Source organism: Adiantum capillus-veneris, chromosome 25 (genome assembly GCF_014529385.1).
Source record: "Adiantum capillus-veneris isolate H3 chromosome 25, ASM1452938v2, whole genome shotgun sequence".
Classification (NCBI taxonomy): Eukaryota; Viridiplantae; Streptophyta; class Polypodiopsida; order Polypodiales; family Pteridaceae; genus Adiantum; species Adiantum capillus-veneris.
In genome coordinates this window covers 24,866,476-24,938,564 of record NC_140955.1, presented here as the reverse complement: position 1 = coordinate 24,938,564, position 72,089 = coordinate 24,866,476, and positions in this window count along the sequence as shown.

Sequence of the window (72,089 nt, the reverse complement as noted above, 5' to 3'; positions counted from 1 at the left end):
ATCTCGGCAAAGTTTAAAATAAATCTTCGATAATAACCAACATGGCCCATAAATCTTTGAACTCCTTTATAGTTCGTAGGTGGTGGCAAATCGGCAATGGCTTTAATCTTACTCTCATCTGTGGATATCCCGTTCTTGGACACTATATGCCCTAGAATGACTCCATGCTTAACCCAAAATTGGCATTTGAAAGGGTTCAATGAGATGCGATAAAATCTGCACCTTTCAAATATTTTTCGTAGATATAACAAATGCTTCTCCCAAGAAGAATAAACACAAAGGTCGTCTAGGAAAGCTTCACAAAACTCCCTTAGAAATTATTTAAACGCAGTGTTTATTAATTGTTGGAATGTAGCAGGGGCATTTGTTAAGCCAAAAGCCATAACACGAAATGCAAACACTCCAAAATCTGTGATAAAAGCAGTTTTAGCTTGGTCCTCTAATGCAATTGTGATTTGATTGTAACCAGAGTACCCATCTAAAAAGCTATAAGCTTCCTTGCCCGCAACTCTTTCAAGCACATGTTCTAAATATGGCAAGGGATAATGATCTCTCCTAGTGGCTGCATTAACTTTCTTGAGGTCCACGCACACTCTTAGTTTCCCATTCTTTTTTGGCACAATGACCATTGGAGAAACCCATTCTGAGTGCTCAATAGGGTATATGAATCCACATTGGATAAGTTTTTCAATCTCCTCTTGTACAATTTTGGCGTACTTAGGATTCATTGGATAGGGTCGTTGCTGGACGGGTTTAGCAGTGTTGATCATGGGAATTGTATGTTGCATCACAGAAGGTGGAACGCCCTTCATGTCATGATATGTCCAAGCAAAGATATCCTTGTATTCCTTGAGGAGCTCCTTAAGTACAGCCTCTTCAGTTTCGGTAAGGTCTTGAGCAATAAAGACTGGTTTAGACTCCTCACCTGGTTCTGCTAATTCTATCTCTTTAACTACCACTAGACCATCATAGACTCTACTGCTTTCATTGGTAGGTATTCGTTGGGCCTTGGCATACACAACCTTTCGCTCCCCCGTGGTATAAGATTTAAAATGTTCAGGAGCCGTATGTAAGTCAGCAGGCTCTTGTCCTGACGGAGACCTTTCTTTTAGTTCTGCATCCTTTTGTTGTTGTGCTAACTCTCGGTTTTGACGTCTTCTTATAGTTCGACTCAATTTCGGCTCTGTAACCTCCAATTGAGCGAGGTCAATGGGTTGCGGGCTGCACCACATGACACTCTGGAGATGTTCACCCCAATTGTCTACTAGATTTCGATGAGCATCACATGCCCCTAGATAGCTAAGGCATTCTGCAGTAGATCTTTCCTTGTTTATCCTAGCTCTCACATTTGCTCGATATCGTCGTCTCTTATATGACCTTTGTTTCTTGTTAAGGTTTTGATTTTGGTAAATGTTTGAACTCGACTCGCCTGATAGGTCTTCGCTTGTATCTTCTTCACTCTCATATAAATTACCATAGATGGTCGTACTAGACCTTGAGTGTTCAGTTTCTATACTTGGCTCACTCGATGTTTCCTCAGGTTCTGAATCCATTTCTTCCTGAGATTCCGTTTCCGATGTGTATTGGCCTGAAGCCTTTGAGGAATCATCAGTTTCACTCTCAGGTAGGTGTGCCTCTTTCTTATCATCGGATGTTACATGCGCTACACCTAACATGTTTACTGGTGCAATGTGTGGTATCTCTTCCCCATCTGGTGTTACCCAGGTTGTTCCTCTAGCTCCCCATGTATCTATAGTTGCCGCTAGGTGTACCCAATCGACATTGTTTGACTTAGCCATTCCAGGTAGGAGACCATTGTTGCTCCCTTCTTGGATACATATGAGTGTTTTGTGGAGCACGATTACCCCTAAGGCTTTCTTGGATGGCCTTGGTGATTTGCCATCTTAGATATCGTTTGCTCTTTCACGATTGGCTTTATCTTCATTGGCTCATGCCCTGATGCTTGCGAGCTATTTGACTTCGGCTCGGCAGACACTCTTTCTCCTGCAATCATTAATTTATCCTCCAATTGGATTGCATTCATGGTGATTGCTTCCCAAGTAGTGATACCTCTAATGACTAGGCCATTATAGATACTTTCATGTCGTAGTCCCCTAATGAATCTATCGAGCAATTGGTTGTTGTTGAATCGCTCGTTTGGATTGCATCGAGAATTCAAATTCTTTAGGCGACTAATGAAGTCTCTCACGGATTCACCTTCTTCTCGTTGGGCTTTCTGGAGCTGAGAGGCTACACCCCAAAGTACTCCCTCTCGTATATATTCTTTTAAGAACAGTCTCCTAAGAGTAGAGTAGATCGTTTTCTCTTCTACTCTTAAGGTTCTATACCAATCTCCAGCCTTTCCGCTTAGGGTCAAACTCAAAGTCTTACACTTATGTAGCTCATTGTGCTCTTCCAAGGAATCACACACATGTTCAAAGACTTCCATATGCTTTCTAGCATCTCCGTCTCCATTGAATTTCTGTGTGAGCTTAGCTACTTGAACTGCCTTGCTCCTAGGCTCTCTATCAGGTGCACTACGCATGTTTTCTGCAATAGAGCGACCGATAGTTTGAGCAAATGCTGCCAAATCTCCTATTTGAGCAGGTATAATGGGTGTATGTGCTCCTGGAACCACATGTGAGATGGGAGTTGGCCTTGGCCTTGGCATACGGCTCTTGGGTCCCATATTTCGTATGGTGGTGTACGAGACGGTGGTCCAAAGTTTACAGGCGTGGCCCTAGGCATAGGGGGTGCCTGATATGGCATGTTATTATTAAATGGCACGGCTCCACTTGTATAAGAGCTTGGATAATGCCATTGTGGATTGTAAGCTCTTGGAATAATCGGAGGTGTAGGAGCTACATGAGGCTGAGGTACGACAGGTGCACATGATTGATACATACATGTAGGTATAGTTGGGGGCACTGTGCTACTAGGCATCGGCGCCATGTTAACAAATGAACTCCATGGTGTACTTCTTTTCATGCTCACCATTGGGATATGCATGGTAGCCGTAGTGTCATTAAGAGAAAGATGAGCTAGATCTGGGAATGTAAAGCTGCCACTTGTGGGCTCAGATTGTACTGAGGCTCCTGGCGAAACAACATATGGAGGATCAATGGGGCTCACTGAGGGAGTCTCCATTTGTGACAGGGTTGGTTGGTTGGCCTTTCCCGTATCCAAGAATCTCATTAGGCCTGTTGAAGGCATGTTGATCCTTGTGTTCTGTCTTTCTAACTCGACAATCCTATGGAGGACATCACAGACTATCTGTTGCTGCTCATCTATGCTAGTAGCACCCGATGTGGATTGTAGAACATCTAACCAACCCACATGATAGGTGTGTCCTGTGTACCGATCAGTTAAAGCTTCTGCTTGTAGTTCATACTCCCAATTTTCGTTTAGGAATATCCCATCTAGGCCTGGCATGCTGGAGTTTTCCCTTGAAGTGGAAGCATTATTGCTCCCCATAGCTTGCCTCTCCGTGACTGCTACCTTGGGAGCACTCGGTTGCTCGACTGGCATGATTGTTGTCATAGGAGCCTTTGCTTTCAGGGCTCGACTTTGTTCTAGCCTTCGTAGGTTCTCAATTTCCCTCTCCCTTGTTGCTTGCATATAGCGTTCGATCTCTTGTACTTCGGCAAGACTCCTACCATCGGGTAGTAAAACCTCAGAGGGAGATAGTCCTAAAGGATCAGGAGGTGCAGTGGATGGAACATTCACATGCACACTCTCAAGAAGCATAGGGTCCATTTTAGGCATGAATGACGAATTTACTTCCCCACTCCCTTCATTTATTTCATTAACCGCATGTTCGGAGCGAGTAGCTCTACTAGGGGTCTCTTTTAAGCGGCTAAACACGCTAGACCCGGGCCGTGGGCCCATGGCATGCATGTCTTGACTTGAACTATCAGGGTTTGGTGTAGGATACCCCTCCATGACTTCGTAGTCAGAGGAAGAATCACTAGACGCGATATGAGGATCTTGGGTCGTGCTACCTTGAGTCCCGACCGAAGGTCCAGAACCTAGGGTGGAGGAATAATGGGTGCCCGTGTAAATGGAGGCACTACCAATATGCTCGTGCTCTAACACTCGTCCAGAGCGTAGGTTCATATGACTTGGATCCCCTAGAAGTGTCAGTGAGGGCCCGTGAAGGCTGCTCACCTAGTAATTTTGGGTGTTTTGCAACCCAAGTCTTTTCTTATTTATTTATTTTTTGATTTTATGGTCCTTTTTTTTTGATCCAGCTATAGAATAGAACGTATGATAGCTCAAAACGAGCGTCTCGGTCAGAGGGACGTGCCGTGCTTTACAGCCCTCCGTTTGGTCACTTTATGCCCTCGGAATCCCTAAAACCGTCAATTTCTAGTAGGGAACTAGGCCCAAATTAGAAATTCTAAGGGTGCAAGTGGGAAGAGAAGGGAGGAGAGTGGAGGACTTGCCCCACATGCTCTCATTCCCTCTTGAGGGGGTAGGGTGTATATATAAGAGTGAGTCTAGTATATATCATAAGACTGAAGCCTGGGCCTGGGCCTGGGCTTGGGCTTGGGCTTGGGGAAATGATCCCGATCCCGATCCCGATCAAAATTTTAGTGTAGCCCCCCGGTTACTCACGCTTAAATATTTTCGGTTTTTTTATTTTTTATTTTTTTTGGGCGACAACCGCGCGCGGTTTTGGTGACCCTTTCTTGGCCACACACACTGTCACCTACCTAACCTCCCAGTCTACAGCTCACTATCTTATCTACTTACTAACAGTGCTGCTAACCACTAACTAATCTACTAACTAATCTGTTAACTGCTTACTGACAGTGAGATAAATGTCCACCTACTTCCTCTCTCACTACCTTACTGTGCAAAGACTGTGTGTAGGCAAACCTTGACAGAAAACTGTGTACAAACTGTGTGCAAGCAGAAATTGCTAACTGCCTTCCTACTTGTTCATTCGCTGCAAACAAGCTAACGACTACTAATTGTGCAAAGACTATGTGCAAACAGAAAACACAACATTATGCAGAAATCACAGAACTTGCAGACAATACAGAAATTAACAACTTGCAGAAAAACAACTCATTCCTCTTCCTCTTCCTCTTCTTTCCTACTACAAACAACTCATAGGAGAAGCACAAAGTGCCTCTTGGGCTTAGTGCAGGGTGATTCCCCGGCAGCGGCGCCAAAAATGTGCGCTCCTTGCTGCACTGTCGAAGCAAGGGACTTGCCGTTACACCGTGTGCGAGCCATAGACGGCTCCAAGCACACAACTAGCTTAACTAGTAAGCTCAAAAGAGGGCAATGGTGTGTCACTCACCGCTCTATGCTCCTGCCGTGGAGGATTCCTCGCCGCGAAGAAGAAGGAGACGCCACTACGTTGCGCTCAACTACTTCACCGCCGTCGTGCCGCCGCAATGCTCGATCGCACTCTCTCTCTCTCTCACACACACACATACACACACACAAGGAGGTGAAGAAGAAGAAGATGGAGATGGAGATGGAGCAAGAGCACTCTTCTATTGCACAAATGAGAGAATGAGTGAATTTTAGGTTTAGTTGGCTTTTATATGAGCTCACCCCATTCACACTTGGGCACCCATGCTTAGCCAACTAATCCCTTGAATGTCCTAGTTAGAGTGCGCCTCTCATCAGCGATCACTCTTACCCTTTTCCTATTGGTCCGATAAGCCCGGTACCTGACTCTACCAAATACATAATACACGTCCGTCGTAGGTGATGGGGTGTCCGTGAGCCGTGAGGGTTAACACCGTGATAATGATCTCTGTGGGTCTGCCGTGCAAATCAATCACCTTGGCCACTCCATCTTCTTTAATGCTGGTCACAAACTCCCATACCCTTTTGACGTCCACCCTTGCTGGGATTGCTTCGAAATAGTTATGGAGGTCAATTTTCTCCAAGTAGCCGGCCATTTTGCTTCGGACAAATTCATTGAGCTCCCTTGGCAGCATTGGCAGCTCTATTACATTTCCGTCATTGTCCTTGAACACACCTTGGTAGATCTTTAGGTCGTTTGTCTCTAGTAGATCTTCCTGTATCCAGGTGCTTGTGGGCTTTAATGTTCCCTCTGGAATGACAAATGGTTCCACCTCGTCCAGATAGTCTTTGATTGTCATTCTCTTCTTCTTTGCCGGTGACTTTGAGGCTGCCATAGACCCTGTTGCACTCAGCAATCCGAAGTTAGCATTTTTTCCATATCAGCTGCTAAACTGAGTTTTACTTATCCAAATGACTTGAAAATTGAAATTATAGCCTAAAAGGAACTTGTGAAGTTGTGCATGTGCTCACAGTGTAAATTTGACAAAAAAAAATCCATCTAGACATCCTACGCGTAGGATGTCTTTTTCTTCAGAAATGGTTCATACTTGACATGTAGGTAGTGTAAGGCTTGGATTTGAATTTGGATGTCAAAAAGTGGATTTTTGGACTGATTTAGGCTTTAGGTCACAATTTTGGTAGATTGTCCATCATGGGAAGCAATTGATGTCCAAATGGGTTAAAACTTGATATATGGGCTCAATGCATCATGATATTAGCTCCTATGATGTCATTTCTTGCACAGAAGTCTAAATCTAAGCTTAAGACATCCTACGCGTAGGATGTCTTTTTCATCAGAATTGCATGAAACTTGATCTGTGGGTTGTCCTTGACCTATGGAACATAGCCATGTTCTTGGATTTGCATTTGGATAATAATTGATGCCTGTAGGGCTCTGTGAGGTGTTTTTGGGCTCAAAAAGTGTATCTTGAAGGTGTTGGGGGTAAAAAATGATTAGAAGGGCTTGAAGCTTGACATATGGGCTCTTGTGGATGAGGTTATCAATTCTGAAATGACAAAACTTATCCTTCATGCCAGATGGTCCATAAGACATCCTACGCGTAGGATGTCTATTTCCTCATTTTAACTCCCGGACCACATAGAAAGTTAGCTGATGTGTATGTGAATGTGTTGTGCAAGTTTCATGAGATTTGGACAAGATTTGGTAGGTCAAAGGCCCATTAGTGCCTTTATGCCCTAACTTTGCGTTTTTCCATGCATATGAGGTCCAATCTCATCCAAATGTGATGAAACTTGGGGTATGGCTTGTAAATGTCATTCAGAACATGTGCATGACAAGAATTGTTGGGTTTTGTGCCAAAAAATGCCCTTGAGACATCCTATGCGTAGGATGTCTCCTGGTGATTTTTCCTTTGTTAGTGCTCCCAGTGCTTGTTTGCCCCCCTAAGTCCCTTTTGAGCCTAATTTCAACAAAAAAGTCAATTGGATAGAGTATAACTCCCTATGTGGACTTCAGAGCCTCCGAGCCGTTTTCTGACTTTTGGAGTGCTTTTTGGCGATGAAATTCCTCGATGTTGGTCTCCATAGCTTCCCAATCCCTTGGGGATCCTTGGCGTATGGTTTTTGTCGACTTTGGCTTCACCGAAGCTTCATTTGGCAATTTGTCGCTCTAGAAGCACCCGTGGCTGCGTTTACATACCTTTGATGATTTTTGGTGGTCCACCACCATAGGACTTGGTTGTTGATGGTCTAGGAAAGCCGCTCGTGAAGTTTGGTGGAAAACAGACTTGCGGTTTGGCCGCACGTGCATTTTGACACTTTGTCTGTCTGATGCCGTTTCTGAGGTTTAGTGGCCCTTCGGGTCACTTTTTGGTCATGCGGGTCATATGGACTTGTCGAGCATGTCGATATGCTCCTACCCATAAATTTTGGTAGCATTTGGTCGCCGTTTCGCCTATTTCCCATTTGGTGGCCTCTTGCGGGTTTTTGGGAATTAGGGTTTTTCTCGATGGTTTCCCATTGCCTTTGGCTATCCAGGACTGGTCTCCTAGACTAGGGTAAGCTGCCGATGAAGTCTTGTTGCTTTTGGGTTAGCCGTTTGGCCGCCGTTTCTATTTGCAGGTCTCTACCGCCCGCTTTGTGTGTGACTTCTACGCTAGTTCTCGCGACAGAATGACAAACATGCGCAAAAAGCTCAAGGTGGTGAGCCCACCTCTCATGTCTGGAGATGGTCGGGTAGCCGTGCGCATCGTAGAAGCTGCTGGAAGATCGATCCGCTCTAAGTGGTAGAAGCTCTCTCCACAAGGTCAATAGTGAGAATGAGCTAAAAATGGGGTGAAAATTTCTTATAATGGAGGTCCCTGAACCATTTTTCAAGAAATTTGACATGTGCTCCTATCTTTCTGCAAGATGCAGTTTAGGCTCAAAAATTTCTTGATTTGGACTCCATTTGCTTTGTTTACCAGAAATTTGTCATTTCGGTCAAAACCTGGCCAAAACACGCTTTCCGCTCTAGTCTCATAATTGCACCCCCACCGTACCATAGGTTGTCTTTTAGTCACTGGTCATCCCCATATTTTTGTTTTTCATTACGATTGTTTTTCACCTGCTTTTTGTATTTTTGAAGTTTTTCTGCCGAAAATTAGCAAAATTAAAAGGAAAATAGCAAATCAAACCCAAAAAATCCCCAAAATTCATAATAAATCACAAACATTGCCGCAACACAGTATATACACTCACATGAAATTTTTATGGCCGGATTTCTCCGTTTTACCAGTATTTTGCCTGAAATATGGCTATTTCTACTTATATACACACACCTAAGGGCTTGATTTGGCATTTGGCCCCATATACCTATAGCTTCATGCTGTATAAGGGCATATATACTTGGGTTACTCCATAAAATTTCGCAATCAAAAGTCAACCCTTTAAAAAGTCGAAAATCATGCCCTTTTTTGTTGTTTCTGTTATTGGTTCCGCATTGAGAGTGCCTCCCCCCCTCCTAGTCGGAGTCCTACCGGACGACAAGGTCTAGCCTCGTAGTATGTGCCGTGCATATGTTGAAAAAGTCGTGCTAATGCATGGCCGATTAATGTGGCCCTATTTTATGCATACTCGGTCAATGCATGGAAAAATTAATGCTGTGCTAGAGAAGGGAATAAGCAAGATGCTTATTGGCATTCGCCGTCGAGGTTTCCTGTTTTTTTTGCAAGTAGCAGCTGTAATTCTACTGCTCTTTGTTTAATGGTTTTTTTGGACAGAGGCAACTTCTTTGCCGACACTGTTGATGGAGTCGTAGCTGTTTCTAAGGATGGAATTGGCTGGGATGTGATAGCTATGGGCCGTATGGCCTTGGCTTTCCATTGGTAGTTTGGTGCTGCCAACTTTGCCACTGGTTTGTCTGTCATCGGCACTCTCTTATATCTGTTTGCCCGGTTGACCTGCAGATGTCTGCTTTCCATTGTTGCTTGTACTGTAGGTATTTGCTTTGTCTTTTGCTTTGGTATCCAAATGTGAGTGATATTAGGGTTTTGGCTAAGCATTTTCTTTGGAATCCATATCTGCTTGGTTACCTTGGTTTTGGGTTGCACCATCTGCTTTGTTGGAATCCGGTTGTTGTTAAGTATGGAGCCTGATTTACCCTTGTAATTTTCTGTGGTAAAAGCGCACATTTGTAAGGCCCCCATTATGAGGAGAAGCCATCGTGCGTGAATAAAAATCACTCACCGGAAACCAAAATTTTCACGGACAAGAATCAAGGGCAACTTTAGAGGCCTCGAGGGCGGAGGCCCCCGAGACTTTTTTTTCCGCCGGAATATTATGGCCGGCCGGCGGCCGGCGGCCGGAAAGTGGTCGGAAAACAACCGGTCGGTTGGCCGGTGGCCGGTAGTCAATGGCCGATGGCCGGTGGTCGAAAGTCAATGGCCGGTGGCCAAATTCAAAAGCGGACTTGTCTTCTCAAGGGCGGCCACACATAGGCGGATTGGCGGGTCCGATTTGGACTTATTCGCACAAGGGCGGCTACACATGGCTGCCTCTCATAAGAGATGGTAGCCCTTTTGGCCTATAAAAGGAGGCCATTTCTACACACATTATATAGTGTGAAGTTGATGCAACAAGGTGAGTGTGAGGTGGTGAGAGTGAAACAAGGCGGGAGCTCTATTAAGGGTTTAATCCCTTTGTAAACCACTTCTTCTTTTGAAATGCTAAAGCCATTGAGTGGCTGCTTTCCCGTGGACGTAGCCCACATTGGGTGAACCACGTATATCGTGTGTACTCTCTCTCTCTCTCTCTCTCTCTCTCTCTCTACTCTATAATCTCTTGTGTGTGAAATCTATCTCTCTCCATTAAGTAATCTACTCAAAAATCTATTTAGCTATGTCTTATTTCCTAACAACTGTTATCAGAGCAAGGTTTGCTCGTAGCTAAATTATCTCAAGGAAAGGATTCCTTGAATTGAGTGGGAGTTATGGCGGAGGAAGGGAATCTCAAGATTGAGAAGTTCAACGGCAAAAACTACCAACATTGGAAGATGCAGATTGAAGACTATCTCTACCAGAAGGACCTCTATTTGCCACTAGGCGGTCTTGCGAAGAAGCCCGCAACAATGGTAGATGAAGCATGGATTGTCCTTGATCGAAAGGCACTGGGAACAATCCGGTTAAGCTTGGCGTCAACGGTGGCCTTCAATGTTTCGGAGATGAAGACCACGGAGGACTTGATGAAGTCACTTGACGACTTCTACGAGAAACCATTGGCATCCAATACGGTATTTCCTATGAAGCGCTTGTTCAATCTAAAGATGACAGAGAATGGTTCAGTTGCAGAACACCTAAATGAATTTAACACAAACATAAGTCAACTTCGATCAGTGAAAATCAATTTCGATGAAGAAGTGCGAGCTCTCCTTATACTATCATCTCTACTGGATAGTTGGGACAGCCTTGTGATGGCTGTAAGTAATTCTGTCTCTGGCACAAATACTCTTAAGTTTGATGATGTTGTGGGTGTTCTCCTAAGCGAGGAAATGCGAAGGAGAAGCACAGGAGAATCATCAAGTGCTGCACTATCAGTGGAAACAAGAGGAAGGCTTAAGGAGAGGTTCAAAAACCAAAAGGGTCGTGATCGCTCAAGGCGGAGCAAGTCACGCACAAAGTCAGTTCTTGAATGTTGGAACTGCGGCAAGAAGGGCCACGTCAAGAAGGATTGCTGGTCCAAGAAGAAGAAGGAGACAGAGTCTCAAGACAACAAGCCAACATCGGAGGCCAATGTGGCAAGTAAAGTAGAGCAAGATGCTCTAATTCTCTCATTAGACAATGTGTCTAATTCCTGGATAGTAGATTCCGAGGCTTCATTCCATGCGACACCACACAAGCAACATTTCCAAGACTACACCAAAGGTAATTTGGGTATGTATACTTGGGAGATGATGAAGCTTGTGAGATTGTCGGCAAAGGTACAGTTTCTGTCAAAACTGCTAACAGAAATGAATGGAAGCTTAAAGATGTTAGGCATGTTCCTTCTCTTCGCAAAAATTTGATCTCTACAGGACAATTGGATGATGAAGGTCACAACATTGCATTCGAAAACAAACGGTGGAAGATCTGAAAGGGATCTTTGGTGGTTGCCAAGGGAGAAAAAGTCGGTACACTTTACTTGTGTACTGTTAGCACGCAACCTTCAGCTTGTGCAGCAACTACAGAAGTTGACAGTGCGGTGTGGCACTACCGACTTGGGCATATGAGTGCCAAAGGAATGCAAATCCTTCAAACAAAGAAGCTTCTACCAGGTTTGAAAGAAGTGGACTTAGAGTTCTGTGAAGATTGTGTTTATGGTAAACAAAAGAGGGTAAAATTTCAAAAATCAGGAAATGAAAGAAAAAATAAAAAACTTGAGTTGGTTCATTCTGATGTTTGGGGTCCTGCAAGTACACCATCACTTGGTGACTCATTGTACTATGTAACATTCATAGACGATGCGACTAGAAAAACATGGGTTTATGTCATGAAGAATAAATCCGATGTATTTTCCATATTTCAAAGGTGGAAAGCCTTTGTGGAGAATGAAACAGGTACCAAGGTTAAATGCCTCAGATCCGACAATGGAGGGGAATATTGCAGCCAAGCTTTTGAAAGCTTTTGTGCTAGCAATGGCATTCGGAGGCAAAGGACAACCCCAAGGACACCTCAACAAAATGGGATTTCGGAAAGGATGAACAGGACAATCATGGAGCGAGCATGAAGCATGCGGCTACATGCAGGCCTACCGCTTGAGCTTTGGGCGGAAGCTGTAAGTACGTCTGTGTACTTAATCAATCAGTCACCCTCAACGGCATTGGATGGGGGAGTTCCAGAAGAGGCATGGACAGGTAAACCGGTGAATTATGCATTTCTCAAAGTATTTGGGTGTGAGGCTTTCATGCACATAGATAGAAGCCTAAGATCAAAGCTAGATGCAAAGTCCAAAAAGTGTTTCTTCATTGGCTATGGAGAAGGAGACTTTGGGTATCGCCTATGGAATCCTGAAGATGGTAAAATCTTAAGGAGTAGGGATGTAATTTTTAACGAACAAAATATGTACAAAGATTACTTGGAAAGAAAACAAACAAAAGAAACAGGTGATGAGTACATGGAGCTTGAGGACGGTGAAGACTCAAGGACTGCAAACGGTGACAATGTGCAACAACGTCAACCAAATGAGGAGCCCTAACCTATTCCCCGAAGATCTACAAGAGCAAGTAGACCTCCAGAAAGGTTTGTTCCTTCCTTCAACCATCTCTTGATCTCAGATTCTGGAGATCCGGAATCATACTAAGAAGCTATGCAACATGAATCCAAAGAAGAATGGACGAAGAGCATGCAAGTGGAGATGGACTCACTACATCGCAACCAAACATGGGAGTTGGTTGAGTTGCCTAAAGGTAAGCGGGCACTTCAAAACAAATGGGTGTACAAGGTGAAGGAAGAAGAAGGTGGGAAGAAAAGGTACAAGTCTAGGCTTGTGGTAAAAGGGTTTTCTCAAAAGAAAGGTATTGACTTCAATGAAATATTTTCTCCTTTTATAAAAATGAACTCAATTAGGCTTGTCTTAAGCCTTGTGGCTCATTAGAAAATTTCGGAGGTCATTTGGAGGGCCTTGTAAGAAATTGTATTTCTCTCTCTAGAAACTTTTTTTAAAATGCACTTGCACCTTGTGAGTATGTCTAAAAGGACAACCAGACACGCTAAAAAGTAGATTTATATTCCCAATCGTCCTTGAAAACGGTCACTTTTTTATTTAATGCGAGAATCTTTTTCAGGAGGCAGGTGCGACGCATTCAATGCAGCTTACGTCATCATTGGAACTTGAAAAGTCACAAACTGTGAAATAGTGATAGATTTTGAGGCTTTTGACACCACCAATGCGTCCGGAACGCCAAAATACCCTAAAAACGAATGTCTACTTGTCTCATTCCGACATCCGGAGAGGAAAAAAATGTCAAAAAACCCCAAAAAATGGGCTTTTTACTTAAGGCGCGCGAGGAGGCATTCTAAAATTCTAGAATGCCCCCCTGCGTGCCGTTAGTACAAATCTCCTTTTAGTGGTTTTTGGACACTTATCTTTTAAGAAAGCCTCTTTTTAGAGGTTTTTTGACATTTTCCTCTCAAAAAGCTTCCTAAAGAGGAAAAAAGAGGGCTTACGACGCGCGAGGAGGCATTCCAAAATTTTGGAATGCCCCCTCGCGCGCCGTTAGTAAAATGTTCTTGTTGGGGTTTTTGAAATTTTTTGCCTCTTTGGATGTCGGAGCGAGGCAATTGGACATTCATTTCTATGATATTTGGGCATTCCGGACGCATTGACAGTATCAAAAGTTTCAAAATTTTCCACCACTTGATAGTTTTGTGACTTTTTGACTTCTAGTGATGACATAAGCCGTATCAAATGCACCGCATCTACCTTCTGAAAAAGGTGCTCGCATTAAATGAAAGAGAGTGATCGTCTTCAAGGACCACTAGATTATTAAATGAGGAGAGGGACACCTTTTATATTTTTGTTAATATCAATCTATTTTTCTACGTAACGTAGGCTCTTCTCTCATTGGAGGAGCTTATTTTCCTCTTTCTTCCAAAAGGCCCTCCAAAAGACCTTCGAAATATCCTAATGGCTCATGATCTAAATCTCGAGCAAATGGATGTAAATACGGCATTTCCTCTAAGTCACATTCCCTCATGGTGACTTAGAGGAGGAAATCTGCATGCTTCAACCAAAGGGGTATGAAGTAAAAGGTAAGGAGAAAATGGTTTGCAGATTAAAGAAGAGCTTGTATGGTTTAAAGCAAGCATCAAGACAATGGTACTTGAAGTTTGATCGATGGATGTTGGATCATGGATTCACAAGATGCAACTCGGATCACTGCGTCTACACGGAGAATTTGGGAGATGGAAAATTCATCATCCTAATGTTGTATGTTGATGACATGTTGATTGCAAGTGCTAACATGCAGGACATCAAAGACCTAAAAGAGGAGCTGTCCAAATCTTTTTCAATGAAAGATTTAAGTGCTGCAAAGAGGATACTTGGTATGAAAATATCAAGGGACAGGACGAAGAAGACAATAAAGCTATCTCAAGAAGATTACATCAAGAAGGTACTAGAAAGGTTTGCAATGCAAAATGCAAAACCAGTTTCTACACCTTTGGCTGGTCATTTTAAACTAACTAAGGATATGTGTCCAAAGACGCAAGAGGAGATAGCCTATATGTCTAAAGTTCCATATGATGAAGCGGTAGGTTCTCTAATGTATGCTATGGTCTGGACAAGGCCAGACATTGCACATGCAGTGGGAGTTGTGAGTAGGTTCATGGACAACCCAGGTAAAGAGCATTGGCAAGCTGTGAAGTGGATACTTAGGTATCTAAAAGGGACAACAACAAATGCTTTGTATTTTGGAGGAACTGATATTTTTCTAGAAGGGTATGCTGATGCAGATATGGTAGGTGACAAAGATACTCGAAGGAGCACTACTGGCTATGTGTTCACGGTTGGAGGCACAAAAGTAAGCTGGGCTTCAAAGCTGCAGAAAGCGGTTTCACTTTCTACCACGGAAGCAGAGTATGTAGCAATGACGGAGGCAAGCAAAGAAATTCTGTGGCTTCACAGATTCTTAGAAGAGCTTGGATTCAAACAAGACAATTGTGTCTTGTATAGTGATAGCCAAAGCGCTATCCATCTTGCGAAGAACTCAGCCTTTCATTCAAGGACAAAGCACATTGAGATGAAATATCACTTCATACGCACTCTTTTGGAAGAGGGACAACTAAAGCTAGGAAAGGTGCATACAAGTGAAAATCCTGCAGACATGTTTACAAAGGTGGTCAACAAGGAGAAGTTGAGCTTTTGCTCATCTTCAATCGGCATTCAAGGATAAGAAGCCAGAATGGAAAGCAGTCACAGGTTTGGTTTGGAGATCAGTCTCCAAGTGGGAGATTGTTAAGTATGGAGCCTGATTTACCCTTGTAATTTTCTGTGGTAAAAGCGCATATTTGTAAGGCCCCCATTATAAGGAGAAGCCATCGTGCGTGAACGAAAATCACTCATCGGAAACCAAAATTTTCACGGACAAGAATCAGGGGCAACTTTAGAGGCCGAAATATTCTTTTTCGCCGGAATATTATGGCCGGACGGCGCCCGGAAAGTGGTCGGAAAACAACCGGTCGGTTGGCCGGTGGCCGATGGCCGGTGGCCGAATTCAAAAGCGGACTTGTCTTCTCAAGGGCGGACACACATGGGCGGATTGGAGGGTCCGATTTGGACTTATTCGCAAAGGAGCTTCTACACATGGCTACCTCTCATAAGAGATGGCAGCCCTTTTGGCCTATAAAAGGAGGCCATTTCTACACACATTATATAGTGTGAAGTTGATGCAACAAGGTGAGTGTGAGGTGGTGAGAGTGAAGCAAGGCGGGAGCTCTATTAAGGGTTTAATCCCTTTGTAAACCACTTCTTCTTTTGAAGTGCTAAAGCCATTGAGTGGCTACTTTCCCGTGGACGTAGCCCACATTGGGTAAACCACGTATATCGTGTGTACTCTCTCTCTCTCTCTCTCTCTCTACTCTATAATCTCTTGTGTGTGAAATCTATCTCTCTCCATTAAGTAATCTACTCAAAAATCTATTTAGCTACGTCTTATTTCCTAACAGTTGTCACATTGTGTTTTTCCCGCCATGGCTTTTCTATCCTTCCGCAACCATACTTGTTTACCTTGTTTTGGTAGCCTAGATTTTTGCACTGTAGCCGGTGATTTCGGCTGTCTGTGATGAGCATGGTTGGCCTTTACCTGGTTGTTTGTCTCAGGTTTCATGTTGATCTTTGGTGGTATGTGTTCTTTTGTTTTTGTTGTCAGTGATTGCATGGCTTGCATTTGATCCTGGTGGTCCTTTTGAGCAAAGGCTATCACCTGCTGTTCGTGTTCGTGCTGGATTTTGACCGCCCGTGCTTTCCAGTCTATTTGGACATTGTATGCTTTTTTCCAAGGTTGCCCTAGCATCATTGGTTGTTGTGTGCTTTCATCTGTCACCACATAGAATTTGTGTGGGTAAATATATTGATGTAACTGTATATGCAATATAATCCACCCTAATGTTTTCAATGGATGTGATGTGCTACTTTCCAGCACTTGGGGAGTATGATGAAGTTGATCTGTGACTTGGAGCTGTTGGTATAATCCGTAAGAGATTAAATTTGCTTGAGCACCCGAATCGAGCAAGGCTGGTGATTCAACTTGATTGTTGCCCACCTTGACTGTAATTATTGGCTCTATTGTGTCCTCTTCCAAGTTCATCAGTCGAATGGCATTGATTCTCAATGGTGGTTTACATTGTTGTTGTTGTTGTCGCAGAAGCCGTCTTTTTGCAATGCGTTCTTGTGCTTCGGTTTGAGCTTCCTCCCGTACTCTCTCTTTTTCCTTCATTCTTTGCTTTCCTTGATGAATTTGTTGGAGCATCTCCTGTGTGAGTGGTAGGTGATATCTCCTTAGTCGACACCCACTAATCCAGTTTGGCATTTCTTCACCTACTAATGTAGCAAGCTTGACAGCCCCACTTTGTGATAGATCATGAATCACAAATGGTCCCATCCCTCGCTTTTTCAGTTTCTTGGCATGTTGCTTCAAGGTATAAACAAGTACGTAATCACCTGTTTTAAACTCTTTGGTACGCACATGTTTGTCAAAAAATTTCTTTTGTCTTCTCTTTTTAGCATAGATCGAAGCGACAGCTCTTAAGAGGAGTTCATCTAGCTTTTCAAGATCATTAATTCGTGAAGAGAGTTCATGCCCTGTCCAATCCAAGCTTGTTGCTACTCGTAGAGTTGGGATTAAAAACTCTATGGGTAGTATAGCATTTAGCCCAAACACCATGTCGTATGGTGTTGTTCCTATTGAGTTTTTGTAAGCTACCCTGTATGCCCATAGAATTGAGTGTAGCTGCTGATCCCAATCGGCCCTTGAATGTGACACTATTTTAGTGAGAACCGTGCATAGTGTTTTATTTGTGGCCTCCGCTTGCCCATTGGCCTGTGGATGGTATGGTGCTGATTTTCTATGTATGACCATGAAATCCTCTAGTAGATATTCAATGACTTCATTGAGGAAGTGTGTTCCACGGTCACTGACAATTTCTATTGGTAACCCGTAACGTACAAAAACATTTTCATACAAAAATTGAGCCGTGGTGCATGCATCAGCTTTTTGTGTTGCTTTGGCTTCGACCCATTTTGTGAGATAATCCATAGCCACAATGATATATTGGGTATGGGTGCGATATGCAGGGGGTGATATAGGTCCCACAAAATCAATGCCCCACTTTGCAAATGCCCTTGCCCCCATCATTGGCCTTAATGGCATCTCATCTCTTTTGATTGGTACCTTGGTGCGTTGACATGCATCACAACGTTTGACAAACTCCTCGGCATCCATGTGCAATGTAGGCCACCAAATTCCTGCGGCTAAGACAAGTTTTGCCGTCTTATCGCCCGAAAAATGGCCTCCACTTACTCCGCTATGTGCATATTCTAGAATCAGCAGGTATTCGCTTTCACTTGCACAGATTCTAAGTTGGTTGTCCTTTCCCCGTTTATAGAGTTGATTTCCAATTAGCTGAATGTCACGAGCTTCCAGCTCTATAGCTTTCTCCCGTGCTCTTGTAGTGTTCTCAGGGAACGTTCTGGTGGTTAGGAAGTCAATGATATAATGACTCCATGTAGGTGCTATGTTCACCCGAAACAAAGTTGCGTGATCCACTGGTCGTTTGGCACTACATACTGTACAATTGGTAACATAAGAATGTGTATCCGCATACATAGTTGACCAATAACCCCCTAATTATTTCAATCTTTGGTGTGTTTTCACTGTCGAACAATGAAATGCACAACCCTGGACATGAGCCTCTTCCAGGTAGCACTCGAATTCTTCCGGATTTATACATAATCATAGGATTAGGTCAGATTCAAGATGATACAGCCATCCTGCTATCAACTGAAAGTTTTTGTTTGTCGAATTGTTCGTTGTTTGGATCTACATCCTGTATTATCAAACTCACTTCCAAAGGAGAGAATGCTAACTATTTCCTGAGACCATTTGGGTACCATTTCAATGTTGAAAAGATAAGCATCTGGTATGTCATCATCTACCCCTTGAGGAGCTTCCCCGTTGTGTATTCTTGAAAGATGATCAGCTCGCAGATGAGTTTTTCCCTTTTTGACCACCACTGTGAAGTCAAATTCTAGCAATATAATAAACCAGCGTACGATCCTCCCTGTGTTGCAAGGTTTATTTACTAGGTATAAAAGAGCTTGATGATTCGTGAAGAACACAAATTTGTTTGCAAGAAAATAATGCCGAAATTTCTTTACAGTATAAATCATTCCTAACCCTTCCCTCTCGGTGGTTGTGTAGTTCTTTTCTGCACTGTTTAACTGTCGGCTTGCACAGCAAACTGGAAAATCCATTGTTCCGTCTCCAAGTTGAGCTAGAATGCTTCCAATGGCATATGCCGAAGCATCAATGTGCACATGGAATATCTTGTCCCAATCTGGTGCCTTTAGCACAGGTGCGGATATAAGGTTTTCTTTCAGCCTTTGGAATGAAGTCTCACACTCATTGGTCCATTCGAAATTGACTAGCAAACGATACAGAGGTTGTGCGATGACCGCATACATGTAGATGAATCTTCGATAATATCCACAGTGCCCCATAAAGGATTGCACTTTTTTTGGATTAGTAGGCCTGGGCAGGTCTACAATGACTTTGACTTTGTCCAAGTCTGTGGTTATGCCATTTCTTGAGACAATGTGTCCTAAGATTCGTCCTTGCTTAACCATAAATACACACTTTTCCGGGTTTAGACAGATTCGATATGTTCTGCACTTTTCAAAGACCTTTTACAAATGGTCGATATGTTCCTCTCGCAGAAGAGAGTGTACACACAGGTCATCCATGTATATTTCTAAGAATATTCTTAGGTATTCCTTGAAAGCGTGAGTCATGAACCTCTGGAAAGTGGCTGGTGCATTTGTTAAGCCAAATGGCATAACTCGATATGCATAAATTCCCCATTCTGTGGCAAAAGCTGTTTTGTGTTGATCCTCCCTTGCTATTGCCAATTGGTTGTATCCTGAAAACCCATCCAGAAAGGAATAAGCCCGTTTCCCGGCCACTCGCTCAAGGACATGTTCTGTAATTGGCAAGGGATAATTATCCCTTATGGTTGTCGCATTCACCTTTTTGAGGTTTACACACACTCGCAGTTTTCCATTCTTCTTGGGAACGACCACAATAGGTGAAACCCAATCTGTATGTTCAATTTCATAGATGAACTCTGCGTCCATCAGCCTATCAATCTCTTCTTTGATTCGTTTGGCAAATGTGTCATTATATGTATAAGGGTGTTGTTTGCTAGGTTTTGCATCCGATTTTAAAGGAATTGTATGTTGGCATATCAATGGATCAACTCCTTTAAGGTCTTTATAGGACCAAGCAAACACATCTTTATATTTCCTGAGAAGTTGTGTTAGTTGTGCTTCCTCCTCAGCCTCTAAATCTGTAAGGTTTCCAGTTTCTGAAACCTTATAGGTTGTATAAGCTTAATCAAACTGATATGATTATTGAAAAAGCAATGTAGAATTGTCCGACCATGGCAAATATTGGTATTTTTGGAATCTTAAGCACAGCAAACCCCGGGCTAGAAATTTTCAGAATTGAATTCCGATAAAAACTGGCATAGTTATGACCCCTCGAAGTTTACACTGTGAATTGAGTAAAATAGAAAAATTGAAGGGTTACAGTAATCATTTAAGCATAGACTTTATTAAAGGTCTCCCAGATATTTACCAATTAAGAAAAAATAGGTCAAATTATAGCAAAATTGACATTTTAAAAGCTGGCAGGTAATGGGAGGGTCATCACTGACCTGCCAGGGACTCATTTAGCAGTAGGGGTCGTTTTTTGACTTGCTGGGGGCTGCTTGAACTTCAAGCAACTGCCTTTCTCAGCCGGTGAGAGCTTATGAGTGCCAGAAAACTATAAATAGGACCCCTAACTTCACATTTTACACAGACTCGGAGCCTTGCTACTCTCTCTCTCTCATCTAGAGAGAACACTACGCAGAAATCATTAGAGTTTAATCTCTAATTGATTAACCCTAACGGTAATTAACCTAATCCTTCTTAATTAGCAAGGTTAGATTAAGATAAATTGTTAATAAATCAAAGATTAGGCCTATGCATGCTCCTTAAACCTCTTCAAATTAATTAATCTCTGCTGATTATTGTAATTAAGCTTAGTAATATTAAGCTAATTAATTATCCTATCATATTATGACTGAAATTAGCCAAATTAACCATGAATTAATGATAAATATATTAATTAAGCTTAGATTAAGATAAGGTAATTATCAGAGTTGTATTAGATAGTCATTAAGCTAGAAAAATTATCCTATAATTTTTTGAGTAATTTTTCTAATTAATTAGGCAGAATTACTCTGTTTTTTGAGCTATTTAAATAGAGAAAATTAGTAAATTGATTTCAATTACTATAATATATTTATCAGTGGTTAATTGGGTGTTAAGGAACCCATGATAATTAGAAAAAGCTCAGATAATGAATCTAGCTAATTAATTAGGTAGAATTACTCTGTTTTTTGACCAATTTAAATAAAGGAAATTAGTAAATTGATTTCAATTGTTGAGATACATTTATAAGTGATTAATTAGGTGTTAAGAAACCTGTGATAATTAGGATAAGCTTAGATAATTAATCTAGCTAATATATTAGGCATAATTACTATGTTTTTTGAACAATTTTAATAGGGGAAATTAGTAAATGGAATTAGAATGCTTTTATATAATTATCAGTAGTTAACTAGGTAGTCAATAACCCGTGATAATTAGGAAAAGTTCAGAAAGTTAATTTAGATAATTATTTTAGCTAAAATACTCTATTTTTTGAGCAATTTTAATAGGGGAAATTATTAAATGGAATTCATATGCTTCCATATAATTATCAGTGGTTAAGTAGGTGTTCAGTAACCCGTGATAATTAGGAGAAGTTAATAAAAATAATTTAGCTAATTAGTTTAGCTAAAATACCCTATTTTTTGAGTAATTTAAATAGGGGAAATTAGTAAATGGAATTCAAATGTTGTCATATAATTATCAGTGGTTAATTAGGTATTCAAAAAGCCGTGATAATCAGGAAAAGTTCAGAAAGTTAATCTAGCTAATTATCTTAGCAACAATACCCTGTTTTTTGAGAAATATTAATAGGGGAAATTAGTAAATGGAATTCAAATGCTTCCATATAATTATCAATGATTAATTGAGTGGTCAAGTACCTGTGATAATTATGAGAAGTTCAGAAAGTTAAGTTAGCTAATTACTATAGATAAATTACTCTATTTTCTGAACAATTTTAATAGGGGAAATTCGTAAATCATACTATATGATTACATGATATTTATCAGAGATATAATATAGAGTAAAGAGACCGTGATAATTATTAAAAGGTTAGAAAAGTAGTATAGATATTTATCTAAGTCAAATTACACTATTTTTAGCTAGAATCTAAAGAGGGAAATTAGTAAATCATGTTATATGATTGAATTCTATTTATCAGAGCTATATTATAGGATAAAGAGGCCTTGATAATTATGACAAGGTTAGAAAGGTAGTGTGGATATTTATTTAAGTCAAATTATACTGTTTCTAGCTAAAAAAGTAAAGGGGGAAATTAGTAATCATGTGCTATAACTACATGCTATTTTTCAGAGCTGTATTATAGAGTCAACAGGCCGTGATAATTATGCCAAGGTTAGAAAAGTAGTATAGATATTTATCCAAGCCAAATTATACCATTTTTAACTAAAAAGTAAAGGGGGAAATTAGTAAATTGTGTGCTATAATTATATGCTATTTATCACAGCTGTATTATAGAGTCAAGAGGCCGTGATAATTATGCCAAGGTTATAAAAGTAGTATAGATATTTATCCAAGCCAAATTATACCGTTTTTAACTAAAAAGTAAAGGGGGAAATTAGTAAATCATGTGCTATAATTATATGCTATTTATCAAAGCTGTATTATAGGGTCAAGAGGTTGTGATAACTATGTGAAGGTTAGAAAAGTAGTATAGATATTTATCTAAGTCAATTTATACTATTTTTAGCTAAAAACTAAAGGGGGAAATTAGTAAATCATGTGCTATAATTACATGCTATTTATCAAAGCTGTATTATAGGGCAAAGAGGCCGTGATAATTATGCCAAGGTTAGAAAGGTAGTATAGATATCTATCTAAGTCAAATTATCCAAATTTTAGCTCAAAATTGAAGATGAAAATTATATAATTAAGTTAAAAAATAATAAGATAATTACCAGAGGTCAAAAATATCTTTATCTAATTGTGGTAATTATACCATAGTTAATTAGTGAGGTTAGTAAATCATAATTGACCAAAAGTCTTATTTTGAGCAAATAATGAATTAAAATAAATAGACTTGTGGTTAAAAGTTTTTAGAAAAATTATAGTAAATGCAAAACTATGATATCAAGTTAATGAAATGAAATCTTTAAGAGAAATTAAATACAATAAATATTAAGCCCAAAATAAGAAAATTATTAGCTTAAAAGTTGATAGAAAAATTAGAAAAAAGATATAGAAAATTATAAGAAAGTTAAGAGAGCTTAGAAAACCCTTAGGGAAGCGGTGGAAGAAGTTATTATGCTTATATAGACAAATAAGAAATTACTAGGTCAAGAATTTACCAATTAAGACTATATATTTAACCTTGGATGGGTTACGGTTGAATACAAAGGTTAAGTTTAGATTTTGAACTATTTACCTAATGATTAGACGTCCTTTTATAAGGATAATAAGTTATGATACTAAAAAGGACCCGAGCAAATCCTATATCTGATGATGAGGACGTAGCTCCAAAACGAACTAGAGCATCGCATGACGACGAAGTCGGACCTAGTAGTAGGCCTACGGAGGAGAGTCTTCAGGCGCCAGCACAACAACAGATGGCCAATCAATCCCAGGTGGGTTTCCCATTATTCAATTAAGTCTTTAATTAGTTTAAGTTCTTTTATAAGTTAGCATTGCATGCGTAAGAAGGATAAATTCGCTGAAAACGCAAGGTAACTTCCAGCGTGCATTTGTTTATAATGTAGGAAAGAATTGTTTGGGTTAAAACTGGTTGAATTAGGAAAGATATGTTTGATCATCCTTAAGACAGCTTGTCTCAAGACACCTCCGACTCCTTGATATAAATTGATGATAATGATTGGTTTTCTAGCCACGGTTAAGTCGGTTACCCCCATGAACGACGAGTTTCTACTCCGTGTCATGTCTTGATGTTTCTACATAAGTTAGGATATCGTTTTTTATCCTAGGGGAGCCGCCCGGTTGTATGGGCAACTGGTTTGGTGTATGGGCACCCGGAACCTTGGGTGGGGGTTTATCCACTCCGGATTTGAATAAGGAATGGGTGCCGTTTTTCACCCTTAGGTGGTCTTGAGACAAGAAGAGTACTGGTCATGGTTATTATGGATAATGTTTTGATTGACAGTACCCTGTCTTAAGTTTAAAGATGTTTGTTTTCTGAAAGAATGCTTTCAATGCTGTCTTCCAGGAATTACTGTGATGGAACGTTAAAAGAAACCATTATTTTAAATGTTAAAACAATGTAATAATAAGATAAATGAATCTTGTGTGAGTGCGGGGTGGTAAGTGGGGATTGACTAAGGTTGTCAATCATGGACGGGTGGACCTGATTAGTCAGGTAACTATCCATCCCTGCGCACTAAAATGTTTAGAAATCTTCTTCACTTGGAAGAGGAGTCCACCAGTGGCTGTGCCCTCACATCTGTTAGGGGGAAAAAAGCGTTGGTTGAGGATACCTTAGCCCAATTGTGGCAGTTATAGGGCCGAAATAGTTTTTTTGACTTTTAATACGTTGTCCCGTTTCCGCTGCGAGACATGACTAGGTCTTCTTCTAAGGCTATAGACCCAAGCCATTGTCAATGGTAAAGGTCTATCCCTTGGATTTTTCTTGTTTAGAGACTCTGATTTTTATTAGACCTAGAGACCTGTCAAAGATCCCATCCCGATCTTGGTATAGGCGGGTTGGGGATCTTACAAAATCATTAGCTATATAGACCGGCTGGGGCTTTTCACCTGGTTCTGCGAGGTCTATTCTTTTTGCATTTTCAGGCCCATCGTAAGATTCTTGGTTGGTTCTCTCCCGAATTGGTGGTGTCATGATGATTTTTCTATCCTGGATAGTAAATTTCCTATAGTGTGGTGGTACGTTCATGTTGCCCTTTCCTGACTCCCCTTTACCATCACTATCCTCTTCAGTAGTCCATATCTCCCTCAAAGACCGTTTCAGTTCTTGGTATTTCTGTTTACGCTCCAGTTTGGTCCACTCTTGTTCTTTTGTTGGTTCTTTTTTTTACTTTTTAGATTTTTGTGATTTTGTTTCAGCCCTACCTTTTCTTTCCTGTTTTATTTCTTCTCGCGTTCGTTCTTTTTGATTTTCTGAGAATTTCCCTGATATTTGATCTTTCACACAATCCTCTGCTTTTACAAGCATCAAATAGTGAGTTTTACTTTTTATCATGGGCATCAAGTTCTCTCTCACTTTATTTCCGGGTCTTTTCTTCCTATAGCGTTCTTGGCGTCTAGGGTGTTGATTAGCAAAATCATAAAACTTGATATTCTCGGCTTCATTCCCACGCTCACTGGAGGTGTCCGAACACTCATTATTTGCCTCATCATTTACTTCCAGTTGTTCAGAAGAGTTGTAAAACTCTTCTTGTTCTGGAGGTACTACCGTCTCTTTTTCTGGCACCACGCTTACCATGTAATAGGGCAGCACATCGTAACCATCCTTATCGCAAAATTTTGTTGTTGGACTGTCGGTAATGGTACAGACATCTAGCGTCGCCAGTATGTGTTCCCATTCTAGAGGCTCCAAGGCATCTTCAGGGAATGGTTCCGGAATATACTCTTTGTCCTCAATTGCTCTCTCTAAGACGCATTCCTCTTTCCTTAAGCTTCCACAATGTGACGTTCCGCACATCCATAGCTCTTTTGGTTGCCCCAACCATGCTGATAGCTCTGATCCTGCTATTGTAGCCGAATCAAACTCTTCCACCGGTGTTTGGTTTACATCTTTGTAACTATGGTCTTTCAGTTGTATTTTAGTTGTCGTCTCTCCATGTCTGAGGTATATGTGGTCGTAACCCCAATCTTGGACCATCTTTAGTTGTCGCATGAATGGTCGTCCCAAGATTATCTCATAATTGTTCTTTTTGTTGAAATCGACTATTGCAAATGTATGCTCATACTCGATCCCGCACGAAGTGACAATTACTTTTTCCAAGAGTCCGAGAGGCTTTTCCATGAAACCATCTGCCAACTGCAGCTTCATTCTGGTAGCCCTCAGAGCTGGTTTTCCCCATTTTTTCCAGATTTCCTTGGTGGCGATAGCAACTCCAGCTCCAGTGTCAAGAATGGCTTTGGAAACTACTCCTTGGAATTCTATAGGTAGTGTCGTGTTTTCGTCTTCTCCCTCATAATATTCTCCAACCTTATTCAATGGTACCGGCCTAGTGTTTAGGTTAGGTATGTCCAATTCCATGATTCCTTCTTGTAGTTTCAAGGTGGGGTCCTTCACTCCAAATTTTTCTAGGCATTTTCCTACTGTGGTCCACATGTTTGGCCTTAGCCTTAGGAGTTCTGTTAACGTGATTGTGCATGCCACCGGGGTGGATAACAGCTCAATCAATCCTTGTGAATCCATCACCTTGTTAGATGAAAGTCTTTGAGATGGGATTGCTCTCACTTCTGACTTAGCTTCATATTCTCCTAGGTAAGAGGGTAAGGTTCTCAAAGAGTCTGGTTGGCTGTTCCCCGAACTAATAGATCCTTGGTCTCCCCCTTGTGAATGTATCTCAAAGTTTATTTGTGATCTTGCCTCAAATTCTCCAATAGGAGGTAGGATTACATTCTTTTCTTTTCTCGTGCTATTCATGTGGTCATTCATCCTATTAGCCACGTTGGCCTCTCGGATTTGCTTCCACAGATCATCTAGACCATTACCGTCCTTTCCCATTTCTGCCAATATTTTAGGATGGACCCCGTCACTTGCCTCATCGGTGGTATTGGGCACTATGATAGGCTCTCCCCTGGATTCATATTTATTAGTGAGTCTTTCTTTTGTTTCCTCATGTTTCTCCAATGTTGGTTGGATAGGGGTTGGAGCTGGTGCATCATGGCAATTTTCCAGTTTTCCCAACGGGTCTTCCATCAATGATTGAGCCGTCTCGATCATCTTTTTACACATATCCAACCTTTGTTTTTCTATTTCCGCATATGGATATGTCATCCACCTTTGCTCCTGGGTCTGGTTTTTTTTAAGTCGAGCTTCATAGGCTTTTAGAAGCGTATCCAGCTGCTCGTTTACCTTGTCTGCCAGCAGAGATCCTCCTGATCCTGCACGTTTGGGCTCAGCTAATTCCTTTGGTGCTATGGTTGCTGTGGTGTGTGAGCTTAGGCTAGCTAGATCTTCTAACTGCTCCAACCTATTCTTTGTATGTTTCAACTAATCGGATAGGGCTGTTTGCTCTCGATCTTTCCTGGCTTTCCTACGCACCTTTCTTGCCTTCCAAGTGCTTCTTGGATTTTTCGTTTCTGAACTTTGGGCATCTGTTTTTGGTTCTTCTATTGTGGGTTAGTTCTTCCTTCTTTGGGCTTGGGCCCGTGTCACCGCCTGAACAGGTATGACTGTTTCATTTTCTGATACTCCACTAGAGGGTACTATTTCCAGTAGGTTCAAGGTGGCTTTTGCTCCTTTACTCGGGTTTTTAGGGCAATCAGGAATCAAATGAGTAATCCCACATTCTGGGCAATACACATTGACTCTAATGATTTCATCATGGGGACAGTCTCTCAGCCAATGGTCTCCGCCACACTTGTAACAGGGGCCCTTGGGTTGTTGAGGTGCTCCTTGAGCTCCTCGTTGCTGGTAAGTCTGTCTCTATCGACCCATGCCTCCATTGGCTATGAACAACAATGTTCGTTCATCTAAGCTATATCTTCCTTCTCCTGCGGCCTGTGCAGCAGTTGGAGGTCCTTGATTCCCTATCATGCTCCATGGATCTGGTGTCGAGGGTTCTTCCGACGGATAATAGACAGGGTTTGCCGCATATCCGTTGGGATCCTCATAATATGCATGCATAGGCACCAAAGCCAATTGTATAGCACTTTGACTATCACAATATAACACAGGCATCTCTTCTTTGATTCCTAAATCTGTTACTAGTCGATTAAGACAAATTGATTATTTGCATGCCTCTGATGCTGCAACATATTCAGCCTCTGTAGTAGACTGAGTAACACAATCTTGTAATCTAGAACGCCATGATACTGCTCCACCAACCAATGTAAAGACATACCCTGACGTAGACCTTCGGTTGTCTAAGTCACCTGCATAATCTGAGTCTGTAAAACCCTTTACACTTAGCTCCTGACTCCCATAGCATATACGCATACTCTTTGTAGCTTTCATGTATCTCAATATTCCTTTCACTGCCTCCCAATGTTTCTTGCTTGGGTTTGACATGTATCGACTTACTACTCCCACTGCAAATGCAATGTCTGGGCGAGTAGCAATCATTGCATACATCAAACTACCCACTGCAGACGCATATGGAATCTTATCCATTTCAGCCTGTTCTTCCTCAGACACAGGACAATCTTGTTTGCAATGGAACACTCAGTGCCTTTCCCTTCTCCATATTGAAACGTTGCAAAACCTTGTCAATATACTCTGTTTGAGATAACCAAATCAACTTCTTTGATCTGTCTCTCTCAATGCGCATACCAAGTATATGACTTGCCTCACCCATGTCTTTCATGTCAAACGATTTTGCCATCTTTGACTTCAAAGCTGAAATTTCTTCCAAGTGCTTGCCAGCAATCAACATGTCATCCACATACAAAATAAGGATCAGCCAACTACCATCCTTAGCCTTCTTTGTATATAGACAGTGATCGAACTCACTACGTTTTTAGCCTTGAGAAAGCATAAACTTGTGGAATTTATGGTACCATGCCCTTGGTGATTGTTTTAAGCCATAAAGACTCTTTAACAACTGGCATACCCAATCTTCCTTGCCTTTCTCAACAAACCCTTCTGGCTGCTTCATTTAAATTTCCACATCTAAATCACCATGCAAGAACGCTTTCTTGACATCCATTTGGTGCAACACCAAATCAAATATGGCAACCAATGCAAGAAAGCATCTCAATGTAGTCATCTTGACCATCGGAGAGAAGACTTCATCAAAGTCAATGCCTTGTTCTTGCTTAAAGCCATTGGAAACAAGCCTTGCTTTGTACTTTGTCTGACTATCATGAGCGGTGATCTTATACCTGTAAACCCATTTACATGGTAGAGCCTTTTTGCCCTGTGGTAATTTAACTAGCTTCCATGTCTTGTTTTTATGCAGAGCTGTCATCTCTGACTGCATGGCCAATTGCCAATTCCCGGAGTCCTTCATTTGCAATGCTTCCTTGTAACATGAAGGCTCATTGCAATCACTCAACATGACATAGTTCATAGATGGAACAAACCTATCAGGAGGTCGTGTGACACGTCCAGATCTACGCACAATAGGTGGCTCAAGCTCAGCCACAACCTGTGGTTCCACTCTATCCTGTCCTTTCTCCTCTTGAGCCCTGACATTCTGTCTTGCACGTGCAGGTCCATCTTCTTGGAAGACAACTCTTCTAATCTCCTGAACCCTCTCTGGTTTAGAATGATATTTGGATTCATTAAAGTGAACATCATTGCTGCGGACAACCTTTCTGGATTCGGGATCCCAAAGTTTGTACCCCATCTCACCAGAATTACCATAGCCTAGAAAGATGCACTTTCTACTCTTTGGCTCAAGTTTGTTCCTAAATTCCTTTGGAACCTGAGTATATGCCTCACAGCCAAAGACTCTGAGATGCTTGTATGAGGGCATTTTGCCTGACCATACCATCTCTGGCACTGAATCCTTCTACAAAACCTTGCTAGGAGATCTATTTACAAGATGAACAGCTATTGATACAGCTTCAGCCCAAAACCCATTTGGCAGCTGTGCATTAGACAACATACTTCTGACCTTCTCTTGTATGGTCCTATTCATCCTCTCAGCAACACCATTTTGAGGAGGATTGTAAGGATCAGTAAGTTCACGTTTTATACCTTTTGACTCACAAAAGTCCTGAAAGGCCTTTGAAACATACTCTCCACCATTGTCAGTGCGTAAGCATTTAAGCTTCTTGCCACTCTGATTCTCCACAAGTGCCACAAACGTTTTGAAAACACTAAACGCTTCATCCTTGTGCTTGAGAAAGTAAACCCATACTTTCCTCGAGTAATCATCTATAAATGTCATAAAGTAAGAAGCTCCCCCTAGAGATAGGTTAGGCATAGGTCCACACAAATCACTATGAACAAGTGCCAACTGTGTATCTCTTCTACTGCTTCTATGCTTATGTGGCTGTTGTGTTTGCTTACCATACAGACAATATTCACAGAATTCAAAATCATTAAATGAAAAGCCAAGCAAATAACCAGAACGAGACAAGATTTCCATTCCCTTCTTGGACATATGTCCTAACCGGCTATGCCACAAAGAAACGTTCGGCTGCTTGGTTACATTGATTACATTTTTAGAGATATTTCATACATAAATCATGTAAAGTCCTCCAGACTTTACTCCATGTGCTACTGTCATAGAACCCTTGGATATCTTCCACATGTTCTGTCCAAAAGTGGTGACGTAGCCAGCATCATCAAGTAAACCTGTGCTAATCAAGCTCTTTGTAATTGCGGGAACATGTCTCACATTCTTCAGCGTGAAAGAAGAGCCATTCTGAAACTTCAATTGAACATCTCCAACACCTAAGATCTCACATGTCTGCCCATTGCCTAGCCTAACATGATCTTTAGTGGTCACATAAGAGGTAAACCACTCCTTGTTTGGAGACACATGAAGTGATGCCCCTGAGTCTATAATCCAGTCACTCAGTGCATTTCCATCAGATGCTGTAAGAAGAGCTGAGTCCATTGTATTCTTCAAGAAGTAGATGTCTCCTGACACTAGACTGTCATCCTCTGCAACAGTGTTTGTCACATTTATTTCTTGAATCTTCACTGAGGACTTGTTCTTCTCACCATGGTCTTCAGATTTCTCTTTGCCTTTTTCTACTTTCCATTCTCTGCAGTCTCTTTTCATGTGACCCTTCTTGCCACAATGGTAGCATTCTATGTCACTCTTGCCTTTAGCACTGCGGGACTTGCTACGAGACTGATTCCTCTTTCCACCTTTGTACTTTTCTTTGGTCCTTCCCCTGACAACTAAGGCTGTTCCTTTGCCTTTGTCCATTGTCTTTCTATTGGTTTCTATAGTAAGCAGACTTACTTCTACACCTGCTATGTTCAAACCATCTGGAGGTGCAGAATTACTCAAAGCTGTGCGAAAAGTGTCCCAACTTTTTGGCAATGTGATCAACAGGAACATAGCTCTAACAGGTTCATCAAACTTGACACCTTGATCGGAGACCTGACTATAGATTGTGTTGAATTCATTCAGATGATTGGACATAGGTGTCCCTTCTTTCATCTTCAAGTCAACACGCTTCTTAAGCCAGTATACCTGTGAAGCTGCACTCTGCTTCTCATAAAGATCACTCAGCTTTAACCATGCTTGATAAGCCGACATCTCGTCTGCTACATTGAAGTAAACGCTTTCTGCCAAAGTCAGCATAATGGTAGAAAGTGCCAATTCATACATTTCGCTCCATTCGTCTTCGTCCATATCTTCTGGTTTTATCCCCTTGAGCTTTATATGTTTTATCTGCTTCTTTTGTACCAACACGTGCCAAATCTGCTTCTTCCACAATGGGAAATTGGTTCCATCCAGCTTCTTGATATTCTAAAGAGCAGTGTCCTGTGATCCAGCCATAGCTACGCTTCACAGTAGTTTACTTTCCTGGGAAAAATTCGGCAGAGTTTCCCCTGTAAACTGACCTCTGAACCAATATCAACCTGTCAAATGAACCAAGAAAGCTTCAGATTCTGCAGAAATTTTGGCAGAGTCTCCTTTGTAAAATGGCTCTGGTGTACTAAAAACAGACCAAAAAACAGCTCAAAAAACCACTGTCTCTATAACACTGTAAGCTGTGGGTAAACCTGTCATGCACCTGTAATGTCTCTGACTGTCCTGTCACTGTCCTGTAAGCATAGACTACGACAATGCCTCAACGGCAGTAAAGCAAAGATGCAATCCCAACTGTCTAACTCACAGTCAATACATCCTAGCTGCCTATCTAAGTGTGCTCGAGGGATCGCTCCAAGACCTGTATCACCGAAAGGATCTCAACATTCGAGAATCCCCCAGCTCAATAAAACCTCACTCGACCCTCAACAAAGGCTACAATAAATGTGACAGTACATAGACTTCCCACAAAGTCATACATCCACAAATTTCCCACTGTATGCTGTAACCGCTGCGGCGGTTGTTTGCTGCATGACTCGCAGCCAACAAACCATACATCATCTCTGACAATACATCCCATGTGGAAGTACCTACAATGTCAAGATGAAATCTGGAATATCAAGCAGCAAAGACAAGCTACCTGATGAACTAGTGGATGTCGCCTACAGTCTGTGTGTAGATGCGCCCGTGTCGTATGTGACACGTCTCCAAGAACTGTGAGCCGTCCTTCGATGTGTAGACAGCCACAAATCAACAATCTGGGAGTGTCGATATCCTCAGCACCTTCAGTCGTAGGCCGAAAACCCCAAATTTGCAGAGTCGGATCTGCACCCGCTGAGACCACCTAGTCGAAAATGGCCTGCGCAGAACTTTGTCGAAGCCGAACGGTGACCGAGATGACCTCATAATGATATTCTGAGCACACCGGGCCCTACGGTTTCGCCCACAAGATTTGGGGCCGTGTCTTTGCCTGTCGAATTTCACTCCAATCTGAGCTGGTGACTCTAGCCTCCTGCAGTGCTACCCTGAGCCTTGATCTGAGCTCTGATACCAGTTGAAGGAGTACGAGCGGAAGTGCGACACGAGAGAGAGTGCGAGAAGAAGAGCACGACGATATGGTAAACTCGCTCTACTGTAATGTGTAGAGCATAGTGAGTTCTTATTAGGTTTTTACAAAAGAATATGTGTACATACCTGGCGGCCCGCCCACTTACCTAGGCGACCACATTGGGCTTTATACCCCAACAAGTGAATGCTTGTGGTCTGGTGGAATGTGATGTAGCGTTATACTCATCTGAAAACGGATTCATTGACTTGCTTGGGGTGTGGGCGGATCTCAGTATTTCCTCAGGGGCGTATGTTGATGTTCCTGGACCTGTTGCTCTTTCTACTTCCTCTGGGAGAATACATTGGTATTCTCGCCCATATGTTTGGTGGCGGCTCTTGAGTTTCTGAAACCATTTTCCCTTTAGCCACGTTGTCTCCATTGTAATATTCAGGGTTGATAACTATTAAATAGTGGTTCCCCTTTTCGTCTCGGAATCTATCTCCATCATCATACACGTGGATTATCTCCAATCTTTGTGCTGGCTTCTCTGCAATGCAAATGCACTTGCGACCTCGATAGTCAGAATAGACTAAGGCTCCTCTTGAGTTTGTTCCCTCCAAGAAGATCACCGTAAGCCTGGAATCATTCAAAGGATTTTGGGAGGTACTCCCTCCTCGCATAGGTCCATCATAGGTGAAACCTCCTGGCTATTTGGCTACCCATCATGAAGAAAGATTTGTCTGACGAAGTGTCAGTATCACTACCTTCCTCAATAATCGGTGCTAGCGGATCTAACCTTGCCTGAGTTACACTCTCTTCGGTGGACACTACACTACCTTGGTCACCTGCCACCTTCTGGTCTCTAACAATGTATCTTCCTGATCTCAAATTCATCAAACTTATCAATGCAACTTATCACAAGTTCAACCACTAACCTGGCAATGGATCAGTTTCTGCACAACTTCTTGCTTTGCTGCCAAATAGACCTATACACAAGAGTTTTAATTTCGGCAATTGAATCACCGCTCTTATCTGCTAGAGGTTATCTTAGTAATGATTGGTATAACTGGAGAGTTAATCTCAACCACTACTGCATTTTATACACTGTTGATGTTCCGGATTAGGTTGCTAACCTGAAACAGTACTTTTATTTGATGTTGGCCAATTTAAGCGAAAAAGCTTGAATTCAGTCTTTGCTTTGTCAAATGGGCAACCAAGGTCCAAATTTACTTCTGAAAGGAATTCTGGAACTCGTAAGCCAAATAGAACCTCACTGTCTAGGCCAGGTCAAATTTTCCCTGCAGAATGCCCCAATAGACATCCTACGCGTAGGATGTCTCCTTCTGCATTTTACCTGGATTTCTGCACTGTATTTTCCCCTCGTTGTGCTGAGCTTACAGCTATTTTTACCTTTTGATTTGGACTTCTAGAAGCTGGTCAATGAGTAAGAAATCTGTTCCGACGGCCTGGTGATGGTGTTGATGAGTCTAATCAACTCCAAATTGGACCAAAATTGACTAGCAGGCTTGCCTTAGGCTATATAACACCTTACAATGCTCAAAGTCCAATTATGGCTTCATTTTCTTGCATTAGACATCCTACGCATAGGATGTCTTTTTTATTAGAATGGCTTTAAACTCAAGACTTAAGCTCTCCTTGAGCTGATGATCACCTTGGTATACTCAGATTTCAATTTGGAGTCCCAAATCACTCAGAAGACATCCTACGCGTAGGATGTCTATTTGGTCTGTTTGACCCCAGATTTGTTCCACAGCTTCCCCCTGACGTCAGTATCCCAATGGTATGCTTAGATCTTGATTTGGATGTCAAAAGTCCTAAACTTCAGCTGTTTTTGCTTTTTCAGTCAAAAGTGCTAAAGTCCACTTTGAACCCAATTTTCTTACCCTACTGAGGTGAAACCCCTTTCAGTCACTCAATATATCATGAAAGACACACTCATGCAACCATCTTATGGTTTTGGTTTCAAGTTGATGTTTTAGCACTAATTGGGTAGGATGTCTAGCAATTTCAGTCTATCTGGCCTTATCCTGTCAAGAGATGGACAAGTTTCCACTTTCCAGTTGAAATTAGGGTAAACCCTACCTTCAAAACATACTGGTCAACTCAAAATCCCAAAATCCCTCCCAGATTGGCCTGTAGACATCCTACGCGTAGGATGTCTCCTGGCTTAAAATTAAAGTTTTTTTCTGACAGAAATGCTCTTGATGATCTGTAGGCCTATCAAAAACACTCACAATAACTTTTGGATTTCAATTAGACTTTCAACCACACTTTTGCATCTTTTACAAATTTGTAACGATTCTACTAAGCAAATATACATGCATGAAATGCTCTAGATCTGAATCATGATGTTCTACTTACTCTACTCCTACCTACCATGAGGAAATGGTGATAATGGTGTTTTTGGTTGCTTTTTTGGCCTCTCCGGACTCTCAAGCTCTACTCTCACCGCTTCTACCACTCCCACTTCTACTCTACACTCGACTACTACCTAAAACTACCTAAGTCTACCTCTCTACCTAAGTCAAAGGATCTAGGCCAGACGCACGCTTCCTAGACTCCCTCTAAGACCTAGAGAGTCCTCCACCCTCTGATCCTATCTAAATGTAAAGCGAAACTCTTGGCAAGCCAAAAATCCCAATCCTCAAGGATTAGTCTCGGTCACCTACCTAAGGTTTTCATCCCCGGCAGCGGCGCCAATGTTGGACGGGTATGCCGCGACGGATGTCAGCACAGCGAGAACTCACCTAACAAGTAATGTCAGCTAAGGACGAAGCTCGACCCGCAGGCGCGTGGAATCAAGCATAAGGTGTCAACCTACACTCGAACGACTCCTAACTAATTCATATAGAGGCTCCTACCACTTGTCTAAGTCACAGTCTTCAAGAGAACAAAAGAGGATGCTTCCTACAATGCTTGCTAGAGCCGAATACCTATCAAACACTTCCGAAACACCATAGAACTTGAAGGAGATCCTAATAATACCTATAGGCCACTCTCCCTAAGGTCTGTGCATCAAAATCACGACCCAAAACACTCGGTGCAGAAATACGTAGGATGTCTGGCCAAAATTTGCACGTCTTCATTTTCAAAAGATGAAGTACCTAATGTGTAGTTCTACTCAATGTGAACGCGTGGATATGCTGCAATGCAAAATCGGACAACGTATGCTCACCCAAACAACCGATGAAGCTCGTAGAAGGAGCTCCCAAACCCGGACCGTACGCGTGCAATGTTGGTATCGGCTCGTAGCTCTAGTCGGGGGCAACACGTTGCACTTCTCCGCACTCGATTCCGACTATCATAGCACATGTAGCGTCAAGACAAAGCTCACACTCTCTCTCACGTACACAGTACGCTCACTCACAAACTTAAACTTGAAAAAAATGACAAAAGGTTTTTCATTAAGGTCAAAAAGTGATATATATACCTTACAACTTCTCAAACCCTAAAGTTTCAAAATCATCCATCTACTCCATCTAACTATCAAAACTGGGATACAATCTGGAAACTTCTGTAAGTCCCAATATTTATAAGGTGAAAAACCGGGTTTTCCTCAATGAATGACTAATTACAAAAAAAAGAAAATCCGCCGAGTAGTTAGATGCCGTGGGGTGTGTCCAGCTTCTAACAAAGAGTCATCCTCTGAGGGATCTTGAGCCACAACGCCCATTGACCACACAATCACACGTTGATGTCATCCCTAGACCCATTAGTTGTGCTAAAGATTCTACTATCCACACAAAGCTAGGTGTTAGCCAACCATTAAACAGAGAGCTAGGATATTACAAATTTATTATTTGGAGAGAGTTCTCTTATCCCTCCTAGTTGCACACTAGACCCTTGACTTATACATATTGATTATGGTGCACTAGACTCGTGCATGTATACTTGGGACACTTTTTTCCCTTTGGGTTTTTTCCCTCTAGATATCCAAGTTTGAGACTTAGTATAGGATTTCTTTTGGTTTGTAATTAGGTAATAAAACTTTCACTTCTACGCTGACACCCCTTTCTGGATGGTAGTGTCTTTTTAATGATTTTGAAGCATAGATGGACTTGAGCTTTCATGCAACATGGATATCTTGAGCTTCAACATTGCATGGATGGCCGTGACTATAGGTTAAGTCATTTACTTGATTGCTAGTCCTAATTGGTAAATCATTGGAATGTTTGAAATCTTAGGAGTATATTAGGCATGGAAAGGGTTGCTTACTTAAACAACAAGGAACACTATTGAGAATAAAATGGGAATGGAAGCAAAAACAAAAGTGCTACAAGTGTAAAAGCTTAAGCTGGAAGAGAAATCTCAGCTTGGATTTGGTACTTCACTCACATGTATTGCCTATGGTACTAGAGCCCTAGAGGTTCCCAGTGTGGGCGCTTTCCTTTGAGAAGCAAAAAGGCCCTAGCATATAAAATAAGTGACACATGTCAAATGATTTCGAATTAACACGGGAAAAAAGAAAAAGAGAAAAGAGAAAAAGGAAAGGCAAGAAAAATAAAATGAAAAATAATTTCATTGAGCTTCAAGTGAAAAATTTAATCTTTTGTTTGAAACTATGAGAGTTAGCTAGCTAATCAAAGTTGAAAGACACGATTAAGAAATCTGGCATTTAGATAATGCTCCTAAATTAGCTAGTACTGAAGTAACTATTTTAACCCTTAGTCATAGCTCACTAGTTGATAGACTCATCCATAAGCCAAAAACTCTGATTAATTAATTTCAATAAGTGCAATTTACTTGTCTTTATTGGCAGTGTAATATTTCATAATTTTTTGTATTTACTCATTAAAACATATGTTTTGCCTTCCCCTTATGCTTTATTTCCATATGATTGAGCTTGCTACCTCCTCACTTTTTTTCTTTTGCAAGCACATTCTTCCTCAAATGTCTACCACAAATCTTAGGAAGGGGAGAATGTTGGAAGCATCCAACATCTTTCACTTTCTTCATGCACACATTTTTCTATTTTCTATGTATAGAGTCATGTGATCTCTACGAGTTCCAAGTTGCATCTATTCATTTATGTTCCAAGTTTCATCTACTCATTTATTCTATGTGCCTTTTGCGGTAGGCCATCCATTTATAAAACCCTGGGCATATAAGTGAATTGCAGCTCATGTGAAGGGGAGAGATCATTTTGTGAGAAAACCTAGCGTAGAGAAGGAGAAGAAGAAGGGTATGGAGATGGAGGCTTGGAGTTGTATGTACTCTCTTCACAAACCAATCAATGCATGCAATGAATTTGTCCTATTTTTTCTCTATTTCTTGTCATTAAAGCTGTGTATTAGTGTCTTGATATGTGTGCATTAAGAATTAATTTCTCTCTAATTGCTTGACTCCCTATTGTGTGTTTGATTAATGTGTTGTGTTCATGATTAGGTTAGTGTGTAGATTTAGATCGGTGCATACATTGCTTTAATCTTAACCTCATGAGCTTGGGTGAGCTTGTGGTTAGGATGTGTCTACAAGGGTTAGTAGGGAATGCAACAAAGAGAAATGTGTGATTCGCATAAGAGTTAGCATGTGTGTGGTCACTAAACCCTTCCATTAGTTCTCGCCTCTTCCTATTCTAGATGGTCTCTCATGATTTCTCCACTCTTTCCTTACTCGTTACTCTCACACAATCATGATTAACAAAAAGTTGGAGTGTTAGCAGCAAGCTAGCTCGGATAACATTTTTCGGAGCTCTTATTGTAAAAACACTTATTATTTTGATGAATCGAGAATTTTGTAACTCCTACTTTTCAGATAAATGGTGTAATTGATGAGCCGGGGCTACAAGCTTCCAGATTGTATCAACCTATCTTTAGTTAGAGCTTCTAGATTATTAGTTTTGACCACAAAAACCTTGGCTAAGGTATAAAAGCCATTTTTTGTAAGTATTTTATAAGTTTTGGATAATAGAAACACAGCGTGAGCTAACGGCACTTACTTCTCTCCTTCTCGTGCTTCCTACTCCCTTCCCGATTGTCACATATTACAGTGATGTCTATTGCATTGCAACCGTAGGTAAGAGCTCTACGCATTGATGTAAGCATTTCATGGTAATCCGTAGCTTTTGGCATCACCAACTCGTGGACTAATTTCATCATAAGTAGGAATTTAAGCTTCAAAATCATAAACTAAGTATACGCGGGGTATTGGGGCATCATTGCTAAGCATTTAGATGCATTCTGAGTCGAAAACGACTAGGTCAAAAACTCACTGGCTGTTAATAATCACAAATTTTGCACTTGACCTAAAGTGAGATTTGAAACCATAAGCATGTGTGCTTAGGTCTTATAAACATTTCCTAGAAGTTTCGTAATGTTTGGATGTCGTTTAATGCTGTAACGATTGTGATTTGTTTGTCGATGAGCGACTAGCTTTTGGTGATTCTGTCATTTCAGTATAGCTTGAGTTAGATGCGATTTGTATGTTGTTTTCCAAGAGATTGAACACATCTTGTAGCCTCTATGCACTAGTCAAGCCAACTTCATCCCATGGATTGACAATTATATTCGTGGTTCTCGCTATGTCTGCAATAAGATAGGAGTGAGGTTAGACACCCGTCCTACATTTAGCGCCGCTGCCGGGGATCGAAGAGACCTAAACTAGGGGAAAACATGAGTGTCTTGTGAAGTTATCCTTTAACTTCCTCTATCTCTTAGAGTCAGATATTTCTTTTTAAAACTATATAGCTTAAGATTGTCGTCTTTTGCTGTGTAGAGGTAGCTTGGAAGTAGGTTGTACTTGCTAAGTACCTTTTAGGATTGCAGAACTGCAGAATTAGATTAGGATTTTGAGGATAACTTATGGAAGAGACAAGTCTTAAGATGAAGGCTCAGGAAAACATGAAAAACAAGAAAACGAGTGTTTGTGGACACTTTCCACAACTCCATTGCAGTAGAACCTAGGAGTAGGGTAAGTAGAATCCGAGGTGGGATCTCAGAACATTGCTCTCTCCAAAAGAATCAATTGTGAGTTGTTTATGTGAAGTTGCAGAATTTCAAGTCTACAGCTAGAAATAGCACTAGAAGACTGTCCACCATTGAATCTGACTGGAGATTATGCTCTAAAAGTTGTATGAACCAGTGGGTAAGTTTAAGGACTCATTTGAGGTAAAATTTCAGGAGTTTGCAAAAACTCCAATTCGCTACTTTTTCTTAATATTTTAGGCCAAATTAAGTGTTGACTTGACTCAGAGGCTTAAAGTAGATCATAAAAAGACTATCCACTGAAAAAGTTGAAAAAAGTGCTCATTTTGGACCAAAAATAAATAATCGCGATTATTTACTTTCAGCTCAAAAGTTCAAGGTTGATACCAGAGACTCTATGCATGTGTACAAACATCTTTTGTAAAGGCCCATAGAATTTGGGTCTCCAAACTAACCAAAACTTGGTAAAAACTGAAATTTGTACTGATTGTCGAGAACTTGAGTGTAAATTGAAACTTTTTTGTTCAAACTGAGTGAAACTTGACTGATAAGCTTATACTGAAGTGTTAAAGAAGTGTACATGCTCAATTGACCAAAAAAATGCAAAAAATTACCAAAAATAAATAATCACGATTATTTACTTTTGCCCTATTTTTCAACTTTTTTGACCAACCCAACATACCACTAGTTTTAGCATGTTATATTAAGCCCACAAATCAAGTTTGGTAAGATTTGGATCATTGGAGTGAAAATTTTGACCAAATTTGTAAAGTGAGTCTGCAAATACAAAACTGTTGACCATTCAAACAGGAATTATTCACACTTGATGAAACTTGGCTAGGGAGCTTAAGTTGAGCTGCTTAACCATTCTGTGTCAAGATTGTGGCAAAAAATTGCATAAAAATAGCAGGAGTAAATAATCGTGATTATTTACATCTGCTACAAAATTGGATATTTTTGCACATTTGAGTATACCACAAGGTCAAGTATATCAAGTAGACCACACAAATCAAATTTGGTGAAATTTGGATCACAAAAGTGAGACTTAAGCCAGATTCTCAAAAACTGAGTCTGCGGACACGAAACAATTAATAACTTGAATAAATTTTGTTCAAACTCAATGAAACTTGTCCAGAGACCCTAACAAGTTGCATACTTGGCAAAACAAGCCAAAAAGTGTAAAAATTTGAGAAAAGTAAATAATCACGATTATTTACTTCTGATACATACAGACAGACTTTTGGACTTTTGAACTTGTATAGTGCTAGACAACCATAATACAAGGCCACCGGGCAATTTTGGTTTCAATCGAATCCAAATTAGTACATGTTCACTTAGTTTTTAGGTTGCAGATTAGTCCTTTGACTTTTTGCAAAAGTAGAATCTGAAAGTCTCAATTACTGACTCACTTAGCTCAATTGAAGAGATACACGTAGACCAGTCATACATCTTTATGAAAGAATAGCTAACTTGATTAAACTGTAGATCTGGTCATATACTAGCAAACCAAGGTATATTTGGAGAGACCGCCAGTAGAGTATCCACCGAAGAGAGTGTGAATCAAGGTGATTACTTGGACACTATCTTTGAAGAAGTCTCAGACACTTTTTCAGAATCAACATCTAAAATGCCTTCCTATTTGACTCATTCAAAAACCGAAACAACAGTGCGGTATAAGCACATACTCACCTTTTATAAGACTAATCGCCATGGAGCTCATGTTTACCTGGATTCTAATGAAGAGTATGCTATTTGCATTGATGACCATGACATAGAGTTTGAAGAGGAAATCAGGGCAAACAAACAATGAAAAATGTACTTGGATAAAAATGAAACTCAGTATTACAAGTTGAAAACCCTGACGTGATAGACAAATTTGGGTTAGAAGTAAATACCATAATTCTAGATATGGAAGCAAAAGAAGGACCACCAACTTTAGAATTTGAGGGATACGATCAAGTTGATTTGAAGCCTTTGAAACGGCTTAGCACGGATAATCTTAGGATCGGAGTCTATTATTGGGAGGATAGAAACGTCAAAGATCTTCTATGGACTTCTCATGCCAAATCAGGACAGTTAACATCCATAAAGATCATCTATATCTTCAAAATCAAAGAGAAGGGTTCAACAAATCTACCAAGCTACCTATATAGAGATTGTTATAACAATAATTTTGTTATGGTGAGTCCTTTGGAGGTGGAACAAACCAAATACCAAGGGTACTCCATAAGGCATTGGATATTGGTCAAGGACCACAAACTATTCCAAGAGATGAACTTTATGAGAGATATTTTGAGAGTAATGTTAAAGAACCCAAAACTACCTCATCACGAAGAAAACCAGGTGACACTAAAGCCAGTCCAGGGCTACATGACTCACTATTTCCAGCACAGCTAGTTTAAAGGACTTGGGACAAGACCAACTGCAAGGAGACCGGGAGTTGAACAAAATAGACTTGTCAAACAAGCTGATTTTCAAAAATGGGTCAAAAATATAATGGATATGGGGATCCATATGACCACTTAGCAAGATTTAAACAAGTGCTAAGAGCAGAATGCATATATGATTTCCATACTCAATTCGAGGGATATGAAATGACATTAGAAGGAAAAGCACTGACATGGTTCCAAAACATTCCACCAAGGTCAATCATGGACTTAAATACATTAGCTCAAGGATTTGTAGTTGCTTGTTCCAAAACGGGGATCAAACACAATACTGTAGCTCAAATCTATAGCTTCAAACAGAAACAAGGTGAGTCTGTTAGGGATTGTGCAACTAGAATATAGCAATACATTGCAAGATGCCCAAAACTAGAGATACGTATAGAAGAAAGATTAGTATCATTGTTTCTAGAGGGGCTTCTAAACAACAAACTTCATGCTATATTGTATAGCAAGAAACATATGACCCTAGAAGAGTGTGTGTTAGCTGCTATTGACTTAGGAGACAATTGTGATATTTTCAATGAAGAAGATGTCCCTAAGGATAATCAAAGTGAGAAAACAGTATCCACCAAACCAACACAAATGGGAACAGTAGCTACAACACTCCTTATAGCCATAGAAGACATGCCCAATAAATGGACCAACCATGAGACCAATGAGTGCTATTACCGACCAAAGTATGATGGGAATATTCAATACGTGCCCATGAGGCCACAAGTACAACCCATGTATAGATTCATTCTAATATGGTCCCAGCTCAAAGACCACCGATGGGTATGGAAAGACCTCAACCTGTGTTGAATCAACAAACTCATATCCTAGACATAATGTAGTGCATGTAAAATACATGCATTTAGAAGGAGTCATAGATGAACAAGCACTAGTGCATGTTACACCCTATACTGAGCCTAGTCCATCTACAGTAATGGTAGAAGGATATTGGTATAATTCACATCCACCACCAATGGAAGAACCTGTGTTTTTACATGTTTGAAAAGTTCTTCCCATTTGGGTCTACTTCACAATTTTCCACTCCCCTTGGTAACCATGAGGAGGCATCTCCACTTTATACATATAAAACCCTTGCATGGGATTATGTGGAGACATTAACAAAACTCTTTGTTAGCAATCCTATGGCTCCTGCCATGTAGCATCCCTAATGCCTTACATAAGGGAAAATGGGAAGTCAGGACCACTTACAAGCTATGAGGTCAAGGAATCTATGTTGACATACTCTTATTAGATTATATTAGTTCTACGTTCCATACATGCATCAAAAATCTATATCCAAAGCACAACACCATGTTTCATGGAAGCCAAACATTTATATGCAACACAAAATTTTCAAATACTTGTGGAATGACCATCAAAGATGTGTGTTGAGTTATCTCTCACATGACAAATAAAGAATCACATAAGAAGAATGCTCCTTATATTGAGAAACTCAAGAAGTTGAGAGACCAATGGATGGCATTTGGATCTCCATCGAAACCTCAACAAGGAACTCCCAAGTCTAGCATGGTACGACTGCCTTGACAAGTAGAGCATCACACACTTCCTTTTTTTCTTTTACAAAATATCACATCTATTATGTTTCTTACAAAGTTATTATCTATATATTTTTTCAAGGTTTGTAGATTACATTGTGGACAAATGGGCATCAAGGGACTATCAAATGATAGTAAGCTCCCAACAAATATTTGATGGGTTTCAAAAATGAGACAATATGCCAAAGATGAGTTGTTATCTCAAGCAAAAAGTTATGGAAAGAAGGGAAGACAAGCATCACTGGCTACCTTTTTTTGATTGATGGGGCTTAAGGATGGGGAGAGTAATAGTATTTAGAACAAAATCAATAAAGGCAAAATATTATTTCTTAGAAATAAGTGGTATAAGGAAGATCTTGTAGATATGGAAACAAGGGAAAAGCAATTAAAGCAGGACATGTTGCTAAAGGAAGAGTTGGTCACACTTTTCAATGCATCAATACCAACTAACAACAGTGTCTTGAAAACATGGGAGGAGTTAGTTAATGGATACAATATCACAAAGGATGTTTACTCAAAGTTTGTAGGTGTCAATGATTGGTTGTAAAAAAAACTAGCACATAAGGCTAATCCAGGTCCACTACCCAATGGTGCAAGAGACATAGTGAATTTCTTTGTCAAAAGCAAAGAGAACCCTCAATCTTCTAGCACCTTTTCTTGGTCAATGTATTATGTTGGGTATGATTTAGAAGCCCTTGATCTAATATATAATGTGTACAAAGATCTAGTTACCATTGGTGTAGCTATACTGGATGTTGCACATGGAGTAGAAGGAATGAAGTGGGATTCCTCCAAGTTTGAGAGGCTTGTATCCCCTTTGCTCCAGTTGACTTGTGAGCCTAAGAAATTCATCCTACTATCGTTTCTTACTCAAAGGAAATTTGGAGGATGGTCTTCTACACATGAGCATAAAGTTCCAAATGCTTGTTGGTAGCATTGATTTCTTGCTGTCACTCAACAATTTTGCTTCGAGGGCCATAGACACAATTGTGGTGTTAACATTATTGATCATGAGCAAAACTTTTGTCAACCTTGATCGCTATGTCAAAATTACAAACAAGCCCCTAATATCGGGCAATGCATACATTGAAGTGGAGCAGCATGGCAAAGATGAGCAACAAGTGGCCAAAGAAATAGTCAGAAGGAAGAAGAAAGTTATCAACAAAAATATGAAAGCATTCAATGACCATCATGAGGTTGTCCTTGATGTGTTTACAGGTGGTCTTGCATCGACGGATGCAATCTTGAGTCAAAGAAAAACCATTGCGGTAGTTTGCAACTTGCAAGAGCAATGTGAAGTTGATGGAGTTTGTTCTAGAGCACATGAAAAGGTAAAGAAAGGTCTCATTGAAAAGAAACCAAATAGGATGAACCACAAGTGCCTGATCTACCACAGGAAGGTGTAGAGGAGTCTAACCAAGATTTCATGGGCCTTAAAATGAAAGAGAAAATGAAGGCCCCTCCATGTGTTTAGTACCTTGATTGCACTAAATATTTTTAAATGGCAACATGTTTAAGTACTCTTTTGCCTTGTAAGTTTGGAATGAGAAAGCCTATGTACTTTTTGGCACTATGAAAGTGGTTTCCCTACCTCTTTGTCTCCCCCTCCATCCTTTAATTTTGTCCATGCCTTCCTTCCTCCCCCTCTCTCTCTCTCTCTCTCTCTCTCTCTCTCTCTCTCTCACTCACACACACACACACACACACACACACACACACATTTTTTTCCACATGGTCAAAAAATTAGAGATTTTTTCTCTCCTAGTATTCCTCAATCTCCCTAAGAGAGTGAATTTTGTCTTCTCTGTGTGTGTGTGTGTGTGTGTGTGTGTGTGTGTGTGTGTGTGTGTGTGTGTGTGTGTGTCTTTTGTCCCCATGGTAAAAATTTGGTGACAATGTCTCTCCTAGGTTTCCCTAAATGACCAAGTTTTCAAAGCCTTGATGAATATGTTATATGCTCTGTGTGTGTGTGTGTGTGTGTGTGTGTGTGTTTTGTCCACATGGTCAAAAATTTAGTGAGGATGCTTCTCCTCACTCTTCCTAAGTGTGTGACCTTGGTTCTCTCTCTCTCTCTCTCTCTCTCTCTCTCTCTCTCTCTCTCTCTCTCTCTCTCTCTCTCTATTGACCGCCGGGTCAACAACACAACATAACTCAAGTTTCGTACCAAAGTCTTGTCTTTTGCGAGTTATGAAATTTTGCGGATTATGGCTATAAACGTCATTTGTAATGAGTAGTTAACTATTCTAGTTTCAGAAGCCGGGGTGCAATGGCACTTCCAGATTGTAAATACAAAGCCATTTGACCCTTTCAACCCCATTTTTGGTTAAACCTAAGGTAGCCTTAGTATATAAGGTACCTAGGTCATTTTGTAAAAAAAAAAGACTTTTAATCATAATCAAAACTTTAGCGCTGCCGTCTACTGTGTGTGAGAGAGAAAGAGAGTGAGCGTGAGCTTTATCCTCTCGCTACGCCCGGCTTGCTCAACACATTGGAGATCCGACTGCACCATTGTTGTAGGCTCGAGGAGAGCTATGCGACAACGCCAAGCATTCCACGTGAGACGAAGCGCACTCGCGGACGCATCTACGAGCTATTTGTGGACGTAAGTGTATCAAACGATGTCTGTTTTCTGCGTGCTAGTAGTCTATAGAATCGTGGCGACATAAGCTACGCATAGGTACTCATAAATTTCAGTTTCGGGCACTTTCCAAATTTTGCTCTGTCATCCTACGCGTTTTTCGCAGATGGGTTTTGAGTGAGGGTTTTGAGTGTAGAAGCTTAGGGACAGGTGTTTCCTAGTGAGGGATGGTGTTCCTTAAGTTTGTACGAATCTGGCATGATTAGGTGAGTCACCTTCTATACGTGTGTATGTGGCTAGGTGGTGTAGTTGAGAGCAGTGAGGTTCTTGATTGTGGTATAGTTGGCCTTCCAGAGTGTTGTATGTGTAGGATGGTCTCAACCTGACAAGCTAAAGATATTTCCTTCGTGTGCCTATCGTGTCATCTGTGTCCTCGATTAACATTATGTTGATCTAGGTAGTGTTTGCATGCACTTCATGAGTGTGTGAGTCGCTCCTCCAACATTGGCGCCACTGCCGGGGACACAAGGACCTAAAGAGGTTTCCTACTAACACTCGTGTGATGGTTGCTTGATTTAGTTTTGGCTAAAGAAAGCGTTTTTCTTAAGTGGATCGAGAAGAGAATATTCCACGATCAAGTGGATAGCCAGGAAGCGTGTGTGTTGCCGAGGGTCTGCGACTAGATAGGTTTAGTTAGGATCCATGGATTAGAGTAGTTGTTGGTGGTCGAGTGATTTGTGAGGTGATAAAAGCGTTTACTAGTCCGTGTGTGGCAGTGAAGCGTTTTTCTACTCATAGATGCAAAACCCCATATGATTTGTAGGAGTAGCTTAAGGTAAGTGATCCGATTCTGATATAGAGCTATTCAGCACTGAATTATTTGCTAAAGTGCTTGATTGCATTTGAAATCACGGAAAAGTGTGCTTTTGAGGGTAAAAATGCATTAAACAAGCTTTTCTGGATATTTTTGTATGACTGACTGATGTTGTGCATATAAAAGAGCATTTGCAAGGCTTCTGTGAAGAAAACCTACAATTCTGTAAACATAGACATCCTACGTGTAGGATGTCTCAAGGGGGTTCTGGAGACCAAATTTAAAAATTTTGACTGTACGAGTGGGTTCAAAGGGTAGGTTTTATCCTAGTAACATATTGACTTGGGTGTTTTTCCCTATTTTTGTTGACCAAAAGCCAAAAGGCAGAGTCAGAAAACGAAAATTTCAGAAAAGGCTTAAATGGAGTGATTTTTGCATGTTTTTGCAATTGTGAAGCATACTTGCACTTGTTGAGAGCATAAGGAAGCATCAGGGACACTTCAGTCTGAAAAAATAAGCAATAGACATCCTATGCATAGGATGTCTAGAGGGTGATCTGGGCATTTTTTTGGAAATCTGAGGTTACCAGTGTGTTTAGAAGGTAGGTTTTACCCTATTTTCACATGGAAAGTCGAAATTTGACCAAATTTTGACAGATCAAAGCCAAAAGATGAGAATGGCGAGACATCCTACCCAAATTGTGTCCAAGGTCTAATTTTGAGACCAAACCATAGGATGACTCCAAAGGCATGTTCTAAATGTTGTATTGAGTGCATGTGATAAATTTCACCTCATTTGGGAGAAAAAATTGGGTTCAAAGCAGACTTTAGCATTTTTGACTCAAAAAAGAAAGAATAGCTAGTTTTGGGGTCTTTTGACATCCAAACTCAAATCTAAGCATAGCATTGGGTTGCTGACATCAAGGGGAAGCTGTGGCTCAAGTTTGGGGCAATTCTAAGCACTTAGACATCCTACACGTAGGATGTCTTCACCATGATTTAGCATTCCAAATCAACCTCTGAGAATACCACAGTGATCAGCACCTTAAGGAGAGTCTATGGTTTCTCCACTCGTATCTCACTGTGCTCAGTACGTGAGTGTCTTTTGGACCTTCTCCTTCACTTCACCAGACTTAGGTACTTAGACTTCGACTCTTTTGCTGACCTATACCAGTATGAGTGACACAACGTAAATATGCTCAACTCTTCCAGCTTGAGCAGTACCTAGGATAGCGAAGACGCTTAGACCACAAAGAATATTCCTTGATGCTTTGGGACTAACACCTCACTCATTTTGTGTCTTAGCTACTCGACTCTGACTTTTATGACTTGTCGGTTGCCTGTTGACACTGCTTTGTGACAAGTTCTTCGGCTGTTGTAGTGGCTGCTGAGACATACTTCGTGAAGTTTCATCGTTTCCCTGTACCTTCTTCTCTTTGTAGTGCTCAGGCCTCTTGTCAGTCTTTTCTTCATGTGGATTATGAAATTTTTTATTTTTTTCTAAATAATCAACAAAGAAAATCTTTAAAAAAACTTAACAAAAGAAAAATCATTCAATTAGAAATCTAAATGCTATGTACACTATACACATGTCCCTAGGGGCTCATATATGGATTTTGTCCCCATACTCCTCTGTAACACTACTATGAGGGCATATACTCTAAGTTTCGTCGAAAAATTATCACAATAAAACGCAAAAATTCAATGCATCTCACAAAACATTGTCCTCTAATAGTCATAATGTTAAGTCCGCATTCAGAATGCCTCCCCCCTTCCTATTTGGAGTCATCCTTTACGACAGGGTATCGCAAAGGGTATGTGTTGTGCTTGGGCAATTAAAAGTTGTGCCTATGCAGGCCTTGTAATGTAGCCCTATTATGCATACACAGTCAATGCATGGAAAAGATTTATGTTGTGCAAGATGTGGGTATAAGCAATTTTCTTATTGGTATTTGTTGGCGAGGCTTCCTATTCTAAGCAATGTAATGGTCTTTGAAGCTCTTGTATCGTTGCTTGATTGAAGCGACTTGCTCTCTTCTAAGTGTATTGTAATCATAGGAAGAATTGTAAGAGTTCAAGCGGCGATGCACTGACAGCAGTTTTGTTGTTGTTCTTTGGGACCCATTTCTTTGCGATTATTGGTTGTTTTGTTGCTAGCTCTCATTTGCGAACCCATACTTGCCCGTGCTTTGTTTGTGTTTGAAGAGACTTCTTTGGGATCCACCTTTTTGTTGTGTGAGTCAACAGTGGTCTTTGCTTCAGCCCTTGTACGCTTGGTTGGGGACGGGATTTAGGCTTTGAAGGTTGATACTATGGTTGTTTTGGAATCCAAATGAGTTCCTGACTTTTTTGTGCTTGAATCAACTTCTTTGGAGCCCAAACATGAGTTGTGAAAGCTTGCGACTTTGTGATATTCTTACCCGTTCGTGCACGCTTTCCTTGTTTTTGTTTTGATGTTGGATCTTATGATTTGTCATTAGAGATCTTTGTCTTCTTGATCCATATTTGTTTTTGGCCGATCTGGCTTTTTGGTATCCAGATTTGTCGAGCTTTTTGGCTTTGACTTGTTGTCCTGTTCTTTTTGACCTGTCATGGTTGTTGTTGAAGGGGTTGATGATAGTGATGGCCTGAGTTGATGATAGGGAATGTCGTAAGATTCATCACTATCGCTACTATCCTTAGCAATGTTGACTTCTTGTACTTTTCCTTGATTTTTTGGCTGGTAGTGGAAAGTTACTATCTGTTTGCTCGTGGGTGGTAGTTTCTTGGAGGACTTTTCTAGCCCATTGATTAGAGCATTGTTAGCTCGTTGCTCTGGTCGTATTCCTCCTAACTGAGTCTTTGCATCCTTATTAGGAGCCATGTATGAGGATGCTTGTGGTGGTTGTGTTTTCCCCAAGGACTTTGGAATCCACTTTTGATGCACGTTATTCGTGTAGTGATGACATTGATTTCCGGGTCGTTGATCTTCTTGAAGCTCGAAGTGTTCTACAGAGTCATAGAACTCGTCGTCTTCTTCATCTTTTGATTCTCCACATTTCTTTGTTTGCTCCTTATGTCGAGAGCTTGTTGATGTATGGTTCTCTTCATTTTCTTGGATTACACTCACTGCAAAATAAGGAACGAAATCATAGCCATTTTCATCACAAAACTTTGTTGTGAGAGCATCCTCCACGGCGCACACGTCCAGAGTAGCCAAGATGTGTTCCCATCCAAAAGGCTCTAACTCTTCTTCAGGAAATGGTTCTGGGATATAGTCCATATCCTCTATAACCCGCTCTAGGATACATTCCTCAAGTTTCAAGCTACCACATTGTGAAACTCCACACATCCACAGTTCTTTAGGCTTACCTAACCAAGCTGGAAGTTCTGATCCTACTACTGTGGCGGAATCAAACTCCTCAACCGGTGTTGTCGTCACATCCCTATAGCTATGGTCCCTCAAGTTTATCTTTGTTATGGTTTCCATATGTCTCAGGTATATATGGTCATAACCCCAATCTTGGACCATTTTCAATTGTCGCATGAATGGTCTTCCCAGAATGATGTCATAGTTGTTCTTCTTGCCAAAGTCAACAACAGCAAAAGTGTGTTCCTTGTGTCCTAGGAGCTTTTCCTTGTGTCCGTCTGCAAGCTGCAGGGTCATTCGTGTGGATATCAAGGCAGGTTTTCCCCATTTTTTCCAAACCTCTTTGGTTGCAATGGCCACACCAGCTCCACTGTCAAGGATTGCCATGGTTTTTACATCATTGAATTCCACAGGAAGGGTGGTGTTTCCATCTTCTCCCTTGTAATACTCGCCTACCTTGTTTAATGGCACTAGCCTAGTATTTAGTTGAGGCATTTCAAGCTCTTTGATTCCTTCCTCGATTTGAGTCGTTGGGGTTTTTACACCAAATTTCTCTAGACATTTACCCACATTAGCCCACATTTTTGGTCTTATTCTGAGAAACTCGGCTAACATTATTGTACAGGTGACTGGGGTAGATAGAATATCTACTAGCCCCTTTGAATCGATGGCCTTGTTGGAAGACAGTCTCTGTGATGGGATTGCAACCACATCTGACTTGGTCTCGTACTGTCCCATGTAGGACGGTAGTGTTCTTAGCGAATGGGGTTGACTATCCATAGATTGTACAGATCCTTTGTCGCCCCAATACGATCACACGTCTAGATTCATTTGAGATCCAGTCTCAAATTCCTCTATTGGTGGTAGAAACACTCCTCGTTCATCACCAGTCTTGTCTACTCGTCTTCTTAGGTCATCAGCTTCATTGGCCTCTCTGACTTGTTCCCACAAATCTCTTTACAATCCTCAGATATAGCTTGGTGAAATCCCTCGAAAGAGTTATCCATGGTATTCAGTACTATCCTTGGTTCTAATGCTGGGTCTTTGAGGTTTGGTCTGTGCTCATGACTAGAATCTGGCTCTTTTAGTTCCTGATTTGGTGGGATTACTTGTGTAGGCATGACACGGATCACATCCTTAGGTTTTACAACTGGTGGTTCTAGTAAAGCTTGGCTGTTTGAATCATTTTGTGGCACATTTCAAACCTTTGCTTTTCTAGTTCCGCATAGGGATATGCCATCCACCTATGTTCTTGGGTTTGGTTGTTTTTGAGCCTCACATCATAGGCTTTCAAGAGGGCATCTAATGTCTCATTAACCTTCTCTGCCAACACAGATCCTCCTGAACTAGCACTTCTCGGTTTCTCATCCGTGGATGGTTCTTCTAGAGGTTTAAACATCTATGTAAGAGAAGGTGCCTCCTTTTCCTCATGTTGTTTTATCTTCTCCTCAGCTTCGGTAAGCTTCTCAGCTAGGGATTTTTGCTCTCGTTCCCTGCATGCTTTCATCCTAGTCTTTTTAGCTTTCCAACTATTTTGTTTGCTCTTGGTTTTCTGACTAGGTGCGTTTGTCTTGGGTCCATCATTTGTCTTTGGACTCGTGTCACTTTCCGTATTCTTTGTCTCTGGATTCTCATCAGCTTTCTTTTGAGCTTGTGCTCTTGTAACCACTTGAACTGGTACGACATTTTCATTTTCTGAGCTACTAGGTAGCTGAACAATCCCTAATACATTTGTCGTGATATTCCTGATTTGGTATGGGTTTTTCGGGCAATCGGGGATCAAGTAAGTGATGCCACACTCAAGACAATAGGCATTTACTTCAGTGATCTCTGTATGAGGACATTGTTTGACCAAGTGGTTGTCACGACTTTTGTGACAATCTGTCTCTGGTTGAGGAGATTCTTTTAGCATTTCCTCTTGGCTATAAGAAAGCTTTGACCTAGATAAGCCTCTATTTGCAATGAATCGCAATGTCCTTTCGTCCATTTCATACCTTCTTTCTCTCGATTGAAACCAAGGAGGTGGAGGTTGTACCGCCCTCACCACTCCATGTGTTTCTCTCACATTTTGTTGCTCCAAAGGGTAGTACTCACTTTGGTTGCTATACCACATTGTAGCTGGTACTGACGTTGGTTTATTTGATGCTTCCATCATTGGCATGTATCTCATGTCTACCTGCATTCTAGCACCTGGCAGCGGAGGTTGTTGTCCTAAGACAAGTTGTGGCCTTAAAACTCCTATTGGTCCTGGCGCATTCCCTGTAATGTATCTAGGTGGAGTAGGTGCTTCTGGAACAGGTTGTACATACCTCTCCCTAGAATTTTCCATGCTATAATAGCACTCTTCCTCCGTATGGTTCATCCATTTTCTCTCAATTTCACACTACTTCGGCTCTCCCGAATCAGACCTCACAAGAGGAATCAACCTCTTGACCAAGTCGTCGATAAGCTTTTCTTGATCAATAGGTGTCGTTGGCTTGGCAATGGACTCACTTATCTGTGAAACACTGTGCTGAGAGGATGTGTCATCTCCTTGACTCTTGAAGTCCTTTTCTTTGTATGCCTCACAGTTATCCACTAGATAAAGAGCTTCTTTGATCAACTCGTTTAGCGTCATCCTCCTTATCATATGCAGATCCTTCTGAAGGCCCGCATGTCTCATTCCCTGGATAAAGATCAACATCAGTCGTGCTTGCGTAGGTAATTCCGCTCTCGGACAGAGCTTAACATATCTCTTGAGCCGTAATGATGCTTTGCGTATTGATTCATTCTCTTTCTGTTTGAATCTATGGATTTGCGTGACCGTGTTGTGAGCAATGCCTTTTGGCGAGAATTCTTCAATAAACTCCTCAAACAGCTCATCTAGGGTCTCAAAATCCCATTTTTCCACCGAGTCGAACCATGTAGCTGCATCATCTTCTAGAGTTAATCCAAATCCCGCAAACTGTGTCGCAAAATCTGAAACTTCCTCTGCTCTAATCACTCTTCTAAAAGCCGTTACGTGATCTCTTGGATCTTTATCTCCGGAGTATTTTCTGTTCACCCATTTCTGGACTTGGGATGGTCTAACTCGTCGATTGTCTACAAATCTAACCAGAGACTCTCCCAATCCTTCTCTCGTTATCGCTCTTGAAAGGAATCCTGGTGGCTCTCTTCTTGGAATTCCTATAGGAATTCTCGTGTTTGGTGGAGGCATTTGTGGTCCTTCATTGACCAAATATCCACCTCTTTCTAGTACAGTCTGTGGATTTGTGCTTTCTACAACTCTGTATTCTCGTCCATACTTGTCGACAACTATAGATCTCCATTGACAGTTGACTCCGTATGTGTAGACATATAAGAGCTTGTAATACGTTATCTCTTCTAGGTATGGATCTAAGCACCTATAAAGATTGACCTCATTGTCGGTCAATGTATCTATATAGTCCTTCACTCTCATGACCAATCATCCAAACTCTCTCAACAAGATGGATCTTTATCAATTGTAAGTTTGGAAGATCCATTGTGGGAGGATATTCCTCTATCGTCGCGATGTCCAGGCTTGTGTAAGGTGCGTTTGAATCTAGGGTAGATATGATTTCTGGGCTTAAGAGCTTTTTCTTGGTTCACGTAGACTTAGTCCATTGTGTTCAAGTTCTTTGGTTAGGGAAAAATCGAAACTATGTCCAAAACTGCAACCGTTTCGTCACAATTCTCGCAAATTGTCGCTTTCAGACACCCCTAACTTCCGGATGCATTTTGAGGCCTTAAATGATGTTTTTTTCAATGTTGACCTAACTGGTTGCCGTTGGCATACATTTAGTTCAAGTTTTGCTCTAAGATCTGTAGAGCTGCTCTCAGGCTACGTTTTGATATAAAAACTTTTCCGATCCGATACCGTTTGTGAAAGTTATGGCCAAAATAGTAAATGCAGTTTAGACTGGTCAAAATGAGTCCAAATTCAATTTTAAAAGAAGATTTGGGATCTCTGTGACACTGTGAACACTCCTGTATGGTCAAAAGTACAGTTGGACCCTAAAACTGGCCTAGAGACATCCTACGCGTAGGATATCTATATGCTCAGAATTTAACAAAATTTGGTCCAGAGACTCCCCTTAAGTCCAGCAATACAATGGTATGCTCAGAATTTCATTTGGACCTCAAAATGGCCTGTAGATATCCTACGCGTAGGATGTCTTTTTGCTCAGAATGACTTGAAATTTTCACCCCAGCTTCTCCTTGATGTGCTGATCACAGTGGTGTGCTCATAAGTTGGTTTGGAGTCCTAAATCAAGTTGGAGACATCCTAGGCGTAGGATGTCTAACTGCTCATATTTTGTCCAAACTTGATCCCAAGATTCTCCTAGTGCTCAGCAACCCAATGGTATACTCAAAATTGAATTTGGATGGCAATAGGTCAAGATTTAGGCTGCAAGAGCTTCTAGTGCACTCCAAGAATAGGATGTCTGACAATTCTTGTCTTTGCTTGGTGAATAGGCCACACAAGGTCCAAATTCACTTTTGAAAAAAGTTCTGGAATCCTTGAGACACTTAGAACCTCCCTATACGGCCAAAGTAGAATTTTGACCACTTTATGACCCAGGAGACATCCTACGCGTAGGATGTCTTTTTGCTCTGTTTCAGCTCAAACTTGCACTGTAGCTTCCCCTTGATGTGCTAAGCTCATAGCTATTTTTACTTTTTGATTCTGACACCTATAGGTTGGTCAAATGATCAAGAATCTGTTCTAAAAGCCTGATGTCTGTTCTGCTGAATTCCTAAGTCAAATCAACTCCAAATTGGACCAAATTTGCCTAGGAGGCTTATATAAGGCTATATGACAACATGGTATGGTCACAATAGAATTTTGATTTCAGAATTATGCAGTAGACATCCTACATGTAGGATGTCTTTTTGCTCAGATTGAACCCAAATTTGAACCACAGACTCTCGTTAAGGTGCTGATCACTGTGGTATGCTCAGAATTTTGTTTAGAGTCCAAAATCACACAGAAGACATCCTACGCGTAGGATGTGTTTTTGACCTGTTTGACCCCAGACTTGTCCCACAGCTTACCCTTGATGTCAGCAACCCAATGCTATGATTAGATTTTAATTTGGATGTCAAAAGACCCCAAAACTAGCTATTCTTGCCTTTTTCAGTCAAAAATACTAAAGTCTGTTCAAAACCCAATTTTCTCACCCAAATGAGCTGAAAACTCTCACATGCACTCAAAACATCATGTATAACATGCACATGAAGTCACCCTATGGTTTGGTCTCAAAATTATGCCTTGGGCACAATTTGGGTAGGATGTCTGGCAATTTTTGTCCTTTGGTCTTATCTTGTCGAGATATGGTCAAGTTCCCCTTTCCAGGTGAAATTAGGGTAAAACTTACCTTCTGAACACGCTGGTCAACTCAGAATTTCAAAAAAATGCCCAAATCACCCTGTAGACATCCTACGCGTAGGATGTCTACTACTGCTGATTTTTTGAGACTGAAGTGTCCTTGATGCTTCCTTATGCTCTCAACAAGTGCAAGTATGCTTCACAATTGCAAAAACATGCAAAAATCACTCAATTTAAGCCTTTTCTGAAATTTTACGTTTTCTGACTCCGCCTTTTGGCTTTTGGTCAACAAAAATAGGAAAAAACACTCAAGTCAATATGTTACTAGGGTAAAACCTACCCTTTGAACCCACTGGTGCAGTCAGAATTTTCAAATTTGGTCTCCGGAACCCCCTTGAGACATCCTACGCGTAGGATGTCTATGTTTACAGAATTGTAGGTTTTCTTCACAAAACCCTTGCAAATGCTCTTTTATATGCACAACATTAGTCAGCCATACAAAAATATCCACAAAAGCTTGTTTAATGCATTTTTACCCTCAAAAGCACACTTTTTCGTGATTTCAAATGCAATCAAGCACTTTAGCAAATAATTCAGTGTTGAATAGCTCTAGATCAGAATCGGATCACTTACCTAAAGCTACTCCTACAAATCATATAGGGTTTTGCATCTATGAGTAGAAAAACGATTCACTGCCACACACGGACTAGTAAACGCTTTTATCACCTCACAAATCACTCGACCACCAACAACTACTCTAATCCACAGATCCTAACTAAACCTATCTAGTCGCAGACCCTTGGCAAGACACACGCTTCCTAGCTATCCACTTGATCGCGGAATATCCTCTTCCGGATCCACTTAAGAAAAACGGTTTCTTTAGCCGAAACTAAATCAAGCAACCATCACACGAGTGTTAGTAGGAAACCTACTTAGGTCCTTGTGTCCCCGGCAACGGCGCCAATGTTGGAGGAGCGACTCACACACCCATGAAGTGCATGCAAACACTACCTAGATCAACATAATGTCAATCGAGGACACAGATGACACGATAGGCACACGGAGGAAATCTCTTTAGCTTGTCAGGCTGAGACCATCCTACACATACAACACTCTGGAAGGCCAACTAAACCACAATCAAGAACCTCACTACTCTCAACTACACCACCTAGCCACATACACACATACGGAAGGTAACTCACCTAATCATGCCAGATTCATACGAAACTTAAGGAACACCATCCCCTCACTAGGATACACCTGTCCCTAAGCTTCTACACTCAAAACCCTCACTCTAAACCCATCTGTGAAAAACGCTTAGGATGACAGAGCAGAATTTTGAAAGTGCCCGAAACTGAAATTTATGAGTACCTATGCGTAGCTTATGTCGCCATGATTCTATAGACTACTAGCACGTAGAAAACAGACATCGTTTGATACACTTACAGCCACAATTAGCTCGTAGATGCGTGGACGTGTGCGCTTTGTCTTGCGTGGAATGCTTGGCGTTGTCGCGTAGCTCTCCTCGAGCCTACAACAATGGTGCAGTCGGATCTCCAATGTGTTGAGCGAGCCGGTCGTAGCGAGAGGATAAAGCTCACGCTCACTGTCTTTCTCTCTCACACACAGTAGACGGCAGCGCTAAAGTTTTGATTATGATTAAAAGTCTTTTTTTTTTACAAAATGACCTAGGTACCTTATATACTAAGGCTACCTTAGGTTTAACCAAAAATGGGGTTGAAAGGGTCAAATGGCTTTGTATTTACAATCTGGAAGTGCCATTGCACCCCGGCTTCTGAAACTAGAATAACTACTCATTACAAATGACGTTTATAGCCATAATCCGCAGCATTTCATAACTCGCAAAAGATAAGACTTTGGTACGAAACTTGAGTTATGTTGTGTTGTTGACCCGGCGGTCAACACTCATCCAACACTCTCTCTCTCTCTCTCTCTCTCCAAGAGTGTTGATGTTAAGTATGGGTACTATTTCATAGTACAGAATTGGTTTGCAATAAATCTTAATGGGTATGCTCTTAACAAAGCGTCTTAATGTGGTGGCGCCAAATGTGGGACGGGTGTCTAACCTCACTCCTATCTAATTGGCAAACATAGCGAAAACCACAAATATAATTGTCAATCCATGGGATGAAGCTGACTTGACTAGTGCATAGAGGCTACAAGAGGTGGTCAATCTCTTGGAAAAGAACAAACAAATCGCATCTAACTCAAGCTACACTCAAATGAAAGAATCACCAAAAGCTAGTCGCTCTCATCCGCAAACAAATCACAACCGTTACAACATCAAACAACATCATAACATTACAAAACTTCTAGGACATGTCTATAAGACCTAAGCACACATGCTTATGGACTCAAATATCACTTTAGTTCAAGTACAAAAATTACAATTATTAACAACAGTGAGATTTTTGACATAGTCGTTTTTACCTAAAATGCATCTAAATGCTTAGCAATGATGATGTCCCAATATCCTATCTATACTTAGTTTATGATTTTGAAGCTTAAATTCCTGCTATTGATAGAATTAGACCGCGGGTTGGTGATGCCAAAAGCTACGGATTACCATGAAATGCTTACGTCAATGCGTAGAGCTCTTACCTGCGGGTTACAACGCAAGAGATAACATTGCAATGTGACAATGGAGAAGGGAGTAGGAAGTGCGAGAAGGAGAGAATTGAGTGTCGTTAGCTCACGTTGTGTTTCTATTATCCAGGACTTATAAAATACTTACAAAAGTTGGCTTTTATACCTTAGCCAAGGTTTTTGTGGTCAAAACTAATAATCTGGGAGCTCTAACTAAAGATAGGTTGATACAATCTAGAAGCTTGTAGCCCCGGCTCATCAATTAGACTGTTTATCTGGAAAGTAAGAGTTAGCTTGTTGCTAACATTCTCCCTCTCCAAAAAATGTTATCCGAGTTAGCTTGCTGCTAACATTCCCCCTCTCCTCGATTGTGTCGTCCCTTGACACAGCTTCATGGAATGAAGTAGTCTTCGGGTTGACAGCTGGCGAGGTGGTCTTTAAGCAAGGTGCTTTCTCATATTTGAGTCTTATTTCTTTGTCAAGGACTTGCAAGAACTGCATGGTGACTTTGTTTTTAAGTTCAATGGCGGAATAGCCAACAAATCTGGATGTAAGGTTACTTATCACTAGCCCAAATATCTTTGTTCGCCAAGTGAAGAAACCTGTATAGAATGCTTCTTCAAACACAAACATATTGCTAGAGGGCAAAAACATGCATCTGGAATAGAAGCCGTAAAGGACTTCTTCGAAAGGCTGGCCACTTAAGTCATAACACAGACCCTTATTGCCTTTGAGAAAAGATATCCATGGTGCTCTGGCTTGCTCAGGCTCGTGCAAAGCTTGAATGCAGGTGAGCAGCATTTTGCAAATCTTGTACAGCATGGCACATGAGAGGTCAAGAAGGCTCTTGAAGTAAGTCATGGCACCCTTAGGGTTTTCACCATGTATTCTTCTGTTGCCGATCCTAGCTCAAGAGCTGGTAGTCGTGGGTAGTTCAGCCATGTAGGCCTCTTCTTTCTCAGTGCTTCATATGCTTTCCAAGTCCTTACCCTTGGTACATGACAGAATGTTGGGTCTTTCTGGAGGGCTGCAGATGCTCTTGTGAACATAATTAGATATCTCAAATTATTGTTCAACCAGCTCTTTCTCCACTTGGGGTGGATATCCTCTGAGCCTTTCTCTTGCATATCCTTGTATAATCTTTCCTTTACATGTAATAGCTCCACTTTGATCAAGGGGTATGGCAGTGATTGCTGATGCCACTAAGAATTGATTTGGTTGGGAGTGAGTTGAGTTACATTGAGTGAGTGGAGAACTCTTAACTCCCAATCCATTGATGCTTTCCATTCAACATATGTTTCTTGGCAGTCTGCTCTTTGAGTGCATCTTCCTCAGCTTTAGAAAGCTGGACCATGGGCACTTGCTCAGCTTCAGTGAGTGGTACTTGAAATTCTGACTCTCCTTCTAGCCCTTATGACGATCTCAGCGAATGAGACTGAGGGTATGTCAACAGTTGGTTGTCTAGAGGTACCTGCTTCTTCTTGATGTTCTCGTTGTCCCTCTCTTAGTAGCTGATTGACTCTCTTTAATTCGGCTATCTCTTTGAGCAGTTGCTCTTCTCTTTGGACAACATCAATGCAAGGTCACGTCTTGCAATTTTTCTAGCTTCAGCTCTGGCTTGAGATCCTTGTTTCTCTTTTCCAAACTCTTATAGAGTTCATTGGTACCTTGATTGAAGCGACAACAAGGCTCTCTCTTATCTATCTCAAAAATGTTGTCTGATCATTGATATTTTGCTTGGAGTACTGCAGAGAAGCATTTTCTACATCGAACTGCACTTGGATCTTTTGTACTGACAGAGTAGTGGTTAGAAGTTCATTGGTTACTTCTGTCAGTTGCTGATCTTTGCTTTTGCAGGCATCGGATAACTTAGTTAGAAGCTCTTCCAGCTCTTTCATGTCTTTCTGCTGCTTCTCTTTGGCAAGCGGGTGTTGTTTTGCTTCATTCTTTAGCTCTTTGATCTATCTTTGGAGATATGAAATAATGTTCATTCTGTCATCCAGCTCTCCTTCTAGAGCATCAATGACTAGCTCAAGCTCCCTAGCCTTAGCACTGCGGCTAAGTGCTGCTGTTCACATTTTCTCTATCATCAGCTACATCTGCTTGTCATATTCATTGACTTGCATGATGACTTTGTCGTTTTTTTCCCATTCTTTAGGCTCTCCCTTGGGTTGTTTAGAGGTTTTGGCCGTTTTCACTTGTGGTTCTTTAGGTGGTGCTATGGTTTCTGCTTGTGGCTATGGCGAAGGTTCTACTTATCCTCCTTGAGGCCTTCGATTGCCTCGGCTGATTTTGCTACTTGAGGCTTTGCGGATGCCTCCGCTAATTCTGGATGGGTTGTTGTAGAAGGTGTTTCCTCAGCTTGTTCTGTTTGTTTTGGTTGTTCAAAACTTGTTGCTGCATGTTCCTGGTGTTCAGGCTCTTTTGCCTTGGCTTCCTCACCCTCATTGAATTAAGCTTTTGGTGAAGAGCTCGGGCTTGGCATTGGGAGGTCTTCTTGCTCCATAGCAGGTGAAGTGGGTTTTGGAGACACATCCCCCTGGTCGTGATGGGACTCACCCTGTTAGGTAGCCTTTGCTTGTCTTTGTTGTTCGTTCGCTTCCTCTTTTGCTTTCCTTTTAGCTTCTTGACTTCCTTCAGCTTCAAGGCTTCTGCTTCCGCATACATGCGCTCAAGAAATTCTGTGGGATCCTCTGCTCCTTTCCTTGCAGGGTTCTTGGTTTTGGATCCCCTTATATCTCTTGGAACCCATCTTTTTGGGTCCTCACCTGCAGCTTGGCGGCTTCTTTCATAAGTCTATTTTCCTCTTTCAAACCTCGCCTTCTTTTGCTGAGGTTCTTCTTGGTGTGCAGTTACTGCTTTCTGCTTCATTTCTTCAATTCTCGCTCTTCTTTCCTTGTTGTCCGAGCTTTCACTGCTATGAGCTTCATGAGAACTTTTTGCAGATTCTTTGTCTAACTTATATACTCTCTTTAATGAATGTGTGGTTCTTGGAGAAGGTTGCGCGGATACAATCCAGGTGTTCTTATCTGGGGCTGGCGGAAAATTATCAGCCATTCCAATAACATGATATGCTATTCTCGTCAACACTTCAAGAACGCCCAGATATGTGATTTTGCCTTCCTTCTCTGTGCCTTTCAGCGTTGTCGCACATACTACACATGATCAATTGCCTGCCTGGTTTTGACTTCAAGACCTGAGTGAAGGTGGTCGCAACCGCATGGTTTGGGTGGTGTACCATGGCAGTCTCTTTGATAAGAAGTGGAAGTGTTGATGGTATATGCGAGCTGGTTCTTCCACTTGCCTTTGGATGAGATTGAAAAAGGTGGCAGCATAGTCTCTTTGGTAAACGTGCCTGTGCTGTCTTTCTATCTCTAGCCCGCATCATCATACCTTCATTCGGCAGCTTCAATGCCTTGGCCACTATCTCCTAACTTCTTTGGTGTCTGGCTTGGCAGCTACCTCATATATCTCTTTTGATTCCTTTGCAGTTCCACTTGGTGTCCTTCTTCGCTCTTGAACCTGCCCGTGAAAACAATTGTGTTGTTTTCTTCAAGCTGTTCTTTAGACAAGTACGTTGCTTTCGCCGTCTTCACTGAACTTGGGTCTAATTGGTCGGGTGGCAACTCTTGTGACTTTTCCTTCTGGGACACCCTTTTCTTTGCCTTCTCGGTAGCCTGATTGCTCCTGTTAAGTGAATCATTAGGTGAAATTTGGGCCCTTTAAGGAGTTTGACTTTACCTCTCTCTACCAAAACGGGTGCATGGATAAATTTTTGCAAAAAAACTCCAAAGTTGGCGGAGGTTTGACAGTTAGAATGTCCTCTTCAAGCTCTATCTACTGATATATAGTACGCCATGAGATTCCTCATATTTTAGAAGATTCTTTCTTTGATTCACCTACGATGTCGCACTGTCGGAATCTAAGTGAATTAAAAAAAGAATCTTCTAAAATATCAGGAATCTCATGGCGTGCTATATATCAGTAGATAGAGCTTGAAGAGGACATCCTAATTGTCAAACCTCCGCCAACTTTGGAGGTTGTTTGCAAAAATTTATCCATGCACCCGTTTCGGTAGAGAGAGGTAAAGTCAAACTCCTTAAAGGGCCCCTTTGTGAATCCAAATTTCACCTAATGACAGTGCCAAAATTAGAAAATTCTACAAATTCCGCTCTGAAATGCCTTGAGTCTGAATTGCTAACAAATGATGTCCATTTTGCTTCAAATCAATTTTGGAGTATGCATAGATGCATAAAAACATGTAAAGATAAAAATCATAGAGTTCAGGCAAAAATTGCAACAAAAGTAAATAACCGCGATTATTTACAACTGGGAACTTTTTCCAACTTTTAGCATTTTTGACATCATAGGCTTGAAAAATGTGGCATTTAGGTGCTCTGAGTGAAGTGTGGGCTCAATTGAGTGCACAAGGTGAAAATGGTGCTAGATTTAGGCTTTTAGTCTCTAAAACAGTAGATATAATGAGATTTTGAGTTTTTGAGGTCCAAACTTGCTCAAACTTGGTCAGTGGACCTGGGACATTATGTTCTTTGGTCCCATAAGGCCAAAGTTGCAAATTTCACCCATTTTGGTAAGAAAGTATATAATCATGATTATTAACTTTTTCATCAAAATGTGTATTTTTTGTTGCAACATGGTTTTAGGCATGATGTAGACTCTGTGTATGAGATATAGGGTGATTTGGATCAAAAAATGTGACTGATAACTCAAAAATTGGATTGGAAAGGCTTTGGTGCGTTTTTTGACAATTTCCAAGTTTTTCTTGCTCATTTTGGCTCATACTTGAAATGTGGCATGTAATAGATGTGTACAAGTGATAGATGAAGTGAAGATATCATTTTCAAGCCAAAAAAGCACAAAAGTAAATAATCGCGATTATTTACAGCAGTCAACTTTTTTGCAAGATTTGACAATTTGATGACCTATACATATTTAATACACCTAAAACTTTGTTGTGTCGGTATCACTTTGTGCTCTTGTCGACTCTGAAATCACCGATTTTTGTGACTAGATGGCATATGGAGTTGGTTAATCACTTTTGAAACTATGTACTTGTCCGCTACATAGTCCTGATGCTACCCATCTAGTTTTGGCCCATTTGGAGTCAGTTTGACTTCAATTGTCAAATTTGACGCTTTGTAGCCTTCGAGTTGTTTTTTGCTATTTGAGAGCCTAACTTGATTGTTTTCATGAAACCATCCATGTACATTGTGCCCAGTCTATAAGATGTCTGTGGAGTTTGAACCCCATTCTGACATATGGCAAAAACCTAGATTATTTACTTGGGACCCCTCTCGACCTCTTCCAAATGGTCATCTGGTGATATAGAAGTGTTCTATTATATAGGTGCATGCTATAGTTCAAGTCTCATCCAATTTGGTTTAGCTGACAGGCTGCTATGGTCAATTTTGGGTCGTAGGACTTCATGCACTGTTGTGTTTCTAGGGTTTTTTCTGAGCTTAGACTTGCTACACGGCCATACAGAATTGTTCATTGATAAGCTTAGAACTTATCCCTCATGTCTCGTGTGAGACGACGCTGTAAAAGGCCAACTGTGAACTCCAAAAGTCATGCACGAAGAAGGTCGAGAGCTCTCTCCTCCAAGAGTGACTAGTGGAAATGAGGTGATTTTGGGCTACCTTGGATATCTATACTCGGACTTCCCAAACTATTTTTCCCCAAATTCCCTTGTTAGTCCTACTAAGCCGTGAAATCTATGTTAGACTCAAAAATTTCTTCAATCAGTCTCCGTTAGCTCATTCTGCAAGAATTTGGGAAAGTAGGCCTTGGCAGCCTAATTTAGGCTTCCCGCTTCCATCAGCCGATTTGATTGAAATTTTTTGTGCATGTTCAACTTGTCCTTCTGATCATCAGTGTATCTTCAGTTTCTCCATCTGAGCTCATTTGCTATTTATTATTAATTTTTGATTTGTTTATTCAAAAATCAAAGAAAATAATAAAATGCGCTAAAAAAGCAAAGTGAAAAATCAATAATTATGAAAATCCATTGAACAACACTGCTTTATTGTTTTTTGATGAATTTCTCCATTTTTAAGTCCCAATATCAAGAAAAATGATAAATATTTTGATGATTTTCTGATAGTATTTACACACATTGGGGAGATGTTATCAGGTAAATTTCCCCTGTTGATGACTTGTTAAGGGAATTAATATGTAATTTTGCAAAAAATCACACGTTAACATTAAATTTTTTCCTCCCTCTTCAAACGTTGCCCTTAAATACTTAGTTCCCTTCCACCCCTCCTAGATGGCGTACTCGGGGACGACTACATGCATGGGTTGAACAATTGTGTCTATGCATAGCATGGTTGGCTCTATCATGCTTTGAAGATCAATGCAAATCAAACCATTATGATGTGCAATAGTTGGGTCTTGAGTAATTAACTCAAGGGTTTCTGAGGTCGAGGTTTTCTTGTTCCGTTTTCCAAAGAGCAAATCTTGTAGCTTGTGTGCTCTTTGCTTTATTGTACTGTCAGGATGCTTTGGCACGCTAATTTCTTGAGCTGTCGGTATCAATAATAATGGTTTTCAGCTTTAACTTGCCATTGGTATCTTGTTTTTTCTTCAATGAAATGTTGTGGTTGAGTGTTTTGAGACTTAACCCTCCACTGCTTCATCGGTTTCACACTTGGCAGAGAAGATAAGTGCTCCTTTTTCCTCCAAATCCGTCTTGTTTTAGGTTCCCTGCTCGAAGATGCTCCTCTTTGTGTTTGGAACCTTGGAACCATCTTTGTTACATTGGATGATGTTTTGAGCACCCAAATTTGAATCGGCTTGTCCTTAAGTTGTGCCTTTGGTACCCAGATATGCCTGACTCCTTGCATGCTACCTGTAGCATTTGCTTTTCTATAGGATGGATTAGATTGATTTCTTTGTGGGTTGTTCTGATGGTACCCTCCTTTCCATTCCTCTTTGCTTGGTGCAATTGGAACAATGAGTTGTCCGCCTTTAGGTGATAGCTTGAGATGATTGGTATCACAATCTGGTACTGCCTTGTAAGTCTGCATCCATGAGATTCCAAGAATCATTGTTTCATTCATGTGTTCATCTGGTAAGCATACAAACTGATGAGAGCATGAACATCCATGTACTATCACATTTAAGTTGACTACTCCCAGCGTTGGTGTTTGGTTCTTGTTGCATTCCTTAATAGTCGATATTCATGTTGTCAAGGACTGGCTTGTTCGCCATCATCTCAAAAAGGTAGCATTACTTAGGACGTGAAAGGATCTTGAAGTTGTTTCAAGCGCATCTCCTGGAACTTCCATTGGATCATTGTCTTGACAACACTAATTGTGCCCGATAAAAGTGATGCCGAAAAGAGCAACAAGGCTTATCCAAAAACCATAGCTCACGTAATAAGCAAGTCACCTATGATAGGTGTAGACCTGCAGTTGCAATACATGCGGTGCATAGGCATATTCCAAGTACCAAGCAAGCTTTATGACATGTTTGAACACATCGACAATTGCCAAAACGAAGAAGAATCTCCTTCGAGATTACAGTATAAGTCTTTTTACCAACTTTTTTGCCAATTTTGTGTCATAGTTTTGTCAGCTTCTGTCTATTGTCAAAACCGTCATAAACTTTCAATCAAAGCCTCTTTTTACATTATCTGCTGTCAATTATTGTCATGCTTGTCAGTTATCATCATGTCCAAATTGTACGGGTTATAGACACTGCCACATAAAAAGTGGTAAAACCACCCTTTTGTTGTTTGGTCGAGTTTTGGTTTGTCTCAGACTGATGGTTGTTTGAGAGAAGTACACACACACACACCTATGCTATAGTCAAGGGGGGGGGGGGCTTCTACTCATGGTATTAGGTGAATAAACTCTGCCATGGTATGTATCGAGTCCATTGTCAGTGATTTGGGCTTGAGGGGGGGATTGTTGGGTTCAAGACCTCAGACAATTATCTTGTGTGTCTAGCCTATGGGAAATTCCCTTTATGGAGCATGCAGATGACTTCACTTGGACTCCAAGTTATGCATGGCAAGGTTACCTTTTATATTGTAAGGCTTTCAATACAATATAGTGTGTTATTTGTTTTTGACTTGTGTCTAGTCTCTCCTCTCTCTCTCAACCTTCTCGTTCTCTGTAGCTCGCACAGCTTCTCGCCATGGCTCTCAGGCAGCATCTCCCATAGACACCCAGCCCAATAGTAGGGTATCAACACCAACCATACAAGTTTAGGTGCCACGCCTCTTCGATGTACATCATGGAGTATTTAGGCAAAGCCAAGGCAAAATCTCCGATGTGTTAGCCGTGTAGGTCGTTCAACCCCGACGCACTAACCCTAAAGATGAGACTAACAAAAAAGAAGACCTAGGCAACACCACCGATCCAACAAACCCCCAGGTCAACGATCTTTTATCTAAGGCTGATCTATGTAGGTGATCCTAGCCTTGTAGCACCGCTGCCATGAGAAACATAACACATGAGTCCAATCACAATAGCATCTTCCATATGCACAAACAATATTTTCCAAGCAGCTAGATTGTAGAGGGCCTCTACCCTTACACGTCTACCATAAACCATCCACATCACTTCATGATCCAATTCCAAAACCATAAACCATAACCCAATCATATCACACGGTGAGCACTCTACCCAACTCAGGGTGAGGCACAACCAATCCTGCATAACCACCTTAGAACATAACATGGCTGCAAAAAATTTGGTAGCATAACCATATCTAGAGAAGAAAAAAACCAAGAGCCACACCGGCTTCTACCATAAAATTCACAACCATAATCCATGAGGGAATTTCGGCCCTTAACCGTAAATCATAATCACATTGAACCAACTCCCACACTTGGAGTTTGACATGTACCACTGTAATAAATCTGAGCCTTCATAACCATAATTCATGAGGGAATTTCGGCCCTTAACCGTAAATCATAATCACATTGAACCAACTCCCACACTTGGAGTTTGACATGTACCACTGCAGTAAATCTGAGCCTACACATGTGTCTCTTAAGACTTGAACCCTTTTATGCATAAAATAAGTCAAACCAGCAACTAAACATGATATAAAAATCCAATTTTGACAACATCCAATCATGAAAAATTGATTCATCATATATGCACTTCACCTCTCTAGCACATAGAGCTAGTTTTCACCTAGAAAGGTGGAAAGAAATCATACCCATGTACATGAGGTATCCTTCTTCATCCGTGAGGTTCCATACATCATGTGATATCATTTCCTCGCCATAATCATGATGCAAATCATCTTCAACCCTTAGGTCGACCATAAATCATAACTTCACACATATGCAAAAAACAACTTTTTGTCGTTTTCAGGAGCATACATAACATGAAAATGAAAGTGTTTGACCTCAAACCAATGCATCAATCTCCAATCCATGATATAGACTAACACTTCATCACATCACTTTACTCATATGAAACTCATACAACAAACGATAACACAGAAAAAGGCCACTTTATTCATATCTGCCCGTGCGGTTCTAGTTGACTAACCATATACCCTCACATAAGTTTATGGGCATCTAATACTTGAAATCAACTCACCAAAATAAACCATAAATCATATATAAACAGCTTGGTTAACTCTTGACATCATATGGTGCTCCCCTTTGGTAGTACCCGTGACACGCCTTGGTAAACCCTGTTATGGAATGATTAATAACTCGCATATCCAAGGTGATAACGGAGACGTAAATACATTTAGCATCAAGTTTAATCAAGATTATTAATTGGTTAAGTGGGTTTTCCCATCCGGTGAATCTATATAGTGGTTCTCCAAGGAGCGTGGGGTCCAAAATTTTAATTGTGCAGTGGACAACAAGTTTTTTTTTACCATATCTCTTAACTTGTGCGTGATTTTCACATGACAACCAAGGAAAAAAATGTTCTAAATGATGTGTTTTATCTCTGGTTTAAAGGGTTCGGACTGATTCATAACGGTTTGTGAGTTATGACCAAAACAGTGTTCCTACCACTTCTATGACGTGAAATAAAAAGTGTTTTTTATGCACACACGTGATCATAAACACATCGTGTGCATAAATTAGCGTGTTAAACAGGATGAAATTATGATGAGGCAACTTCATACGCACTCAATAAATCCATATATACACTCGTAGATAAAAAAATAACCACAAGAGGATATCTACGCAGAAAAACGACATAGAGACAGAGATGATGATGGCTATGGTGGTTAGAGCTTCTAACCGTGCTTTAGTATTGATTCAGGGCTATCGAAAAGCTTCTTACTTTTTCACAAGAGAGCGGTGTTGAGAGCTACGTAGAGGTTTTCACCATGAGAGAGCGTGTACATCGTGAAACGAGATAGGAGATAGTAAGAAGTAGAGAGAGAGAGAGTATTATTATTCTTCTTCTTCTTCTTCTTCTTCCCATAAACGAAAGAGAAGAGCTTATGGAGATGGTGATGAAGAGCTTGCACCACTCCGTATAATAGGTATGTATTGCCTTGCGGTAATAGACACAATTGACGGCACTAAAAACTAAGCACTACAGATGATTTTATAGGCACTGGATAAAGCTGGAGTGAACCCCAAGCCAAAAACTAGCGTTACCTCTTCTGCGTGGAATAGTTGCACAGCTTTTGGGACTTTTCTAAAATCATGGCTTGCTTTTCAATAGTCAACTCTCCCACTTACCATTCAATTTTTACAGTGAAACTGACTATGTGAACAATATCCGGGCGGCTAATGAAACCGTGACTAGAGTATGCCGCATCGTGATGTCCCAACATATTTATGACTTTCTCATACTGCCCCGGCATATTTACGGTACTGCAAATATGTCAAAAAGAAAAGAAAAAAGTAAAATTTCTAAAATTAAACCAATGGTTCCCTTCTCCACTGGAATAAGAAAGCGGACTCGCTTTTCACTAAAAAACACCAAAAATCATGAAAGCTAAAAATAGCATGAAAAGCGCTCGAAAAATAGTTTCTTTAAAAAATTGAACCATAGCTTCCCTGAAACTCGTAGGTTAATGATCCGGCCGTGCTTTTTACAAAAAAAGTGCCTAAAAGCATGAAAAAGCTAAAATGATGTATTTTCTCAAAACTGAACCAAACGTCCGTCTGACCTACTGGAACATGGAAACGACCTTGCTTTTTACTTTAGAGCTATATAATATCGTCAATCAAGCATCTTAAATCAAAATTTGACAAAACGGACATTGGAATCCATTTTTCTAATAATGAAAAGAGACCCAAAATTTGGGGATCTTACATCCTCCTACACTTGAAAAATTTGAGGTGACCTCACCTCAACATGAAATCTGGATAATTTAGTCTCATTACATCATCACGCTTCCAAGTGGCATCTTCCTCTCAGGATATGTTGACCATTTAACAAGGTGTTCAATAATGGTTCGATTACGAAGAGGCTTAGTTCTACTTTGAAGTATCACTTTGGGATATACTTCAAAAGTTCCATCGGTAGATGTAGATAATAGAGAATCATCAAGAATGTGTTGTGGATCAGGTAAATACATCTTGTGGGACGGGTGTCTAACCTCACTCATATCTTATTGCAGACATAGCGAGAACCACAAATATAATTGTCAATCCATGGGATGAAGCTGACTCGACTAGTGCATAGAGGCTACAAGAGGTTGTCAATATCTTTGAAAACAACATCAAGTCACATTTAACTCAAGCTACACTCAAATGACTGAAATCACCAAAAGCCAATCGCTCATCGGCAAGCCAATCGCATCCGCCGTTACAGCATCAAATGACATCCAAACGTAATGAAACTTCTAGAACATGTTTATAAGACCTAAGCACACATGCTTATGGTCTCAAATCATACTATCTCAAGTGCGAAAATCATGATTATTAACAACAGTGGATTTTGGACCTAGTCGTTTTCAACCCAGAATGCATCTAAATGCTTAGCAATGATGCCCCAATACCCCGCCTATACTTGGTTTTTGATTTTAAATCTTAAATGCCTACTTATCAGGAAATTAGGCCGCGGGTTGGCGACGCCAAAAGCTACAGATTACCATGAAATGCTTACACGTCAATGCATAGAGGTCTTACCTGCGGTTGCAATGCAACAGACGCGACTACAATGTGACAATCGAGGAGGGAGCAGGAAGCATGAGAAGGAGAGAAGTGAGCGCCGTTAGCGCATGCTGTGTATTTCTATTATTCAAAACTTAATAATAAACTTTACAAAGTTGGCTTTTATACCTTAGCCAAGGTCTAAAATGTGTAATGTCCGGCGCCTAAGACCTTTGAGGCTCCACACTTATTTTATCTGCAACCCAGGTACACTACGTGACCTATGCTTTACATCTTGGAACTCTTATTGAACCCGTAACACGTTACAATTATCACAATGGCTACATAAATCGGGAAATTACAATACATGGTCATTTTGGAAAAATGTGAAAAAGTGTGTAACTCCAATCTTTACTGCTTTTTTGTATTCATCCTCGATGTGCATTCATAAGGCTTTGATCTTTAGCAACTCCTGTTAATTGACGGTGGCTCAGTTAACATTTCCCCTTTCCGATTTTAGTACCCGTCTTTGGGCACTGTTGAAAAGTGTCTGTGGAGGTTGTGCAAAGTTTTTGATTGGTTGTTGATGGACTGATTGTCTTCATATGTAGTTGAATTTTTTGATGAGATTCAATTTGCTGCAACATCTTGATTGGTCCGAATATGTATGATGTGAGAGATGATGTTGCATTTGTCCATTGTAATAGCATAATGATGAGGCTGTTGTTTATTTATGAAAAGTAGGTACAAGAGAAGTAAAATGATGAGGATCTAAATTAGGGTCTAATACTTGGATGACCAGAGGGAAAAAACCTAGTGGGAAAAAAGTGCCTTTGGGATACGTGCATTATTGGAATACTTAATAGCATGGAAAATATTAATAAAGTACTCAAGGGATTATTTGCTGATAGATATGGAATAAAGAGACAACAAGTATGACAGGGTAGCATGATGGAACATGGGTTTACCTATTGTAGTTCACTCAAGGTGCATAGGCGGAAGCAAAAAGAGTGTCTAATGCATATGTCCAATAATGGGAGATCCTATTTATGCATACACATAAATGCATGGGAAACAATATACTGTGCAAGAAATATTTTGAGGAGTTCTTCAGAAAGATGGTGTAGCTATAAAAGCATATGACATGGCTGGCACCCCTTTAAGAATGGTTTTTGTCGACGAGGATATGTGCTCTCATATTACTGTGCACTGTGCGTGAGTGTTGGACTCTACAACACTCCACCAATTATAAGTTAATAGACTTCGACTCTTCTGCTCATCTCATCTAGCATGAGCAACACGACTTCGATATGCTCAAGTCTTCCAGCTTGAGTGTAAGCCTAATAACTACGACTCTTAGCACAGAGTCTGATATGACTTGAAGCTTTGGGACTAATGCTTTGCTCCTTTCATCGCTCAGCAGCCCGACTCTGACTATGCCAAAGAGTGTTTTTTGCTCCCAAGCGACTTGAATTTTTACATTCTTATGCTTACTACAAACATTTCTTTAGGTAAAAGTAAGCTTGAATCCTCAAAAAGAGGATTAGTGAAGGACCAAGTTGGCATTGAAGGTTTCTTTTGCCATGCCTATTTTATATTCTTCAAATCTGCATTCGTGTTTGTTGGGTTGTCCTTCTTTGACTGTGAAGATTTTCATTATCTGTTTGTTTCTATAATTGAAAGGAGTCGTTGATGTTGTTGTAGGCCTTTGTTGGCTGTCGGCATCTGGCTTTTGACTAGGAGCATTGGAAGACTTAGGAATCTAAATCTCTTGATGACCTTTGTATCTCTTTTGTTGACTTTGCCTCGTTCTAGGTCTTGTTGAGTTCTTGATATCTTCATGCAAGTCTTGTGTAGTTGCAGTTGGCTTGTGGTTGATTGGTAGCCCAATCTTTGTATATCCTCTGTAGAACCTTGTCCAAGAGGAATATTCTTTGAGATCCATCTTTGTTTTGTATCCTTTTGAGAGTTGTGGTAGACTTTAGCATCT